At 42.7% G+C, this 72089-nt stretch overlaps 2 protein-coding genes across 2 annotated transcripts; one reads left to right on the plus strand and one right to left on the minus strand.

Annotated features, from left to right (window-relative positions):
- Positions 1-9867: 9867 nt before the first annotated feature.
- Positions 9868-56647, minus strand: LOC310966202 (guanine nucleotide-binding protein G(I)/G(S)/G(T) subunit beta-1-like). Its single transcript, XM_083940057.1, has 11 exons — positions 56334-56647; positions 34618-34726; positions 34442-34480; positions 34258-34364; positions 33898-33961; positions 32252-32414; positions 14526-14592; positions 14200-14401; positions 13900-14116; positions 13645-13771; positions 9868-11515 (listed from the first exon to the last, which is right to left on the minus strand). Exons 2-10 carry the CDS (start codon positions 34672-34674, stop codon positions 13665-13667), a joined length of 1023 nt encoding a protein of 340 aa, XP_083796183.1. The 5' UTR covers positions 34675-34726; positions 56334-56647; the 3' UTR covers positions 9868-11515; positions 13645-13664.
- An 852-nt stretch (positions 56648-57499) lies between these two features.
- LOC310966220 (uncharacterized protein) lies at positions 57500-58102 on the plus strand (the record flags this gene model as incomplete). The annotated part of the gene is made up of 1 exon (XM_083940074.1): positions 57500-58102. One exon carries the CDS (start codon positions 57500-57502, stop codon positions 58100-58102), a length of 603 nt encoding a protein of 200 aa, XP_083796200.1.
- Between the last annotated feature and the right edge of the window lie 13987 nt (positions 58103-72089).

Here is a 72089-nt window from a genome sequence, read left to right on the forward strand (position 1 = left end):
AACCCCTTTAATTGAGTTTATTGTTTTCGAGAATTTAGATGAATTGTTTCCAAAAGTAGCCAGACTGTTTACATAAAATGTTGCTTTGGCCCTCTTAATCAAAAAGGTACATTTGTTGCGAAGTTGCCTTGTTGGTTGTTGGACCAGAAGATCTTGCCATTTTCCATGCTATATTCTTTTGGTGGATGAGCTGACTTATTTCATTCATTCATTTTTCTTTATTAATTTTCTTTTTTAAATATTTCATTTGATAGTCACACTTTTGATCCAATTAAACCTAAAGTACCTACACCACTCTATAGACATTGTAACCCCAGGAATGCAATGTCCGAGTCCTTCACGAAAGAAAGAAAGGAAGAAAGAAAGACATTGTGGATCAGTGTTTGCAGCTAGCTGTCTTTCCAGAGTAATAGTAGAGTAGTAGTAATTTATGAGCATTTTCAAACTATAATACAATTTCAAATGCACAAAAGTTACACAAATCTGTTAGTGTAAAGACAAGTTGCAATGAAGTGCAAATACCACTGAATGCTCAATTAAGCATGAAGCAATGAATACCGATCATATAAAAGTCACAATATTCATAGGTCCCACTACACCTCCTCAATTCTCTACAGGGAATAAAATTGGGGGAATAAAAATCCTCGAAAAACAAAAATCCAACCGAACACTTGGCCCAAATCAATTACTTGAAATAACCAAGGTGATTTGGCCTACCTTACATGCAACAAAATCCATTCGTCTGCCTTTCTTTGTGAAGTGGGCGATAGCAGCGTCATAAAGTTTGTTCTTTGACTTGAGCTCCAAAAGAAGTCCCTTCTCTATGGACATCAGTGCCAAAGCTCCCAGGCGATCATGTCCAGTACCGTTTCTGGCACGGGTCTTGATGCGCTTTAGAGCCGAGAAAGATCACGCCACGGAGGAAGTGGACACAGGCATGGTCAACACCAGGCAGGTGAGGTTATGCAGCTGCGGCATGCTCTCAGTCAGCTCTTTAAGTGTCAGAAAGTGCAGCAGGTCTCATGGGCTCCTTGCCTCAAAGTTTGCCATGTTGTACATGACTGTCAGTTCATTCAGTATTTTTCAGCGAGACTCTGAAACTCAGTTTTCTCTGTATGAGGCAAACTTCTTGGGGTCGAAACGGGCAAGGAACATCAGTTTTTCATGATCCTTGAACCTGTTCCTCAACCGAGTGAGAATGTTGTCGGGGATTTCACTGTGCAGCTACTGGTACGTTGTGCGCACGTCTCCAATTCTCCGTGCCCTGCGCCAGCTGGGAACCCCAACTTTGCGCACCGTGTCCTTATAGATGGAGTCAAAATTGGCCTTCTCTCCCTGTGGTGCTGCAAAGGTCATCAATGCTGGACAAACAGAACTGCATGTCACACTCCTTATTCTGCAGGATCCCAAATAGCACGTTGGAGTAGGCAAACACTGAGTTGAATGTGGCGAGGCGAAAGCAGAACTCGAAGCCTGGCAGTCCTTCCCTTTTCCTTTTGTACTTGTGTTTGTCCCCCTCTGTCTGTGTTTCCCTGTATGTGTCTCCCCTCTGTGTTTGTTTGTTTGGAGATGGAAGGCGTGGTTCTGCCCAGCTGAGCCCAATCCCACTAATAACCTCCCCTGCAGTATAAGAAGCCGGATGTGGGATGCATTCGGCGCCAGATCGTTTCATCATATACGTGGTATCGTGTCTCGTTCGTTGGCTCCCCTTTGTTCCTATGATATATATTCTGCTCCATGTATTTTTGATGCATGTTGTGTCTTTGTTTCTTTTGTTTTAGTTTCCTGTGATCCTGTTCCCTTGCCTGCATCCCCGTCTGTTTTTCTACAACCTGCTCGTGTTTTTCCTGTGATCATCTCGTCGTCATTTGTTTTGTCACCTTCACTGGACTCGCTCTGTAGAGCAAACCCTTTACTTGGACCCCACTCCTTTTCCCTCTGCTTTCTGGACTCTCCTGTACATAGTTAGTCATTAAAGACTTGTTAAAACCTGACTCTGTTTCCGTGTCTGCATTTGGGTCCCGTTTCTCCGTGTTTCTCCCAGTACCGTTCATGACAGAACTATCTGGACAAAACATGGACCCCGCAGACACAGAAGCTGACCCTCAGAGTTTCTCCGTCCGCCAAGCAGTGTCCGCTCAAGGAGTTCTGCTTGGTCAACATTCCCAAATGCTGCAAGGAATCTTGGAGAATCTTAGTCAGCTCGCCACCTGTGTTTCTCGTGTGGAGTGTAAACAGGTTCGCATCCTCTGCTTATGCTGACTTGTCCGCTAAACCAGTAATCTTCTGTCCCGCGAACCTTATGTCCTGGCGATTGGAAGTTGGGAAAAAATTTTTTTTTTATTTTCCAATGCTTGTTAGTTTTCGGTCAGCAGCCCCTCACCTATGCTAGTGATAGCTCTAAAATAGCCTATGTTTTAAGGTTGCTCACAGGCAGGGCCAGGAATTAGGGAGCGGCTTTTTGGAACAACCCTCTCACCCAGTACTCTACCTTTCAGCAGTTCTCTAGTGAGATTTCTCTCCGTGTTTGATCACCCTGTTTCCAACTGTGACACTAGCAACCAGCTTCTCAACCTGCGCCAGGGCTCCGCCAGTGCGGCTGATTATTCAGTAGATTTCCGCACACTAGCAGCAGAGTTGAGGTGGGACGATCGGACTTTACAAAGCATATTTTTCAAGGGGTTAAACAAGTAGGTTAAGGACTGTTTAGTGGGGAGATCCGAGACCAATTGCTTACAGGAATAATCAGCTTAGCCATAAAGATCAACAACCGTCTCCGTGAGAGACGCCGTGAGCGACGGTCATCATCCTCCGTACCCCTGCACCCACTCACAGTTCCTTCCAACCCTGTTACTAGTCGTCCTAGCGTTCCATTGAACTCTGTTGTCAACCAGTTCTCCGCTTCTTCCAGGGAGGAACCCATGCAGCTGGGCCATAGCCACCTAACCCCAGCAGAACTACAACGGCGTTTCCAGGAGAGGCTGTGTATTTACGGTGGGGCCCCAAACCATCAACTTGCCGCCTGTTCGCTTGGGTTAAACGCCCAGGTTCACCAGTCGCAGAGGGGGTTCTAGTGAGTCGATCCGTTGTTCCAGCCATTCCCCGTAAAATAATTATTTAAAAAAATAAATTTGAGCGGTGATTGCAGAGATTTTCCCCTTTAAGCTCTTATCGACTCAGGGGCGGACACCAATATTATCAACACCGAGTTGGAATGTATTAATCAGTAAACGGTCTTAGTGGAGAAGAGCTAACTCTGGGGTTCGTTCATTTTTATCGTAGTTTCATCCGTAATTACAGTCAGGTTGTTTCCCAGATGACCAGATTAACCTATCCTACTACTCCCTTTGTGTGGCCCCCTGCTGCTGAGAATGCTTTTCAGGTCCTGAAGAAGCGTTTCTCTTCCGCCCCTGTGTTAGTCCAGCCCGATCCCTCGTGCCAGTTTATCATGGAGGTGGACGCTTCGGACCTGGGAGTGGGTGCTGATTTGTCGCACATTCAGCGAAGGACAACAAGGTTCATCCCTGCGCATTTTTCTCTAAGAACGTAGGAAACCGTGAGCTACTGGCTGTCAAGTTGGCCTTAGAGGAGTGGAAACAGTGGGCCCCATTTATCAAACGAACGTACGGCAGAAAAACGTGCGTACAACCATTTCCTGGCGAACGTCGGCATTTATCAATTTGGACGTGAGCGGGAGCTACGATCAAATCTCACGTCTGGTCTGAGGTCGTGTACGCACATTTGAGCCTGTGGATTTGCGGTGCAGCACAGCAAAACATGGCTGAAAATAATGAACAAACCTCAGCTGTCATTAAGCATAAGCAGTCACATATTAAGAACAGATCAAAACGGATTCCTAAAACAAATAAAAAAAATTAAAATTGTGGTTGGAGCAATTGATTGTACTCATGTGCGTCTGAAGGCACCATCCATGAATAATTACGCATTCATCAATCGCAAAAACTACCACTCGATAAATGTACAGGTGATTTGTAATGCCAAGCTATCGCTTGTAAACGTGGTTGCCAGGTGGCTGGGGACACACACGATTCTTTTATATTTCAAAACAGCTCGGCTCCAGCCCCCCGCAACCCCAACATTGAATGAATGAATGAATGTGTTGGCGCGCGGCTGCAGCAAGACGCACTGCAGCAAGACGCACTGCAGAGCCAAAATCATCTCCTCGGTTCGTGGCTACCCTCGATAAATTGCATTAAATCACACAAGGTATCAGATGACTAACATCTTGGTATGGTTCTTCTAGATGACAAAGGTTATGGAATACCTAATAACCCGCCGGTAGCGCCGGTGTTGTGCGGTAGAGTAGTAAACAAACTACTCCTATAGGTGCAAACAACAGCCTTCTGATCCAGTATATCACCTATAATGCGAGGGGGTGCATTTCACGGCAGGGGTGCTGAATACGGCACGCACGCACAGGCGCACACGGGTCTCAGTGGAGCGCTGCCTCGGTTTGACTTCCTCCGTTATTCTTATACAGCGTTTTTATGGGCCCCTTTTATTCCACTCTTAAGACTGACAAAAAGCACGTCCTTATTTTGCTCCATCTCGGATGTCAGGATGCCGATCTGTGTGTCGGAAAAGTTTATTTTCAAGCGTTCTTCCTCTCCATGTTTGACCTCAGTGGGCGAGGCCTCCGAAACAGGAATATTTAGGGGCGTAACATGTTAAAGACGATCGAATTCAGCCGCCGCATTTATCAAGGCCCGCTGAGATTGGTCAGATACGAATGTTTCATAAATCACACCTGGGTCCTTTCCTACGACCAATTCTGCGCTCAGATCTGCACCCGTTTCCACGCAAGTTTGATAAATGAGGCCCACTGGCTGGAGGGGGCAGAGACACCATTTGTCTGGACTGACCACAAAAACTTGTCGTACATTCAGACAGCCAAGAGACTGAATTCTCATCAAGCCCATTGGGCTTTGTTTTTTGGGCGATTTAACTGTTCTTTGACCTACATTCCTGGTAGCAAAAATTGTCAAGCCGGATGCCCTATCCAGACAGTTTGGACCAGTTGAGGAGGAGGGAGTAGGTTCGGACCACATCATACCCTCTTCCTGTGTTATGGCTGCCCTCACCTGGGAGATAGAGACGACGGTGAGACAAGCACTGACCCCGACCACAGTGGTGGTCAACCGGGGCGTCTGTTTGTTCCCGCAAGTGTTCACTCCCAGGTGCTCCAGTGGGGTCATTCGTCTCGACTCGCCTGCCATCCCGGGATCACCAGGACCCTATCTCTCCTTCAACGTCATTTCTGGTGGAAATCTATGACTAAGGATACCCGGGAGTTTGTCCAGGCCTGCACCGTCTGCACTAGGGGCAAGGCCTCTCATCTTCCTCCAGCTGTTCTTCTCCGTCCTCTTCCCGTGCCCGGTCGTCCTTGGTCGCACATCGCGTTGGACTTTGTCACAGGACTACCTGCCTCCCAAGGTAATGACACTATTGTGACCAATGTTGATCGTTTCTTTAAAATGGTTTACTTTGTTCCCCTGCCTAAACTGCCGTCAGCCATGGAGACGGCATCCCTCCTGGTGGACCATGTCGTCCGACTCCATGGGAACCCTCTGGTCATCGTCTCGGACCGGGGTCCCCAGTTCACCTGCCGCTCTTCGCTGCGTCTGTGCTTGCAATCCCTTGTGTAGTCTTCTCAGCTGTCCTGGGTGGAATAGTCCCACAACTCCCTCACCTTTTCCACTACAGGTATGTCACCTTTCGAGGCCTCGTTATGTTACTTACCCCCTCTCTTTCCTGCCCAGGAGTCCGAGATTGCATTTCCCTCCAATTTCTACCGGGCCTGGAGGAGCTCGTTGAGCTGTCAGGATCCCATCCTGGCAGTCCTTCCCTTTTCCTAGCGTTTGTCTCCCTCTGTCTGTGTTTCACCTCTCTGTGTTTGTCTGTTTGGAGACGGGAGGCATGGTTCTGCCCAGCTGAACCCAATCCCACTAATCACCTCCCCTGCAGTATTAGAAGCCAAATGTGGGACGCATTCGGGACGCATTCGGCGCCAGATCGTTTCATCATATACGTGGTATCGTGTCACGTTTGTTAGGCCACGCGAGGTGGAGGTGTGGTGAATCAAACAATGCTCTCCATACCTGCCAGTAAAGCAGTAGAGAAAAAGACTGGCAGAGAAGAGAGGCCGTAACAGTCCTGAGATAACTTTTGTTTTGAATTAGCACTGTAAATAAAAATTTAATTGAATTAGAGCAGTTTCTCATTGACCCCGATGATAAACACGCCGTTTTCACAACATGATTAAACCTATTTAAGGTCTGTTTACAAAAAACATTCTAGTCTGTATGTTTAAGTCATATCCCCATGACAACACGAAGGCGGGTGAATTGTTTTGGACAAGGCTAGTTTTTATGTTGTTGGAGGTTAAAGTTTATGAATAATTAGGGGCGTGGCCTCTTGAGTGGCAGTTAGCCTCTGGCCCTCACTTCACCTCAGAGGCTAGTTGTCAGGAATAGCATGCTAACTCCGTCATGGAAAGCTGCTCCTGCCCAAGTGCTGGACCAACAGGCTCAAGGACTCCTTTGTCCCTCAGGCCATCACACTCTACAACTCCTCACTCGGGGGGAGGCGGAAATAAAGAGGACAGAAGGGAAGGAGTGGGAGCCACTCACTGTGCAACTAATAATCTACTCTTACATACAGTGGTATGCAAAAGTTTGGGCACCCCTTAGGAAAATCATTACATCCACTTAGTGAGCTTTTGAAGCAGCAACTTCATTTTAACATATGTTATACCTCATGGAAACAGAAACATCTCAGTAGTGAAACCATTTTTATTAGTCCAACAGAATATTTTTTATGTGCATTTAAACAAAAATAGGCATGTGCATAAATTTTGGACACCCCGAAGAAATAATTCCATTAATATTTAGTCGAGCCTCCTTTTGCTGCTAGAACAGCCTGTAGACGCCTCCTATAGCCACAGACAAGTCCCTGAAGTCTGGCAGGTGGTATTTTGGCCCATTCCTCCTTACAAAAGGCCTCCAGTTCAGTCAGGTTTCTTGGCTTCCGTGCGTACACAGCCTGCTTCAAATCAATCCATACATTTTCAATGATATTAAGGTCTGGGGACTGGGATGGCCATTCCAGAAGATTGTACTTGTGCTTCTGCATGAATTCCTTGGTGGATTTTGAACAGTGCTTAGGATCATTGTCCTGCTGAAAAATCCAACCCTGGCGTAGCTTCAACTTTGTGACAGATTCTTTAACATTCTTGTCAAGAATCTGCTGATACTGAGAGGAATTCATGTGGCCCTCAACTTTAACGAGGTTTCCAGTCCCTCTGCTAGCCACACAGCCCCATAACATGATGGACCCTCCGCCAAATTTCACAGTAGGCAATAAGTTCTTCTCATGGAATGCAGTGTGTTTTCTTCGCCATGCATATCTCCTCCTGTTCTGGCCAAATAACTCCATCTCAGTCTCATCTGAGCACAGTATTTTTTTCCAAAATCCTTCTGGCTTGTCCAGATGTGCTTTAGCATAACCGATGCGACTCTTCTTGTGACGAACACTCAGGAAAAGCTTTTTGCGCAATACCCTTCCAATTAGCTTTTCCTGGTGCAAAGTACGCTGGATTGTGGAACGATGAACAACTACACCATCAGTAGCCAGGTGTTCTTGTAGTTCTCTGGAGGTGGTCTGTGGCTTGTCTGTGACCATTCTAACCATCCTTCGCCTGTGCCTTTCTTGTATTTTTCTTGGCCTACCACATCTTTCCTTCACAAGGACTGTTCCTGTGGCCTTCCATTTCTGCACAACATTTCTGACTGTGGAGACAGACAGTCCAAACCTTCTTGATAATTTCTAGTACCCATCTCCTAATTCATGATAATGAATTATCTTAGTTTTTAGGTTTGTGGAGAGTTGTTTAGATGCCCCCATGTTGCCACACTCTAAGAAAGAACCTAGGACAAGCACAGCCAGCAATTACCTCTGTTAAATAGCCTTAGTCATGATTGGTTCCACCTGTCTTTGTAATTGAAGGTCTCATGAGCTAATCCAAGCAATTATGTGCTGCAACCTGTCAGCTATGAATCTCTACAGGTCTTGAAATGAATGCGATTAAAAGGGTGCCCAAACTTTTGCACATACCATTTTTTACATTTTATTTTATCATAATAAAACTATGTAATGCTACTCTAAGAATTTTGGTCTGGAAAATACTGAAATGTCTACATCTCTGTAGGAAATCAAATCTTGTTGCTGTGATCTTCTCTTATAAAGTTAGAACAAATTATCATGGAATTTTAGAGGGGTGCCCAAACCCTTGCATACCACTGTACCGGGACACTTATCTTCTTTTCTTTGTGCAATAACTTTATCCACCACTTAAGTGCAATAATTTAATCTTACTGCAAATTTTTGTCATATGCAGTCACACATATTTTATCTTATTCATTTCCTCTACATTTAACTTATGATTTAACCTTCTGTGAATTGTATTTGACCTGTATTCTTACATCTACCTCAGATATATTTGACTAAGAGTTTATTGCTTACTGTTTTTTTTTTTTATACCTCCCTTGTGTTTTATTTTAGGCTGCTGGAATCCCAATTTCCTTGCGGGAGTTCATCCCAAAGAATCAGTAAAGAGAAGTCTAAGTGTAACGTGTTGTGTTAGTCTAGCTCCCAGGTGGTGGAGCTAATGTGGCTGATTCAGTAAACGTCACCCAGATTGAGGTATCTCCCTCCCCCCCCAACATCACATGAATAGCCTTTTTTGGTAAGACGAAATGACGAGGCATCAAAGTCTGACAAGATGGCGGCTCCCAGAGGCAAATATGATTGGATCAAGAAAACGGGCCTCCACAGAGAGGCTAGTAGGCTACGTCCATTATTTAATACAGTCTATGGTCATAACTTGCATAGACAGGCTATCCTATCCCTGATTTAAGCAATTTTGGGACATATTCAATTTTGACTTTTTTGGACACACTATACTATAACCAGGAAGAGGGCGTTTTGGATCGTCCGGACGCTAGAGAGCTGCCAGCAGGAGGCTCCACCTACTGACGACAGCAAGTAAAGCTTCTGTGACAGACATCGTCTGATCTACATTACATATATGGTGTGGCCTACATCTGATAAACAGCAACATGGTGTATCAGTGTGTTCTCTAGTGCCACATAGTGGACATCGGAAGAGATAAAAAAAATTTAAATCCATAATTTGCAGTGCCCAATGGCTGATACAGATAATGTCTTGGGTCATGCATGCAGTATGTGATATATGGTTGGGTATGGTTGGGTCTGCCAGCACAGCCCCCCCACCACAAAGTTTCTGTGTAACTTTAAATGTAATGTTAACTTTGTTTTTTTTTTTGATACAGAAAGAAAGCATTTTGATTTCAACAAACTTATGCTATAGTCTAAAACTATAGTATTTTGTACTCCTGGTTTGTCTGACAATGAGATAGCAAGTTGAGCAACACCAAGCAAACTATAATTTATTAATTCACAAAATTGTAACTGTACTTAGTTATGTTTATTTTTTTCTCTATGGACCAGGACAAAATCTACTTAGGTGACCAAAAGAATTAAATGGTCTTAAAAACTAACAAGCTGAACCCACATAATACTACACATCATAATCTAACCGCAAACTTGTATTCAACTACCCATTTTTCCATTCTAAATTTGGTCTTGTGCCGCTTGCCTCACTTTGATCCTCTCCCTCCCTGCACACTAGTGAAAAACTATTTACTGTTAAAAATCTGTTAAAAGCTGAGAAATGTTACACACAAATATACATATGATAAACATGTCCACACATCCAATGCAGCTTTTAGATTCAAGTTAACAAAAAGATCTCAAACAGCTTTTTATTACATTTTTCAATCAATAACACAGTTTAGTAGAGTATCTATCTTGCATCCAGCTCACCTTCTAACACCAACAGACTGAAATGAAATACAAAAAGTGAAAAGGTACATAAGGGTGCGATGCTCTAGAATATTGATAGACAGAGAAAAGGGAATCCATCTCAGTTGAATTGCATTTTTACTTCTGGCTACACAAAAATACATCACATTTATTGTACATCATCGCAGAAAAAAAGAAAAGTGAAAATATGTCACAACTTTAACAAAATTGCTTCTGTATACAGTGAACTGTTGTCATTCAGATGCTCTGATTTTCAATTTAAGACCAAGAAAAAAAATATATACAAAAGTTTGAGTATGGACAGTGTGTGAGGACATTTTTGTTCCATTAAGTGTGAAGATTTAAAGGAGAGAAAAAGGACGGGATAGAATTCTCAGAATTATTATTAAAAAAATGGCATCAATAGAACTGGTAAGCATAATTTACACTAAGTATGCAGTCAATATTAAGTCTTTCTACATTCTCGCCCGCTCTGGTGCATAGCATTACCAGTATTAGTACATGATGTATGCAGAATTTGAGCCAAAAAAAGGCTTCTATTAAGTTCAAGCAATAGATTATTCTCCTTTTCAGAAACTAAACAAAATAAAAACTAGATTTTGCACAATTGAAAGCAAGTCTACAGCACGCACATCTAAATTAACTCATGGCAGACAAAATGAAATGTCTTAACTTAAAACATCAGACCATTATTTTCACACATTGATTTGTACATTTCATTCACAGAGTTGCAACTGCAGTCCCAAGCAAAGAAAGTGTATTATTTAGTCTGGTGAGGTGTTTCACTCAAAGTGGATACTAAACACAATCCCCCATCCACATAATAAAATCCAGCCATGCCCCAATTATCTCAGCACCTACCTTGCCATCCCTGACCCTTCCCACCCAAAGTCAAAGGCATGTACAAGAATTAAGGGGGTTAACTGGATATTTACTCATAATAACTTTTGTACTGTAATGAACATTCATAACACTACTTGGTTAGTTAAAGTATTAGTTGAGAGGCAAAGCTTCTTTGTGTGCAAAAGGCTGTGATGAAACAAAACAGCTAGTATATCAACATCATGGATATTTTGAAAGATGCTTGTGTAATATGATCAAAGCTTTTACTTGCATTACTTGCTGCATGTTTTCTCTCATCTTTCTTATATGATTTAACTGGATTAGAAAGACAAGCTGTAATTCAAATATATCTAAAACAACTAAAAAAAAAAAGAAAGCCATCAAGAATAACAAACCATCAGAGTAGAATTCCTAAAAAATAATTTTTTTTTAATAATAAATAATTTGTACAATTACGCTCCAACATTTGCTTTCCAAACGTACACATTTGCATGGATGAAAGTGTTGTTTTCTCTTTCAAGGTAACACAAAATGGTCCAGAGAGGAATGCACAGGTTTCTGATTTGATACCACAGGAGATCCTTTCTTTACTTGGTGATAAACATTTGTGCTCTTCTTTGTGTAGGAAAGGCATTGGTTTCCCTTCGTTTTTGTGGTGTCTAAGTCAGTTTAAACAGTGTTGAAGAAGATGCTGTGAACATTCGGAAGTTGTAATGGTCTTCAAGTCAACTTTGGAGTGAAAAGAACATCTGGGGATCAAAGACAAATTTTATTTAGAATGTGACTCATCCAATTTGAGCTTTCATTTTAAGACGTAATTGGCAAAGCTATCAAACAACATAGACTAACATAAGAATGCAGGAGGCTGCTTGTGTTTATTAAAAGTACATCTGCAACCAGCTGGAGAACAAGACACCTACAGTTTTTGGCCTAAGTGGGCGCCTGCCAAATCTGAGAAATACATTATGAAAAAAATATATTAAAACATGTCATGTTAAAAATCACAAACCTGCTGTACATACTGTATAGTGGATTTTTTTATTTCTACCGTTTTTATGGCAGAAACACCACAACAGCAACAAAGCTTTACTTTCTTTTTTATAAGTTCTGTTCCACAGGTTGGGCTTATTTCTCTGTAAAGCATGTCTTGCATTGAAAAAAAATTAAGCTTTAAAAGATGCTAGAGACAGTGAAAAAGCAGGATCAATCACGCTTTGTTGATCAAGTTAAAAAGAGAATGCCATAGGGCTGCTCCCTAAAAAACAAAGATTCAAATTATCAGATGATATCTAGTGTAGGGAAAAAATATGTCATTGCGCATTTCCAATCAGCCATTAGTTAGCATGCATTAGCTTAGGGGGCTAACTTGGCGTGTTTACTATATGACGTTACCATCGCTGTCACCCTTAACGTCCTTCTCTCACCAGCAGAGTAGGAAAACATACCACAGTCTTAAATAGCAGTCGTCTCCGGTAAAGGCTAACTATTCCTGAGGGGAGCAAATCTACTACTCCGGTCTGGTTACTCCTACCTCTACTAGTTTCCCTGTTGTGTTTCTCTAACAGCTGCAGCTGTACCCAGCCTCTCTCGTCAGATTAACAAACATCTTCCCGAGGATTTTCAGGCCACATCTCATATCTACTGTGGGGATATGATTATATAAGTGTGCACTACATTACTGCCACCTTTGAAAAATAAACTTCAGAAAATATATTGTTATAGATTGCGTCCAGCTGGATTAGATCCCATCAGAGCAAAACACAAACTTCACAGTCCGCTGCTCTACATTGTGAGCCACTTGAGCTCACACAGCGATCATTGCCAGTCACGTATTAATTAAATACGTCAAAATCCAGGTAACAGTTTGTATTGAGTTGATCTGAAACAACTGGTTACCTTGATTTCCTCTTAGAAAATAGTCATAGGGCGCTGTAATGCAGTGGTCAATATAGATGTAGCTTGTGGAAATCCCCCTTGATAACTACATAATGTAGTGCACAATTATATAATCATAACACCACAGTATATATGAGATGTGGCCTGCAAGATGTTTGTGAATCTGATGAGAGGCTGGGTACAGCTGCTGCAACAGAACAACCTTGTTTTCCTGGCTTGACCACATACAGCTGATCTGGTATCTAGAATCTATTGCTCTTCCTTGGTTCCCCAGATGTGAACACTGAATTTTATGCATTGACTTTGGCCTGTTGAATTTTTTAACGTAGATTTTTTTTACTTTGAATTGTATACATTCTATTTTGATTCTGAATTTGCTATTGAATTTTTTCATTTCAATAATTTTTTTTAACCTTTAAGTTTTTTACTTTGAATTCTTTAACGTTGAATTTATGAACATGGAAAAATAAAGAGTTAAATTCAGAGTCAAATCCTTTAAATACATAACTTAAATGCATACATATTCAGTGCCTGAAATTCAATGGCTTTTTAATTTCAAAACCAGATGACACAGCTTTACTGCCATAGGTGCAGCCCCAGAATTCCAAGATACATTCAAGCTAACAGTGTCTCAAATGTGCAACCCAGCAAAAGAAACAAAGATATTTAATTGAAGCTACAACACTTTTAAACCTGTACCTGTTTACCTGGGATAAAGCAGGTATGAAAATGGGTCAGGGGTGAAAAGGATGGAGGGGGGGAAAGAAAATTTGGAATAAGATTTAAAAGCATCAATCTGATGCTCACATTAATGGATATTGTAAAACACTACAGTGACATCTGAGTGCATATATTGTCTTATATATAAATATTAGCAATAGGCCTCAAAGTGCAACAGCATAACAGCTGATCAAAAAGAGTAGTAATAAGCCAACTCAAAGCTACAAACTTGTCAAAAACAATCCTTGTTAAATGAACATACCTGTTAACCAGAGGTTAACTTCAATTCCAGATCTTCAGAAAACTGTCCCAGGATCCCGTTGCAACTGCCATGCCATCATCAGTAACTCCAAGGCAGCTAACGCGGTTGTCATGTCCGGCCAACACACCTACACAAGAACAACAATTCTCATTTAGTCTACAATACTAAAACAAAAACAGTAAGCAAGTACATTTTATCGCTTTGTCTAATTTTCGACCCATTTTTATAACATGAGATCATGCTTTAACTACTTACCAGCACGGTCAGCTTTTAGTGTGTCCCACACATTACAGTTGAAGTCATCATATCCCGCCAGAAGAAGACGGCCACTCTTTGAGAATGCAACAGACGTGATGCCACATATGATATTGTCATGAGAGTAGATCATTAATTCCTGATCAGCACGCAGATCAAAGAGCCTGCAGGAGGCATCATCGGAGCCTGTGGCAAATGCATTGCCATTAGGGAAGAACTAAAAAGGAGAAATAAATAATTAATGCACAACAGAGGAAACGCATCCCAAAGTGCAATTTCAACCTAAAGAAAATAACTTACACAGATGGCATTGATGTCAGACTCATGGCCAGTGAACGTCTGTCTACACATACCCTCTCGAACATCCCAGAGTTTAGCAGAGGCATCACAAGCACCAGAGACGAATAACCGTGCGTCAGGGGCCAATGACAGGCTCATGACATCACCTGTGTGTCCAGCAAATGTGGTTGTCTGCTGGCCTGTCTCAATGTCCCAAAGTGCACTACAACATAAAATACATGATTGAGATTGCCCTTTGCCATGTCATCAACGTCCTAGCTTTTGCACAAAAATGTTGGCTGGATAACACCTTACAGCAACTCAATATAGGCGATCCTTCTACTTACCAAGTGGTATCTCCTGAGCTTGTAACAATCTGGTTGTCATCAAGAAAGCGACAACAGGACAGGTATCCTGATAAAAAAATAAATAAAAAGGGGGGGGGGGGGGGTTGTTGTTATTTATATGCAGGTATTAAAGCAAAAAAACAAAAACTTCTGACCGATTTTTTTTTCAGGCCAAGTTGTATTGCCTATCTACAGATAATCCTTCTTTGATCCAACCGCCCCCCTGTCACTCCACAACAGGGCTATCACAGTGGTAAGCAGGGGGGACTGCACTTGATAACCTTACACACTAGGGGGCAGCAGTAAGCTTGAAATCTGCTGACAGGATTGAAGGAAAATACATCCTCCAACCACAAAGTGGGTTGCAATGACAGAGTGGCGCTGTCCGCATTTCTGCATGTTGACTTTACAGGAAATAAGCAGAAGAAGAAGTGACATGAGTGACAGTTACAGCAAAATACCGAAATTTGAGAAAACCATGTCTTGCCATGTTTCTGGTGACTCAAACTCACAGGACTTGATGTTGACTGATGGACTGATATTCATCTAATTTAATCAGCCGATTTTCTGCTGTGGAGCTGAATCAACGGTAAGACGGGGCATGACCGTCCTGTTGTCTGTGGGTGTCATTGTTAACATGTGTTTTTTTTTATGTCCACCAAAATGGGCTCTTCAGCTAGCGTTAATGTGGCACAGAGTAGATTTAAATGCATTTGCTCAGCTGTGTTTCATTATACAATATATTTACAGATACAATCGTATATATACACGTGTATTTGCTGAGTAGTCTTTAAATAGTACAAATATCATTTTAAATATAATTACAGATAACCCCAAATAAATGAATTTCTAAAAGAATAAAGTGCAGGCACTCAGGTGGGTTTGAAAAAGTTAAAAACCCTTTATTTTAGTAGGTACAATGAAAAAAACACTAACGCATGTCGGCCTGCTCCTTCCTCAGGGTGCAGGAGCAGGGACACCAGCTGCGCTCCTGTTTCATTTATTTCTAATTTGAGGATAAATGCATGAGATCATCCGTTGGTAGGCTAACGTTTTATAAACTGTTGGTTTGCGCTGCGTTCTTCAGTCGGCTGTTGGTTTTGAACAGTCTGATTAAAACTGGATATCGTTGTTATAGTTGCTGTGTTTCATGTGCTGCGAGTCATTGTTCAGTCATGCACATGTAATTGGAAATTGTGAAATAACAAATATTTTATTTTGTCTTTTCTTTTCCTTCCTTTACCATTTAATACTGTAGGTCTGTGGTTGAACCTGTCTATCTGCCCTGGAGCAGTGTCAGACAGGTTACTTGCAGTATGAGCTAGTCTTTTCTACATGAAATTAAGTTCTCGGGCTGTAGTGCTAAATTTCTTTTTACTACCTTTGACCCCACGTGCATATGTGCACGCGCATTATTAAAATGGTGCACATTTTATAAAGATGTGTAACCTACTGTGACAAGTCTGCATAGACCTAATATGAGTCAACTGTATAAAGGCCTTTACACACCAGGGGAGTCTTTTACCTGTGATTCATTTGCACTTAAATATATATTTATAACTTGTTTTTCTCATGAATTCTTTTTAGGATCAAGGACAATTACGGGGGCTTCCGCACACTGAATGAAAACATCAACCAATCAGGTTGTTAGTTTACTTATTAGGATTATAAGACAACAAAGGCCTGCTGCTAGACCTGATTCATCTATGGATCAGACTGTTACGGCTGTCGTTATTCCCCACTCATGTGTTTTAGAGTTTGTGTATATGCAAAGTAGGATGTGTGGCCTCCTGTCGGGGATTGGTTCGGTCTGGCCCATCCCACTTTCTGGTTCCTGCGGATCCCGATTCACTGGCTCACCTATAAATGGCTTCCCTGAGTGACGATCGCCACACTGTGTTTCTGTGACTCGGACGCCTGGTGCTTTGATGTACATTCAATGTGGTATTGTTCTTTGTGTGAGTTACTACTCCAGAGATGGGACAGCGTAGTTTGCATCTTGCTTCGACTGTAGCTTATGTTTGGTAAGGCTAGGGATAGGGGTGCTTCTCACAGTGGGCCTCATTTATAAATCTTGCGTGAAAACGGGCGCAGATCTGAGCGCAGAATTGGTCGTAGTAAAGGACCCACGTGTGATTTATGAAACATTCGTATCTGACCAATCTCAGCGTACGAATGAGCGGGCCTTGATAAATGCAGCGGCTGAATTCGATCGTCATTAACATGTTACGCCTGAAATATTCCTGGTTCGGAGGCCTCGCCCACTGAGGTCTAACATGGAGAGGAGAAACACTGGTACGAAAAGAAACTTTTCCGACACAGAGATCGGCATCCTGACATCCGAGATTGGGCAAAATAAAAATGTGCTTTTTGGCAGTCTTAAGAGTGGAATAAAAGGGGCCCATCATAAAAACACTGTATGGAAAAGAATAACTGAGGGTGTCAACCCGAAAAAAGCGCTCCACTGTGACCCGTGTGCGCCTGTGCGCACTGCTGAACCTTCGCTCCGGCTCTGTAGCGGGGCTTGCCAGCGGGGTTATTAGGTATTCCGTTAGACCTTTGTCACCTAGAAGAACCATACCAAAATGTTAATCATCTGATATCTTGTTTGATTTAATGCAATTTATCGAGGGTAGCCACTAAGCGAGGAGATGACTTTGGCTCTGCAGTGCGCTTTCCTTTTCATTCAAGAAAGCGCAACAGCTTCAACCGCTTGTCCCTGTCGGGGTCGCGGGGGGGCTGGAGCCGAGCTGTTTTGAAATATAAAAGAATCGCGTGCACAGCAAATACACAGGCTGAAATTTGCGTACACGACCTCAGACCAGACGTGAGATTTGATCGTAGCTCCCGCTCACGTCCAAATTGATAAATGCCGGAGTTTGCCAGGAAATGGTCATACGCACGTTTTTCTGCCGTACGTTCGTTTGATAAATGAGGGCCATTGTGTTTGGTTCTAAAGGATTAGTTAAGTGGATGATCTTTTGTGTGCCTTTTGTTTCAGCTCTAGTTTCAAAAGAGAGAGTTTCAAGAGAGTATATTGTAGTTCTGTACGTTTTCTTTTCTACTTTTAAACTTTATTGTTAATAAATAATTGGCGGGTAATTGGGTGCCATGTTCAGTCTAGAAAGCTTTGTGGCTCGTCCTTGAAGAATTAAAAATCAATGTGTTAGTGTGTGTATTAGTAATAATTCAATTAATAATCATGTGTCAGCATGTGTACTAGTAATGATTAATAAGAGTGTGATAATCAATGATTGAAGAATTAATAATCATATGTTAGCGAGTTTATTAGTAATGATTAATAAGAATGTGATAAGTGTGATTATTAGGTATGATCATTTAAAGTGTGATAGTGATTATTAGTCCAAGCTCAAACTTTTCTGTTTCCAAAAGCACACAAACTTTTGACTCAATCTTTTTCTGCTTTCTCCAAAAGCACAGGAACAGTAAGTCGGTCAAGGTCACAAAGACAATGAACTAGCCATGTTGCAAATATGCACCTGGCAAAGTTAGTTGAGATTAGGGAAGTTGCTGTACGTGTTGTGCTTTCTTCACAGATAAAGAAGAAGACTCCTGCTCTACAGAGGCTACTCCTACGCACAGGGAGGAAGATGGAGGCTGGAGCAACTGCTACTTCTAAAATACACATATGCACGCACAAGCGCACACATAACCACGCCTTTGTAACAAGTTTATATGCTGGAGTTTTTAGAATAGATATCAGAACTTCTTGCCTCTGATCACGGGTACTGTGTGCTCACAGTTACTCTAGATAGAGAATAGAACATTTCTCCAGACGTCTGTATCATCCGATGTCCTTCTGCTAATAAATGCCTGCTGGCGCACTAAACTACCAACGACTCTGCTGACTCCAGAAAGCCTCCTGTAGAATTTGAATTACGCAATATATACTCTGCTAGGTCCTTTTGATTGGTGTGAAATTCTGAAAAGTATTGTGTAAAATTCCTACAGAGAAACTTGGTGACCCCGGACGTGATTCTGACAAGGAGGCTCAGGTAAAAGGAGCTGCAGAGGTTGGACCGGTGACCACGCGGAGTCACTGGGAACCTCCTGGGGCCGACTGAACTTCTCCACAAGGGCCCATCACTGACAAAAGGTAAGCAGTCACCTATTCTTCTTAAGAAGTGAAGACTGTGATTCGGCCTTAAAATCTAAATTGGTGGAGAATGTCAGTATGTTTCCTAGAGGTTAATTTGATCCAAATTTAGCCGGGGGACTGACGATTGAAAAAAGGCCTGTTAAACTGATTTGGAATCAGTATAAGTAAAAGGTAAAGGAGTGTTGGGATCATAAATCCCGACAGGTCCTAGGCGCATAAACGGTGCTCAGTAAGACGTTCAGGGAACGCAGAAAGGCCGGAGGCTGTAGAGACCCTCGAATATACATTAGGCATTAAGGACTAAAAGCGCCACAGGGGGATAGCCCCTAGGTGAGCCTAGAAAGCCACCATAGGTCTGGGACCTAAAGGTTCTGGGAACCAAAGAAAAAATTGTAGGTCTGGGACCTAAGGTTCTGGGAACCAAAGTGTAAGAAATACTTAAAAACTGTGTTTGTTTGTGGGATTGTTGTGTGGGAAGTTTCGAGGATAATAGAGAACACAAACAGATAAAAGTGTGAGTAGGTTTCTGTGGTGGTGGATACACCCTGTCTGTAGCCGCTGATGGTGAAACACTGTCAGTAGAAGCTTGTTGCAGACATCACAGAAAAGCCTGACGATTAAACTCACCACTGGTCTTCTCTTATCTGGGGGTACATAAATAACGGGGCTGTGACACTCGGCTTTTGGTCATTAAAACTAGTGATTTATACGTCTCACTCCGCTCTATCACGGTAGAGTAGAAGCTTGAGTGAGGGGAGGATCACTGGGGACTAGATCCACTGACCGGATAACGAGTGTGTGTGAAAAAAGAATAAATAAATACCTGTGAATAGTACTTTAACAGCTGAAATAACTATGACAGGCCCTGTAGAGTCCCGGCTGATTGATGGTCGGACTCTTTAACTGATGGTTCACAAGTGTTTATTTTTGGGCAAAATAGATGATACAGTTGCTCCATTAAATCTTTTGACACCTTAAAGACTCTGAACACACCGTGAACACAACGTGAACAATAAGAGTAAGAGCTATGGAATGAAACAAAAATAATATGTAATAAATAAATAAATAATACCATCTATATAATATCATGTTCAAAAATATCAAAATAGTGTGTTTTTAACCTTTTACAGAAAATGAATTGTCATTTACAATCATGACATATCCTTTAAACCTATTTTATCTTAATTATAAACTCAGAATAGAGTGCAATAAACAAACATATTTAACTTAAAAAATGATATTATAACAGTTATTATATCAGTTTGCGGCTTTAACTTCCAAAGATTGTTAATGCACACAAAAATAATGCTGTATTTATTAAAAACTAGCAAGCAGTGTAATGAAATAATTGTCTCCTTCAGAAAGACAGATGCTCTGAATCGTTCCAAAACAGCGTTACTGATTAAATTAAAAGCTTAAAATAGACTTGTATAAAACGATGCAAAGCAACACAAGGACATCCCGTTTTGATAACGCATTAAGCACCACATAAAACAAAATGATGACAAACCTTGTGCCTTTATCCACCAGGTGCTTAACAAACTTGTCGGTTTACATTTCCTTGAGTTTTTGCACTTTTGATAGACCCGTTTGCAATACACTTAACTTTCTGTAAAGTTGTTCTTTTTTTTCCGTTTACGGTTACACTCTATCAAAATAAAAGCACAAGCCTAAAAACAGGAAGTAACGGTAAAATGCAACTACACATTTTAAGAGATTTCTCATGAAAATGCAACTACACATTTTGGGAATATGATGTGCTATATTAAAGGTAATTTACAGGCCCAGGATTAGGTTGGGATGAATACTGGCAGCGAGTAGCAGGACGGGTGAAGCGAGCCAGAGAATATGGTAAAATATGTATGTATATGTATGTAATATATGGTTCAGTTAGAGGAGGAGTTAGAGGAGGACAGAGCACGTGAAGAAGTAGTGGGAAACAGAAATAATGGTCTGAGTAGGTTGTGGCATAAGAGAAAGAAGGAGGAGAAGGAATAGGAGAAGAGGGAGGAGCGAAGAGCAGATTTGCATATGGCCGGACTGGCAGCTGAGAGTGTAGAGACAGCTGAGAAATAGGGCAGAAGAGAAGGAGGCAGAAACAGTACCCCCACCCTATCCACACCCACCCCCGTCACCATCAGCCCCTTCAGCAAGTAGAATTTATCCAGATTTGTCTTTACAGTTACCTACGATTGAGGCAGAAGGAAGTATGAAGGTAAGAATGAGAAGAAACGCAGATTATGAGGATACAAAAAAGAGGGAAGCAAGACTATAGTATAATAACAGGTGAATCTGAGAGGGTGAGACTTCAGACAGAAGAGGAGAGACAGTGGGAGGAGGAAAAACAGTAGGAGAAGGAGAGACAGCGTCAGAGAGGAGCGCAAGATGAGGAAAGGAGGGTGCATGAGAAAGGAGGGGCTTTCGGAGAGACAGTATGAGAGAAGAAGTTAGAGGGAGAAATAGAGGGAGCAGCAACAAGGACAAAACTGCTGTTTAATGAAAAAACACCTACTAACATCCACAGACACCAAGCAGGAAAACCCAAACCTGAGACTGACTTAACTGACTCAGACCACTCTGACTATGACTGTAGAAGCCAGAAAAGCGACAAACACGGGAGAAAGAGACAGGGATTTAAAAACAAACACGTAAAATCAGTATGATGAGTTCAGGCTCAGAGGGGGAGGAAGAGGAGATACTATGGTCAGAATGCGGAAGCAGAGGACCAGGAACTAAGACTAGGGACAGGACCACCGATATATATAAACAATTTAGTTTAGCAGACAAGGAACACATGAATGCACAACTACCACCACTTAGTGACGGAGCTGGAACATGGTGACAGAAATTAGCTGGTCTAACCGTAGGCACAGAGCTCACCATGAATGACTGAATGAATTTTATTTTTGGTTCTACATTAGATGTTAAATAAAATGACATAATATTTTGACAATTTCAACCAAAGAAAGGATTTGGCTGAAGCAACTTGCTTTTATTAGCCAACCCTAACATCACAGTTCTGACTTATTTACTTATGATTAAACATATATTTGATTAAAAGTATATTTATTTATACCTAAATAAATGAAATAATTTACTTACTTTATATACATTTAAACATATTATACATGTAAACATACATACACATACTCACAAAGCAAAAATCAAAATCTGCAAAATCAAAATTCATATTTGCTTAATTAAGGTTTACTTTTTAATAATCAAAATGAATAACATTTCCATTTTTATTTATTTATTTATTTTGCTCTTTTCCAATTATAACATTTATACATATGCATTAATTATTTCAAATTTCAAGGTCTTTTAAATATCGGTCGTGTTGTAATTACTTTCAGTTTATCATTAAGGTCATTCCACATTTTTACACCAATAACGGACGCGGACGCGCATCTTTGTCTAATGTTAGTTCTTGCTTTTCTTGTTTCAAATCGAAGCAGTCCTCTTAAATTATAGCAATTGTTTCTTAATTTAATTAAGGATTGAATAACTGTAGGAAGATTTTTTACAGCTCTGAATAAGATTTCAAGTATTTTTAGCTTGACTATATCTGTAAATTTTAAAATATTATATTTTATGAAAAGCTCCTTAGTAGAGTCACGGTATCCCATCATAGGTGATGTGAGAGGATTAAGATTCAAGATTCAAGAAGCTTTATTTATCCCGAGGGAAATTATTTTGCAACAGTTTCAATTCAAAGATGGGAAAGGATCAGAGTAACAATAAGCTAACATAATCAAAATAAAGCTAACATCAAATAAATCAAACAATAACTAAATGTGACAGAGTGCAACGGACATAGTGGTTAAACGTAGATATATACAATAAACAACAATACACAGCGTGCAGTTTAGCAGCATGTTGAAATAAAATAGGTACAAACTAAATAAGTGGTAAAGAGCGATAAGTGATAACAGTGTTAAAAATGTAGCAGCATTTCCTACAGAACTCAGAATTAATTGGACAGAAATACGGATTAGGGACAACAGACCAATTAGATTTAGATGTAGGAAAGACTGGCAGGAAAGGTCAGGAACAATCCAGGGTCAGATCCACTGCAGGGATCAATGTTTAAAGCTGCAGTTATGAAAGGAACAGATAAGGAAGTGCAGGCAAAGATGGAGGATGACCCCAGAGCAGACACAGATCCATTACACATATGGATGAGGACACTTCAACATCACATGCGTAGAGCAGATGAAAGAAAGGCTGTGAGCAAAACAGAGATAGATAATTTGAAAATACAACTGACCAAATTACAGTTAGAGACACAAGCACAAATGAGCCAACAACAGGAGGAGCCAGCGCCAATGGGAATCCCCAGTTCCAGTTGCCCCAGTTGCAGGCCAATTTTATACAGGACCCCCTCCCCAGGGACCATGGAACCCGCCAGGACCATGGGGCCCACCACAATCAAATTATAGAGGAGGAAGAGGACGAGGCTTTAATCCTCGAGGAGGTTATGGAAGGGGCAGGGGCGGACCACCGGGGGCCAGGGACAATGGGTGTTTCATGTGTGGAGGTCATGGACATTGGGCCCGAGACTGTCCACAAAACCAGAGAGGTCTACCAAGAGGGGGACCCCCGCCACAGCAGCAACAACAGCAGGTGCCATCACAACCACAACTGGCCCCAGATAACCAGTTGCCCCAAGGCACCGGGTATCCAGACCAATACTAGGGGTGCCCAGGGTCAAGGGCAAGGGGAGAGGCTGACTCCTTGCTACGGGAGAAGTGAACGAACGAAAAGTGAACTTTTTAGTCGATACAGGAGCAACACATTCAACTCTGATACAACCTCAGTTCGGTCAACAGCTCTCCAAATATTCCATAGACCTTGTGGGATTTGGAGGACAGCCAATGCCACTCCCTTTCACAGAACCCTTCCCCACTAAAATAGCTGGTTACCAGTTTCATCAAAGCTATGTATATTCGCCACAATGCCCAATCTCACTGCTAGGAAGAGACGTCCTAGTCAGATTAAAAGCATCTATCCTATGTGGCCCACAGGGGGTGCAAGTTCATTTCCCTAATAGGGTAAAAATAGACTGTTCAGAGACAATTACTTCAAGATGTAACATTGGACAATGGATCCTAGGGGAAGATCCTGATCAGCAGCAACAGTTGGCCAACGTTTACTGGACTCAATTGAAAGAGGACCCAGACCCGCCAATTACCAATGTTTTGAAACTGTATCAACAATGGACACCGTGGATTCACTCAGTGCACCCATATAAACCGGTCCCTGACGTTCCCCACTGTACTTTTCTCTATGACCGCACCCAAACTGAAGAAGTGTATGAGGAAAGAGTTAGGGAAGTAGAGGGTTCCCCTTGGACACTGACTTTGGACTGTATATATATATATATATCAGAATCAGAATCAGAAAACCTTTAATGTCCCGCAGAGGAGGAAATTCTTTTGTCACAGCACCAACAGAATATTACAAAATAAGATAAAAAATAGCAAAAATAAGCAATAAAGTTAAATTTTAAAAAGGTAAGAAATAGAAATAGACATATATACATATTCACATGACATGGTGCAGTTGTTCTTGTTTTGTTTGTTTTGTAATAATATAATATGGAGTGAATAAATATGAGTAAATAAGACCAAATAGTGCAAAAACAGAAGTGACCATAGTTCATAGTACATATGTATCAAAGAAAGGAGTAGTAGCACAAGTCCTGCTCACTGCAGAGCAGGCAGAGTGGTACAACATGGGTGACACTGCAGCACCCCATATTAGCTAAGCATTAGGAGAAGGAAGTCAAGCTAAAGATTTAAAACCCATGGTAAAAACAAAATCTCAGTTACAGGACTGGGATTAAGCCACAATCCCGGCAGTCACATACTCTAAAGAAGGACAGGTGTACAAGATCACTCATCACATCACCTCACAATCAGAATTAGAGAAAAAGGTAATCCAGGCATCCACTCAAAATTTTGACCAGGCATAGTGTAATAGCGTTAATCTCATCATCCGTTTTTACTCTATCAGGCTCTCGACTGAGAAAAGTAGAGGACGGCTTAAATGCAAATATAATGTACACACACAAAGGAGTTAATGCAGCGAGCTGTTTAGCAGTTCCAGATGACGAAAACCCACATGACTGCATTCCACTGACAACGCAAGCCATTATAGTGAGACCCGACTTGCATGCAAAATCACAGGATCGACCAGACATTGACTTGTATGTATACGGCTGCTGTTTCAGAAAAGATAATGGAAGACTAAACGCAGCATGGGCAGTGGTTATCAAAGATCAGGGAAAGTTTGAGACACTAAGTACAGGAGAAGTGACAGAAAAACCGTCAGCTCAGCGAGAGGAAGTGATGGCAGTGACAGCAGCTTGTAAGCATGGTGAGGGAAAGAGAGTGAACATATACGATAGATAGATAGATAGATAGATAGATAGATAGATAGATAGATAGATAGATAGATAGATAGATAGATAGATAGATAGATAGATAGATAGATAGATAGATAGATAGATAGATAGATAGATAGATAGATAGATAGATAGATAGATAGATAGATAGATAGATAGATAGATAGATAACTTTATTTTTCCCCGAGGGGAAATTAGGTCATCGTAGCAGCGGTACAAAACAATCAGAAATACTAAAAATAAGATAAAATATAAAATACAAAATATGAACAACAATAAAATAAAATAAAAGTACAGTATCGCAGATAAACACATTATTACAATGTGCTGTGTGGATTTTAATGTGCAAGAGAGATAAAGGTGCATTTCAGTGATAGGTCACTTTGAGTAGTGTTAGTTTATTCCCTGAGCGTCGCTCAGCGTGGCTGTGCAGCGTTGTACAGTCTGATGGCAGGCATATGCAGACTCTGCATAGGCCAGTGCAGCAGTGCATTGTCAGTTGAAAGAGTGAGAGAGAGCAGGTTTTGTGACAGCTTCAGGTCTGCCTATTAAGCATGAGGAGGAAATGAGGACAGAGAAAATAGCTAAAATGATGGCAACTATAGGTTTATCATGATTAGACTGTTTGCCTATGGCATTATACTCTAAGAGGGCTAGTGTGAACAGAGAAAAGAAATTAACCCCTTATGAGTTATTTACAGGTCGCACCATCCCTGGACCAAGACACCAGGAACCGCTGCAGCCAGGGGCCACACCAGGACTAGCACGGTCCCAGGTGACTCAACTCCAAGGCTGGGTAAAGACATTGTCAGGAAGCCAAGGGGGGTCAGGACCAGTACCCGCCTCACTGACTCTGTTAGGAGAACCTTGGGTGTATGTATAGATATTGAAAAGAAAGTGGACACAATTGTAGGTGGACAGGACCCCATAAGGTAGTGGAGCAAACCTCCACAGCAGTAAAAATACAGGGAAGTGACAAGTGGATTCACCTTTCAAGGTGTAGACAGGGGGAGGAGCCCAAAAGGTCCTTAGATCAAGTCAGAACAGATCTAACCGAACAGGGTTAAGGGACTTCTGTAAATAAATATAATCTATGATTGACCCACATACACCAATAGTAAAGAACACCACAGTATATAGAGTTGATAAATAGGGTAAAGGGGTTAAGTAGGAGTAGAGAACAAACAGTGTGTGTGTGGACACTTAGTGTGTTTATTGTAATATTCATTATTTTAGTGGTAATTTATCTCATATGTGCATGGTTTGATAATTGTTAGAGTTATAGAACTTGGCAGGCCACGTCCGTGGCATCCCTTTAGACATCCAGGATTTTGTGGTCTCGGAGGAATGATCACTCTGGTGAGTGATCAACAGGGGGAATTGAAGAATTAAAAATCAATGTGTTAGTGTGTGTATTAGTAATAATTCAATTAATAATCATGTGTCAGCATGTGTACTAGTAATGATTAATAAGAGTGTGATAATCAATGATTGAAGAATTAATAATCATATGTTAGCGAGTTTATTAGTAATGATTAATAAGAATGTGATAAGTGTGATTATTAGGTATGATCATTTAAAGTGTGATAGTGATTATTAGTCCAAGCTCAAACTTTTCTGTTTCCAAAAGCACACAAACTTTTGACTCAATCTTTTTCTGCTTTCTCCAAAAGCACAGGAACAGTAAGTCGGTCAAGGTCACAAAGACAATGAACTAGCCATGTTGCAAATATGCACCTGGCAAAGTTAGTTGAGATTAGGGAAGTTGCTGTACGTGTTGTGCTTTCTTCACAGATAAAGAAGAAGACTCCTGCTCTACAGAGGCTACTCCTACGCACAGGGAGGAAGATGGAGGCTGGAGCAACTGCTACTTCTAAAATACACATATGCACGCACAAGCGCACACATAACCACGCCTTTGTAACAAGTTTATATGCTGGAGTTTTTAGAATAGATATCAGAACTTCTTGCCTCTGATCACGGGTACTGTGTGCTCACAGTTACTCTAGATAGAGAATAGAACATTTCTCCAGACGTCTGTATCATCCGATGTCCTTCTGCTAATAAATGCCTGCTGGCGCACTAAACTACCAACGACTCTGCTGACTCCAGAAAGCCTCCTGTAGAATTTGAATTACGCAATATATACTCTGCTAGGTCCTTTTGATTGGTGTGAAATTCTGAAAAGTATTGTGTAAAATTCCTACATCCTTCACTGGATCAGATAGATACCTGCCGGGAGGTTGATCTGATACAAATTGTGAATCACTTTGAGATCTCCTTCTCAAGGCAAATACTGAAAAAAGAGCTTAAAGCTCTAATTGTTGGTAAGTTGGTGGAATGGGAGATTATTGCGTTGCCTGCACAGGCTGAGCTTCCTGTGCTTGTGGCTGGCACCCTGACTGCTGGGAAGGGTGGTGTAAGCCTTGAGGCGCAAGCAGCCTTGAGGGCGGAAGGCGAGGTAGATGGACGAGGTAAAAAGCCGGTCACACTCCCCCATTATGATCAGTACTGGTTTCAGAGACGAGGCCCGACTGAAAGTCCGCCTTGCCCGTCTTCAAATGGAATCTCAGGAAAAGACAAGCACAAGACAAGCATAGTTACAGTTCCAGCTGGAAGTAAAAAAGCTGGAGATCGAAGCTGACAGAGCTGTGAGGCTGCGTCAGCTGGAACTTGAATCACAGAAAGAGGCTCATGTGCAAAGTGTATCAACCGATGCACAGATGTCTCACCCTTCCACCTTCACCTCGAATTCCCTTTGATATTAGTAAGCACATTGCATTAGTACCTGTATTTTGAGAGACGGAAGTGGATTCGTACTTTGGTGTTTTTGAACGTCTTGCCTCGGCTTTGCGGTGGCCCACTGAAGTATGGCCTCTCCTACGTCAGTGCAAAATTAATGGGAAAGCCCAAGACGCTGTAGCTGCACTCCCGCTGGAGGACAGTTTCTGATTCTGTTAAAGCCGCAATTTTGCGCACGTTTGAGTTGGTCCCCAAAGCTTATAGACAGAAATTCCGACATCATAAGAAAACCCCAAATCAGACTTATGCTGAGTTCGCTAGGGAAAAGGGAACCCTATTTGATAAGTGGAGCAAGACATGTCAGGCAAAGGACTTTAATTTGTTACGTGAGTTAATTTTGTTAGAAGATTTTAAGAGGTGTTTGCCTGACCGTATTGGTGTATATTTGAATGAGCAAAACGTAGCTGCTGCTATACTAGCAGACGAGTATGTGCTGACTAACAAGACAGTCAGTGTCTGTTGAAAAGCCCTGTTCTACACTGGCTGCACTACCTATGTTCCACCGCCTAAGGGCATTGGATTAATCAGGGTGGGGTCATGTAACAATACTGAGATGGGGAATGGCGACAGTCTTGACGCTTGCTTTGAACCTTTGTTTTTGACGGGTTAGTATCATTAACAGGTCCGCCTGTTGATCAGTGGTCGGTGCGCGTGTTGAGAGACACAGCCTGCTCTCAATCAGTAATTCTGGCATCAGCGTTGCCTTTTATGGGACAATCCGCCTGTGGTAATGGGTCTGTATTACGCGCCATTGAAATGGGATACGTCCCAGGGCATTTATCAATTTGGACATGAGCGGGAGCTACGATCAAATCTCACGTCAGGTCTAAGATCGTGTACGCAAATTTGAGCCTGTGTGTGTGCAGCACAGCAAAACCTGTCTGAAAATAATGAACAAACCTCAGCTGTCATTAAGCATAAGCAGTCACATATTAAGTACTGATCAAAACAGAATCTTAAAACGAATAAAAAAAATAAAAATTGTGGTTGGAGCGATTGATTGTACTCATGTGCGTCTGAAGGCACCATCCATGAATGATTACGCATTCATCAATCGCCAAAACTACCACTCGATAAACGTACAGGTGATTTGTGATGCCAAGCTGTCGCTTTTAAACGTGGTGGCCAGGTGACCAGGGGGGGCACACGATTCTTTTAAATATCAAAACAGCTCGGCTCCAGCCCCCCGCGACCCCGACATTGAATGAATGAATGTGTTGGCGCGCGGCTGCAGCAAGACGCACTGCAGAGCCAAAGTCATCTCCTCAGTTCGTGGCTACCCTCGATAAATTGCATTAAATCAAACAAGGTCTCAGATGATTAACATCTTGGTATGGTTCTTCTAGATGACAAAGGTATCCTCTTACGGAATACCTAATAACCCGCCGGTAGTGCCGGTGTTGTGCGGTAGAGTAGTAAATAAACTACTCCTATAGGTGGAAACAACAGCCTTCTGATCCAGGATATCACCTATAATGCGAGGGGGTGCATTTCACGGCAGGGGTGCTGAATACGGCACACCTGTCCAACAGTGCGCACAGGCGCACACGGGTCTCAGTGGAGCGCTGCCTCGGTTTGACTTCCTCCGTTATTCTTATACAGCGTTTTTATGGGCCCCTTTTATTCCACTCTTAAGACTGCCAAAAAGCTCAGCTTTATTTTGCTCCATCTCGGATGTCAGGATGCCGATCTGTCTGTCGGAAAAGTTTCTTTTCTAACCAGCGTTCCTTCCCTCCATGTTTGACCTCAGTGGGCGAGGCCTCCGAAACAGGAATATTTAGGGGCGTAACATGTTCATGACGATCGAATTCAACCGCCGCATTTATCAAGGCCCGCTCATTCGTACGCTGAGATTGGTCAGATACGAATGTTTCATAAATCACACGTGGGTCCTTTCCTACGACCAATTCTGCGCTCAGATCTGCACCCGTTTCCACGCAAGTTTGATAAATGAGGCCCATTGAGTCTAAGTTAGTTACTGGCTTTTTCCCCATAGCCATCTGCCCGGCATTGCCAATTCAAGGTATTGTATTGTTAATGGGGAATGACATTGCTGGCAGTAAAGCGACACCTGCACTGGAAGTGTTGGATTTCCTTAGGGTGCACTAAGGTATCTCGGGTAATACCAGCGACTCCAGAGTTGTTCCCTATGTGTGTAGTTAAACGCGCGCAGGCACGCAAAATTCTCATGTCAGCCTTCTCAGAGGAAGTGGGAGCGGAGAAGACGGAGGCCAATGTCGTAACATCTCGGTACAGAACCGCAGAGTTAGTTCACCCTGCCAGCCCGGAACAGACGTCACAAAGCGGCGCGGCGCAAAAAGCGGATCCAACATTAAAGATATGCTTTTCCAGTGCGGAACAGACGTCACAAAGCGGCACGGCGCTCCCGTTTACCCGAGAGCGTCTGTGCGCGCCGCAAAAAGCGGATCCAACATTAAAGATATGCTTTTCCAGCGTGGTGAGTGCCGACAAAGCAAGTGGTGAAAAGGTAGCCTATCTTTTTGATAAAGATGTCTTGGTGCGTAAATGGTCCCCTTTGATAGCTGCTGACTCGGACTGGGATACTGCTTCTGCTTACCGACAGCATGTTTTGTCTGTGGCACATGAGAGTCAATGGTCAGGACATCTGGGTGTAGCAAAATCGTATCAGCTTATTCTCAAGCATATCTTTTGGCCTGGGTTGAAAACCGATGTTACTTAGTACTGTCGCTGTTGCCATGTGTGCCAGGTTGCCGCGCATGAAGCCGTTCAGGAATCCGGAGATTCAGTCCAGCGAAACTCGTCTTTGGTCACAAGCCCTGCGTCATTAAATCCTTACATGATAAATTCCTGTCACCCAGTACCTCACTGGAGAAAAACGTGTTGGATTATGTTTGTTACGATTGTCTCAGTGACACAGATTATGTTATGTCCACTCCTGCGAGGAGGAGGAGGAAAACACGGGTTTGCCATATTAACATTTTAAAACTGTATCATTCCAGGGGCGGGGATGTAGCGCTGGTAGACGCTGAGAGCACTCAGCTGTCGGGTAACTTGGGCGTTTCAGCGCTGATTGTGGCTGGAGACTCCAATCTGTCTGATGTTGATTACCCGGTAACACGTACAATCTCCCACCAAGGGGCTCGGCTCTCAAACTCTGAGGCATTGAAAATGCTGCCTTCGCAGCTGCATCACCTGACGACAGAGCAGTAGAGTGACCTAACAGGTGTAATAGGCCATTTTCCTTGTATCTTCAATGATGTGCCGACTAGAACTACTGTTCTCCAGCATGACATCGAAGTGAAAAATACACAGCCCATTAAACAGCATCCCTACCGCACCAACCAGGTGAAACGTGAGTTGATGAGAAAAGAGGCAGAGTATCTTCTGCAAAACAGCTTAGCCATACATATGGAGTTCCCCATGTCTTTTAGAGGCCAAGTCCGACAGCTCCCCTAGGTTTATAACTGACTTCAGAAAGGTAAATACTGTTACTGCTGTGGACTCCTATCCTCTGCCCCGTATAGAGGATTGTATTGATAATTTAGGCACAGCCAAGTACGTCACTAAACTGGATCTGCTAAAAGGCTATTGGCACGAGCCTCTGACAGGCCGTGCCTCCAAAATAGCCGCATTTGTTACACCCGACAACTTTCTGCAATACATGGTGATGGCGTTCCGTATGTGTAGCGCTCCAGCCACCTTTCAAAGGTTGGTGAACACTGTCTTGGCTGGGCTGACTAACTGTAACGCATATTTAAACGATCTTATTATATACACCAAAACCTGGGAGGAGCACATACAGACACTGGAGCAAGTGTTTGCGCGGCTTGCTCGGCATCTCTCACGCTGAATTTGGCGAAAAGTGATTTTGGAAAGGCCACAGTCACTTATCTGGGAAAGCAGGTGGGACAGGTCTGCCCAGTGGAGGCCAAAGTTCTAGCTCTGGGCTGTTCTGTTATCCCTTATTCTATTTTGTACAGTTGTTTTTAATTTCACATTTAGCTCTGGGCTTTTCTGTTATCCATAATTCTATTTTGTACAGTTTTTACTTCATATTTAGCTCTGGGCTGTTCTGTTATCCCTTACTCTATTTTGTACAGTTTTTTTTTTTATTTCATATTTAGCTCTGGGCTTTTCTGTTATCCCTACATCTATTTTGTTCAGTTTTTATTTCATATTTAACTCTGGGCACTTTTGTTATCCCTAATTCTATTTTGTTCAGTTTTTATTTCATATTTAGCTCTGGGCTGTTCTGGTATCCCTAATTCTATTTTGTACAGATTTTTATTTCATATTTAGCTCTTGGCTGACGGAAATCCGCCGTGGTGAATGAAAACTTTAATCCCTGTATATGCATGTCAGATATACGTAAAACTATCAGTAGAAAACTAACCAGGAGAGTAGATCATGTACCTGTATGTCCAGCAAGCTCACGGCTCACACGTACATTCCCCTCACGTGTTTTCAGGTTGTAGATGGAGCAGATGTTGTCTAAGCCACCACATGCCACATAATTTCCTGAAGGTGCATATGCACAAGTCATGACCCAGGAAGATCGAAGTGGGATGGCATGAACCTACAACAAAAGTGACCACACACGTTCATTTACTTAAAAGTCCATTTTACAGAAAAGTCAGTATTTTTACAGTAGTTAGTTTTACAAGTCGGGTAACTAAAAAGGTCAGATTTCATACATTTTAGAGAGCAACCATTATTTTAAAAAGCTTTTATTAGTAAATATGTAAGATGACCTTTGACACCATATTGTAGCACTTTAGAAATACCAGGATGCCAATATAATCTGTTAAATGTATAATATCCACGAGTGTCATTACCTGTGGGTACTAGTCTGATATACCGTATGCATTTCAAGGTCAAACTAATTCTACTTTTATTACTATACACCCACTGCTCGTGTACCCGGCCCAAAGTCAGAGTAACATCCATGTCAGGTCAGCAAGTGAAGCACCCACAACCAAAGTAACAAGAGCAAGTGGAAGAGCGCAGAATCCTGTATAATCATGAATTATTTCTATGTGGATAGAAACATAATTGTATAGACCAATCAATAATCTGCAATCACAGAGAGTGTAATCGGGCATCTTAAATTAAAGGCTGAAACCAGTAGTGTTTCCATTTGTGAGCCCCTATAAGGGTTAAGGTATTCCATATACTATTTGACCTCAATCTGTAGTATTCTACTCTTCTCAGTAGTTCTAGAGATGCATTGGAAAAACGACCCTTTACTCTTTTAATTCCCAGTTGGACAGAACATAATTCTCATTTTAAAATTTTCTGTCTGTAGTGGGGAGGGTAAAATTGCCTATTAGGGTAAGCAAACTGCGCACCACTTCCATCCATCCCACTAACTGCACACCAGCCCCAAGGCAAAAGCCACAAATGCCCCTCTCTCAGCTGACTTGCAACTCTTTTAAATTTATTCCAAATGAATGCTGCAGTTCCACAAAAACAGGTGCATTCCGCAAAATATAGTGCAGCAGGAACAATATGAAAAGGCTTAACAAAGATGCATAGTCAGTGACACGATGCACCAGAAACCAAGCCCATATTCATCTGTATCTGCTTTTCCTGCAAGTTTTAAAAACATAGCAGCTATTACTTTATTTGCATTAAGATGGAAACATTGACATGCCTTCATCTGCAAGTATAAACTGTTGCTATTACTTTGCTTGTCAATTAAATGACACAAAGTGGTATTTGCAGATTCAACCATTACTTCATTAAATACTGTTACTTTTGTGGTTGCTTGGATCTCTTAGACTGTCTGTCTTTGTCTCTCTCTGTCCATCTGTCTGTCTTTTCTCTCCTTCCCCAACCGGTGCAGACAGATGTCCGTCCTCAATAGGGAAGGTTTTCGTTGCCACTGTACTCAATGGGGGAATTGTTGGGTCTATGTAAATCATAAATAAGTCATAGAGTGTGGTCTATTCCTACTCTGTAAAGTGTCCTGAGATAACGTTTGTTATGAATTGGCACTATTAATACAGTATAATTGAATTTAACACCTGTCAAAAAAAAAAAAAAAATTCATGACTTACCTTATTTGTGGTATAGCTGTCCCAAATAATGAGTTTGCCATCTTGAGAGGCACTGACCAAGAGCCTACAAAAATGAGAACAGCGATAACACCACCACAATAATCTCAGTCGTCACATAAAATCTGTTTATATCTATAATCATAAGCCACATTCTGAGGTAAGGAAAAAGATACCTGAAACCCTGCTGAAAAACATGTCATAACACAATATTAACTGCATCAAAGTAATAAGTCTTACATTTTGGCATCTGCAAACTTCTGAACTTTGCTCAAAATTTGACATAAAGCAAAAAGAAAAAAAACAGGAACAAACAAAATCACCATTTACACGATAAATCATAAATTCTGGCAGTTAATTTACCTGGAATCTGTTCCCCAATGCATGGCGTAGATTTTAGCCAAATGACCCCGCAGAGTTCGTCTTGTACGCATCTGGATTCGGCCAACAGGGTCAATATTAGCTGTGATCTGCAAAACATTAAGTGCTCGGGTTAATTTCACACCAAATGCTTTTCAACAACAAAGGTCAGTATGTCAAATGTTACCTGTGATAATGTGGCATCTGTGCATGCTTTCCTGGCATCCTGAAAAGAAAAAAAAACTCAAATCTTTAGAGCAGGATTGCTCATGTGTGTCTTTGTTGGATAAGCTTAATTCTGCCTTAACCTGTAAATGATAATGGCATAAACGTGTTTTAAAAAAAAATTTGTTTATTACTCACTCTGATCTGATTTTTGAGCTGCTCTGCCTCTTGGCGTAACTGGTCCAGTTCACTCATTTTATTCTTCTTATTTAGTTACCTTACTCCAGCTACCGGGGCACTTGTTGATCTAAGAAGAAAAACAAGCATTTTAATCATTTTCAGAAATCTTACATTTTAAATTCCAAGGTCATTTTTTCAAGCATTAGCAAAGTGGGCCTGACAAAACGATTCTCTTAACGGCAGATGGTAACGGTAGAGAATGATTTTCAGCCAGCACACTGGCACTTTAACTAAAGTCACTAAATAGTTTACCTACAATAAATGCAACAAACAGGTGGTTCAACCTTACTTTCCATCTCAATGTCGCCAACATAATCCTGATACACAATTTAGAGTGCCAGAAAAATCCTGTTAAGGCATGACATTCCAATGATCGAAAAGCAGGCATTATCCTGTTGACGTCAATCCCTGGGATACTCAGTTTTAACCAAGTGATCGATAAGCCATTTATACAGAAAAAGGTTTTTAATAAAATACATTTTAAGGTCATGTATCATGATCCACATAGCATGTTCCGAATATTAATAACTATATCTTGAACTGCATCAAGTCTCACTTACCAAAACAATTACATTATTTCAAGTAATTTCACTTTAATTAAATAGCGTTGGTGCACATACCCATAAGTTGCACGCTGCCTGTTACTGCTCCGGTCTTTGAGTTTGCTTTTTTAAAACTTTCTTAACTTTTATTCTCTTTTGTTCGTTCTGTTTCTTCACCCTAACCTTCTGTGAAGTTCTGCCCTCTACAATGAGGTTACTTTCGCTAGTTTTCTTGTTTCTTTTTGTGCTACCACTGGAACACGCTGCCTTTGTTTACTCCGGAGAACAGCTGATGGGGCTAATGTCGAGTGGCATAGCGGCCAGACCAGCTGAGATTCCACCCGAACTCTGGAGAGAAACACACCGGGGATGCAGAGGTAGGAAGCAACGTCGGGGCAATAGAGGAGGGTGGAGACAGGACGGGCTTATGTAGAGGAGAAGATTTAAGCCGTGTCTCCCCTCTGTTGTGATGGGAAATGTACGGTCTCTGTACAACAAAATAGATGAACTAACGGCACTAACACAGAGCCACCTGGAGTACCGTGAGTGCAGTCTGATGTGTTTCACGGAGACATGCGTCTGCACAGGGACATCATGGACCAGAATGTTTCTGTGGATGACTTCCACACCATTCGGGCTGACCGGGACTGCACCGAGAGCGGTAAGAGGAAAGGAGGGGGGCTTGCTGTTCTAGTAAACAGCAGATGGTGTAATCCTGGTCACATCACCGTTATAGAACAGCTCTGTAGCCCGGATGTTGAACTGCTGGCCGTTGGACTCCGTCAATACCATCTGCCTAGAGAGATCAGGCATGTCATCATTGTTGTTCTGTACATCCCTCTGTAACAACCCAGCTCGTGAGGGGAAAGGGAAGCAACATAAAACCAACTGTTGGTAATACAAAAGGTATTTATTAACAATGAAGTTTAAAAGTAGAAAAGGACAACATACAGAACTACAACAGAAGGAGAGGGCCTACGGGTGCTGCTAAAGGAATAACCAAATATAAAAAGGAAAAAAAGGACTCTTTAAAACTAGAGCTGAAACAAAAGGCACACAAAAGATCATCCACTTAACTAATCCTTTAGAACAAAACACAATGGCCCTCATTTATCAATCTTGCGTGAAAACGGGCGCAGATCTGAGCGCAGAATTGGTCGTATGACAGGACTCACGTGGGATTTATGAATTATCGTCATTAACATGTTACGCCCTTAAATATTCCTGGTTCGGAGGCCACTGAGGTCAAACGTGGAAAGGAGAAACGCTGGTACGAAAAGAAACTTTTCCGACACAGAGATCGGCATCCTGACATCCGACATGGAGCAAAATAAAAATGTGCTTTTTGGCAGTCTTAAGAGTGAAATAAAAGGGGCCCATAAAAACGCTGTATGGAAAAGAATAACGGAGGCAGTCAACCCGAAGCAGCGCTCCACTGTGACCCGTGTGCGTGTGTGCTCACTGCTGAACCTGCGCTCCTGCTCTGTAGCGGGGTTTGCCAGCGGGGTTATTAGGTATTCCATGAGGATAACCTTTGTCACCTAGAAGAACCATACCAAAATGTTAATCATCTGATACCTTGTTTGATATAATGCAATTTATCGAGGGTAGCCACTAACCGAAAAGATGACTTTGGCTCTGCAGTGCGCCTTGCTGCAGCTGCGTGCCAACACATTCATTAATTCATTCATCTTCAACCGTTTGTCCCTGTCAGGGTCGCGGGGGGGCTGGAGCCGAGCTGTTTTGAAATATAAAAGAATCGCGTAATCATTCATGGATGGTGCCTTCAGACGCAGTACAGTACAATCAATTGCTCCAACGACAATTTTTTTTTTTTTTTCGTTTTAAGAATCCGTTTTGATCTGTTCTTAATATGTGACTGCTTATGCTTAATGATAGCTGAGGTTTGTTAATTATTTTCAGCCAGATTTTGCTGTGCTGCACCGAAAATACACAGGCTGAAATTTGCGTACACGATCTCAGACCAGACGTGAGATATGATCGTAGCTCCCGCTCACGTCCAAATTGATAAATGCCGAAGTTTGCCAGGAAATGGTCGTACGCAAGTTTTTCTGCCGTACGTTCGTTTGATAAATGAAGGCCAATGTGAGCAGCACCCCTATCCCTAGCGTTATCAAACATAAGACAGCTACGGTCAAAGCAAGATGCATGCGAGTTAAACTACCCTGGCTCAATCTCTAGAATATTAACTCACAACACCACAAATAATGAACATCAAAGCACATAAAGCACGAGGCGTCTGAGTCACAGAAACACAGCGCCACGATCGTCACTCTGGGAAGCCATTTATAAGTGAGCCATTGACGCTGAAGTAGCTGGAGCCGCTGCTTGATTGGTGGGGGAATACTGCAGGCCGCCGCACAAATCGGCATCCGTAGGAATCAGGAAGTGGGATGGGCCAGACCGAACCAATCCCTGACAGGAGGCCACAAATCCTACTTTGCATATACAAAAACACTAACACACATGAGTGGGGAATAACGAAAGCGGTAACACCCCTCCCCTTAAGTCACAAAACTATCCACTAGGATTAGACCTACCAGACTCATAGCTATGTACTTACAACCTAGACAGTGCATCCGCCAGCACATTTTCAGAGCCCTTGTTGTGGCGAATCTCCAATTGGTAATCCTGCACTGTGAAAGCCAATCGCATGAGCCGCTGATTGTGGTTATACATACGGGACAGAAAAACAAGCGGGTTATGGTCGTGAACGTCACAATGGGCAAAACACTAGACCCAACATACACTTCAAAATGCTGAAGGGCCAACAACAAAGTAAGGGTTACTGTTTTAATAGTGGAATACCTAGCTTGGTGCTTGTTAAACTTACGTGAATAATAACACACCGAATGATCGACACCGGACGCATCCTACTGCAACAGGACCGCACCAGTTGACCTCCAGCTTGAAAGGCTTGGAAAATCAGGAGCATGACTCAGGAGAGACTTCACACTTTCAAAAGCATGATGAAAGTCTGGATTCCACACAAAGTCCACCTTAGGACTGAGGAGACTGGTCAACGGTTGGACAACCGTGGAAAAATTACGACAGAAATTCCTGTAATAGCCTGCCATGCCAAGAAACTGTCGCAGAGCTCTCCTAGTGGCAGGGATGGGGTAATCTTTAAAAAGCAGAGACTTTGGCCTCCACTGGACACACCTGTCCCTGTCCCACCTGCTTTCCCAGATAAGTGAATTTGGCCTTTGCACCGCGCACAGACGCTCTTGGGAAATCGGGAGCGCCATGCCGCTCTGTGAGGTCTGTTCCGGGCTGGCAGGGCGAACTAACTCCGCGGTACAGTACCGAGGTGCTACGACAGCGACTCTCAGAAGGCTCACATGAGAATGCTGTCAGATAAAGAAATGTCTAGAATTGATAAACCTTCGTGTCTCAACACGAGACTAACCCGTCTAAAACAAAAGGTTCAAAGCAAGTGTCAAGACTGTCGCCATTCCCCATCTCAGTATTGGTACATGACCCGGCCCTGATTAATCCAATGCCCTTAGGCGGTGGAACATAGGAAGACCATTCTTTTCGTTTAAGGGTCAAACAGTTGGCGATAACATGTGCAGGTCTATGACAGTAAAAACACTCCTGTTCCTCTTTCTTTGGACAAATCAGGTAGTGCAGCCAGTGTAGAACAGGGCTTTTCAACAGAGACTGACTGTCTTGTGAGTCAGCACATACTCTGCTAGTATAGCAGCAGCAGACAGGAGTGTCCACCTTTTGCTCATTCAAATAACCAACAATGCGGTCAGGCTAACACTTTTAAAATCTTCTAACAAAATTAACTCAAGTAAGGAATCAAAGTCCTTTGCCTGACATGTCTTGCTCCACTTATCAAATAGGGTTCCCTTTTCCCTAGTGAACTCAGCATAAGTCTGATTTGGGGTTTCCTTATGATGTCGGAATTTCTGTCTATAAGCTTCGGGGACCAACTCGTAAGCGCGCAAAATTGCGGCTTTAACAGAAACATACTCTAAAAACTGTCCTCCAGCGGGAGTGTAGCTACAGCGTCTTGGGCTTTCCCATGCAAACCCGACATCTGCCTGCAGCATCATACACACCACCATCTCCAGACTCCAGACTCAACACCCCAGTGCCCTCATCATCATGTCCGGAGACTTTAACCACATCACCTTGGACAGAGTTCTGCCGGCCTTCCAACAGTATGTTAGCTGTCCTACCAGAGAGGAGAGGACTCTGAACCTGATGTATGCTAATATTAAGGATGCATACATCTCTTCTCTCCCCCCTCTGGGCAGGTCAGATCATAACCTGGTTCACCTCAAACCCTGCTTTGTGCCTCTGGAGAGGAAGCCTACGACCACAAGGACTGTGAGGAGGTGGTCTGAGGAGGCTTATGAGACAGTGCAGGGCTGCTTTGAAGTGACTGACTGGCCTGTACTTTGTAAGCCCCACGGGGAGGACATCGATGGGCTAACTGAGTACATCACAAACTACATCAATTTTTGTGTGGACTGCAATGTCCCAGCTCCGAGTGTAACCAGCTACACCAACAATAAACATTGGATCACTAAGGACATTAAGGCCATCATGAATGAAAAGAAGAGAGCATTCAGAGATGGCAATCGTGATTAGGTGAGGAGAGTGCACGGGGGTACTGACTGAAAATCAGGGAGGCTAAAGACAATTATAGGAGAAAGCTGGAGAACAAATTCCAGCGAAGGAACATGAGGGATGTGTGGAGTGGCATGAGAACCATCACCGGGTTCCAGAAGACAGGTAGCACGGGGTTGGAGGACTGTGTGGACCAGCTCAACGAACTGAACCTATTTTTCAATAAGTTTGATACTGCGGCCCATCCCCCACAAGACTCTGCTGCTGGTGGCCCCTTAACTAATGCCTCCTCCTTACACACCCCTTGTCTGCCCCTCACCACCTCACTTTACACCTACCTATTCCACCCCTCCCCTCTGCTCCACATCATGTCCTCCACAACCTGATGACTTCAGACCTCCCCCAACGGACACCTCCTTCACGCCTGAACTGGTGAGGAGCTGACGAGACTCCACTCTGGAAAAGCTACAGGCCCAGAGGGCGAATTTTTCAGGGTGCAAAAGACGCCTCAGGACTACAGACCGTTGGCCCTGAAATCCCACATCTTGAAAAAAGTATCGAGTGTGCAATACAACAGTGCTGCTTTTGTTTTGAAAAGCGTTATTTGTATTACTTCCGTGTGGACGTAGGCGCATGCGTGATTGTGAGTGAATGTGAACAGCAGCAATCACAAATTACAAAATAAATTTAAAAAAACGACTTTGACTGTTTTTCGCTGGCTTTGGATGAGAGCTGCGATGTACGTGACACCGCCCAGCTGCTCGTCTTCTTACGTGGGATAACTGCAGACTTTCAAATCACGGAGGAGCTGGCAGCCATGCAGTCAATTAAAGGGACAACCACAGGTAATGACTTGTTCACAGAGGTAAATGCGTGTTTGGACATGTTAGGACTGAAATGGGACAAGCTGGCAGGTGTGACAACAGATGGTTGTCCAAATCTGACGGGGAAAAATGTTTGACTTTTAAAGAGGATGCAGGATAAAGTGACAGAAATTAACCCTGTGCAGAAATTGACATTTTTGCATTGTAATATACATCAGGAAGTGTTGTGTAAGACAGTGTTAAAAATTAACCATGTTGTTGATGCTGTAAGTTAAAGAGTTAACTATCAGAGCGAGAGCGTTAAATCATAGACAATTTGTTGCACTTTGAGGAAAATGAGAGTGAACATGGTGACATAAGCTACCACAGCAACGTCAGGTTGCTCAGCCTGGGCAAAGTACTGAAAAGTGTCTGGGACCTGAGAGACCAGATTCAGAATTTCTGTGGGAAGAAAGGACATGACATCCCAGAACTTTCAGATGAAGACTGGGTGGCAGACCTCAGATTTGCTGTGGATGTGACTGCACTCATGAACAAACTGAATGTCAAACTGCAGCGCAAGGGCCTTTTTGTGCATGAGATGTACAGTGCAATGACCGCTTTCATGAGAAAGTTGCAGCTTCTCTCAAGTCAAGTGAAGGACAACATTCTGACCCACTTGCCAACACTAAAGGAAGCCACAAGATCAGCCGATCACCTCCACAAGTACTCAAGCAAGTTAGAAGCACTGCGTGGAGAGTTTGAGGCGATTTCAAAACTCTTGAGAGTTAAATGCACATGGTTTCTTCTCCCTTCAACTGCAGTGTGGACAATGCACCAAGCGATGTTCTGGCAGAGCACTTCAGGTCAGTCTCACTGCTGGACTTTTACTCCTCCCTCAAAGAGGAGAACTTTTCACACCTGAGGAGGCATGCTTAGAGGATTCTGGTCCTCTTTGGATCCACCTATGTATGTGAACAGACATTTTCTGTGATGAAGTTCAACAAATCCAAAGACAGATCCTCTATCACTGATGAGCACCTCTCAGCTGTCCTTCACATAGCCACCTTTGACATTCAGCCAGATTTCAATGCACTTGTTTAAGTTCAGAACAGACTGGATTATTCGCACTGAAGAGGTAAAATGAGGTGGAAAACATATCAAGTTATTGTTTGTGGTATTGCAGTATTTATATAAACTTGTTAAGTTGTTTGTTGTTTTTCCTTGTTTGTGGAACAAAGTTAAAGTTTGAACAAGGTAAAAATAAATTGTAGTGATTCAATGATTGTTTGTTTTCTTATTTCAATTCACATAGCCCAATATAAATATTTAAGGATTAAGAGTTTAAATAAAACCATCAAAAGCAATCTGCTTTTGTATAAAGTTAAGTTAAGTTAAATTCAATTATTATTTATTTTTATTTTTTTATCTTACGGTATATCAAAAATAATATTGAGCAAAATTTAATTGAAATATTGTCGATGTGGCCCTCCAGCAGTGCTTGGGTTGCTCATGCGGCCCCCGGGAAAAATGAATTGCCCACCCCTGGCCTATGGTCAGGCCCTTCACTGATCCACTACAGTTCGCATACCAGCCCCGTCTGGGAGTTGAGGACTGCATCACCTACTTGCTGAACAGAGTCTACAGTCATCTGGACATGCCTGCGAGCACTGAGAGAGTCATGTTCTTTGACTTCTACAGTGCATTCAACACCATCCGTCCGGCTCTACTGGGTGAGAAGATGGCTGCGATGCAGGTGGAGGCCCCCATCGGGTCCTGGATGTGGATTACCTGATGGGCAGACCACAGTATGTACGCCTACATAACTGTGTGTCTGACAGGGTGGTCAGCAACACTGGAGCCCCACAGGGGACTGTCCTCCCTCCCTTTCTCGTCACCTCAGACTTCAACTATAGCACTATTGCAGGTGAAGTCCTGCCACCTTCAGAAGTTTTCTGATGACTTAGAAATAGAATCATCTGAATCATCTTCAGCTCAATGTGACTAAAACAAAGGAGCTCGTAGTGGATCTGAGGAGGGTGAAAAGACCTGTGACCCCTGTCTCCATCAAGGGGATCCCTGTGGACACTGTAGAGGAGTAGAAGTACCTGGGGGTGTACTTCAAGAATAAGTTGAACTGGACTAGAAACGCAAAGGCTGTCTACAAAAAGGGCTCTTCTCTTCTTCCTGAGGAGGCAGAGGTCCTTTAACATATGCCGGACAATGCTGAGGATTTTCTATGAGTCTGTTTCCAGTGCGATCTTCTTGGCTGCCACATGCTGGGGCAATGGGCTGAAGGTCGCAGACACCAACAGACTGAACAAACTGATCAGGTGGGTCGTGGGGGAGGAGCTGGACACCCTAACGATCGTGGCAGAGAGGAGGATGCTGTCCAGGCTCTGGTTTATCCTGGACTCCCACCCTCTCTACAACACACTGGCCCAGCAGAGGAGCACCTTCAGCAGAAGACTCCTCGCACCCAGATGCTTCACAGAGCACCACAGGAAATCTTTCCTGCCTGTGGTCATTAAACTATACAATGCATCCTTGGAGAGTCTGTCACCTCCTCTCTGTAATTCAGACAATCTGTTCTTTGGCAAATTAGTCTGGTATCTTTTGATCTTGTATAGATTTTTTTGTTGTTCTAATATATGTTTTCTGTATAATATTTGTTGTTTGTAAATCTGGAGTTTTGTAGCAAACATAATTTCCCCCTAGGATTATTAAAGTATTTCTGATTCTGAATTTAGGAAAGACAGAAAAACTAAAGACAATTACTGAAAATGAAACACTCCATGGAAACTTATTTTCAGATTACTTTACCTAAAGTAAATATAAATATATATTATGACTGACAATACGCAAATTTACTCAGTATTTAATTTTAGTTACAGGGTTTTTTCTGGCTAGAATTTGGGCGGGCATAGGAGTGAAAAGTGTGCACGTACACAAGTTTTGAAACGTGCACGCTCGTCAAGAAACACGCGCAGCCACTGAATACGGAACTAACGTTATGTGCACAAAACCAGGTCCACCTGACCTTTCTCATTCATACAACTCTCAACCACAGCCCAAGAACCAAATCAGTTGTAACAGTTCCCTACAGAGTATCGCTCACTGCTTACATTATTACTGTGGCATCCCTCAGTGATCAGATGGTGAAACTTTATCCAGTTTGTTGCAGCTTTATTTCTGACTCAACACGGGCTACTGTGGGCCGTAGCCAACGCCAAAACAGAACAACCTTAAAACACTCTTTACACACTAGCTCCGAGCTTATTACCATCCCACAACTCCCACGGCCACCCGCTTTCGTCTCTCAACCAGCTTAAGGTTTACAGCATCTGAAAAACAACATTTAACTTCACTGACCTGTGGGACATCTCAGTGATTCACTCCAACAGTGACACTCACATTTTAACATTATCAACTACAGTCAGTTACATTATTATTTATTTCCACCCTTATTATTTGTGAGCAATAAGTGTGCCAGGGTTGACGTCAAAACCCAGAAGTTTAGCATCGCCCTGTTGCGCATAATCCAAAACTGATGTCAAAAAAATAAAAGATCTGTGACTCACGTTTATGATAATTACACGTTTTGTTCAGTCAATCTTCACACCCCGGCAGGGCTGCTGGAGCTCATTTAAATGAGGTGCTGTGAAAAAATTGTTTATTTTTTTGGATAAAAAAAAAAGTGTCCAGTTAAACACCGGTCAGGAGAAAAAACGTCCGTTGGAGCAGTGATGTCTTCTAGATTGCACAGTTTCAGGACCTGCAGTGGATTCAACCCGGTCCACTTGACATCGTGTCGGTGCATGTCAGTGTTTCTGAGGCTGTAAGCTGTTCTTATGTCTCATTCTGGCTGCTGGTGTCTGTGCAGACCTTTCTTTACAGAAACATTATCCTACTCAGTAGACTTGCCCCGACGGCGTCACACATGACCATTGGTATTTCCTTTCCTTCTCAAACTACATCACAGTTGCATTTTCATCAGCCCAATTTCAAAAATGTATTGGGGGGAGAAACACCCAAACCCCCGTCTGAAAAGGATTCTAACTTCTTGGCTACAGCTCAGGTGTTTTCATCAGCTAGTGTCGCACCCAGAAACAGGCCAGGTGAATTATTTTGCAAAAAAAAAACAGTTTCATACAAAAAAAAAAAACATGTTATATGCTTTGCAGACCTCAATGTCGTGGAAAATCAGCGACTATTTAATAAGAAAGTATCACATTTAAAGCTTCAAATATAATATAAAAAGGTATTCAAATGTGAGGGTTGACTGAACAAAACGTGTAAGTATCATAAACGTCACAGATCTTATTTTCTGACATAATCCGTTTTAGATTATGTGAACCAGCGCGATGCTTAACTTCCATGTCTTGCTGTCAGTCCTGGTACAGTTATTGCTCACAAATAAGGGAAATAATAATAATGTAAACAGTGAGTGATATTTTGTAGGGAACTGTTTTGGTTCTTGGGCTGTGGTTGACAGAGTTGTATGAATGAGAAAGGTCAGGTGGACCTGGTTTTGTGCATATAACGAAAAAACAGCATTAGATAGCCAATAAACTCTTAGCTAAATAAATACAGAAGGTATAAAAACACAGTAAGCAAAAAACTCTTCGGGCGCACTCACACTGTCGTTCTGTCCCAGGCCAAAACCGTTTTTTCAGCTAAAGCCTAGTACCTTTAAGCAGTGTGAGTGCACCCGTTCCGCGCATAACAGCCGAAAGAGGTGGGCTTTAGCGGAGCCGTTTGCACATGTACGAGCACGAGCGCGCGCACGTGTACGAGCACGAGCACGAGCCCTACGGCGGTAGCGTTATGTGCGCCTGTTCGGACATAGTAAATAGAAGGACGGACCATGCACGGACATTTAACAACAACAACAACAATGGCTGTGAAAGGTTCACGTTGGTGTGATGCGGAGGTGGAGTGTTTACTGCAGATTTGGTCGGATGAAAATATTCAAAAACAGTCGACAAGACGCACAAAAACTCTGAGGTCTGTGGAAAGATTTGTAAACAAAGCCACACACACGCGATCAATGCGTGTGACGTGTTATGGCGTGATGGCGTATGGACAGCAAGAAGTATTGGCCGAGGCCCTGGCAGTGTGAGTACAAACGGGGCTGGGGCGCGGGGGGAGAGGGAGGGGGGACAAGTACCCTAAAGCCCGGGTCGCGGTGCGGAAGGACAGTGTGAGTGCGCCCTTAGTCAAATATATATGGAGGTAGAAGTAAGAATACAGGTCAAATAAAATTCACAAAGTTAAGTCAGATAAGTTAAATGTAGAGGAAATGTATAAGATCAAATATGTCTGACCTGACTCCAGGTAAGTAAGAGATAAATAATTGCACAGTGAGTGGCTCCCACTCCTTCCCTTCTGTCCTCTCTATTTCCTCCTCCCCTTGAGTGAGGAGTTGTAGAGTGTGATGGCCTGAGGGACAAAGGAATTCTTGAGCCTGTTGGTCCGACACTTGGGCAGGAGCAGCCTTCCACTGAACAGGCTCCTCTGGTTGTGATGACGGTGGGCAGGGGGTGGCTGCCATTGTCCATAATGTCCAGCAGTTTGTCCAGTGTCGTCCTCTCTGCCACCGGCACCAGCGAGTCCAATTTCATGCAGACCATAGAGCCGGCCCACGTGATCAGTTTATCTAGTCTGGGAGGTGTCCTTCTTTGATATGCTGTTTGCTGCAGATGTTGAAGGATCACAGTCTCCTCAGGAAGTACAACCTGCTTTGTTACTTCCTGTACAGGTGGCTGGTGTGTGTTGTCCAGCCGAGTTTATTGTCCAGCCACAGCCCAAGGTATTTGTATGTGTCCACAGCCTCCACCTCAGCTCCCTCTAGCAGGGCTGGTGGCAGTCTTGGTCTGGACATCCCAAAATCAATGACCAGCTCCTTGGTCTTGAATGTGTTGAGCTGTAGGTGGTAAGTGTGGCACCATAGAGCAAAGTCCCCCACCAGACTGCGATACTCCTCATCTCCGTCACCCCTGATACATCCCACGATGGCTGGGTCATCGGCGTACTTCTGTATGTGACAGCTCTGAATTGTAGCAGAAGTCCGAGGTGTACAGGGTGAAGAGAAGGAGAGATGGCTGCAGTGAGGGTGGGGGAGGACAAGAGCTGGTTAAACCTGTTGAAGAAGTAATCCAGCTTGTTCGCCCTCTCAATTGTCCCCCCCTGTAGCTCTGGTCTTTGTGTTGTGACCTGTGATGGTCCTCACATCTTCCCAGATCTCCCTCATGTTGTTCTCCCTCAGCTTCTGCTCCACCTTTCTCCTGTAGCTGTCCTTAGCTTCCATCAGACAGTGTTTCACCTCCTGCTGTGCTGCCTTCATGGCCTCCCTGTCCCCACTCCTGAAGGCAGCCTTCTTCTTGTTGAGGACAGCCTTAACTTCCCACGTTACCCATGGCTTGTTATTAGGGTAACAGCGGATAGTCTTGACAGGGGAGACCATGTCTGCACAGAAGTTCAGGTACTCCGTCAGACAATGTGTCATCCCCTCTATGTCATCCCCTCTATGTCCTCGCTCTGTATGCATCCCTAACATTAGCATTCAGGAGATCAATTACCCTGTTGTTTCTGGTGGGACAATCTACAACCTGGTGAAAAACAGCCAAAGTAGAGTCCAAAGTTGCGTGATTAAAGTCCCCAGAGATGATCATAAATGCCTATTCAGTGGCTGGGCACTTCATGCACGTATTACTTGACGAGCGTGCATGTACCACAAGATTTTCGTCACCTCACTGCAGCGCCGCAAGTGTTTCATAGTTTCCTTCGGGTTTCGCTATATGTCACCATTATCTCTGCTCTGCTGTCTAAGTAGTACAAGTCATAGTTTTTCCATGAGAAGGAGTTGTTTTGAAGCATGCTCTTTACCTGGATGTCGTGACAGCTGTCATTCAGCCTGACAGTTAGCCTGACAGTTAGCTTGGCAGTAAGTGAGCCGCCGCCGCTGACACAGGGATCCGAAGGGCCGAAAACCGTGAGCCGACATCGGGACCTGAGGGGCCGAACGCCGGGAGCCGACACCGGGTCCGGAGGGCCGAACACCGGGAGCCGCCGCCGCCAGCTCCAGAACACCAGGAGCCGCCGCCACCCGTAAGCCATGAGCCGCCGCTGACTCCTGAACGCCGGGAGCCGCCACCGCAGACACCCGAACGCCGTGAGCCGCCGACTCCCGAACGCCGGATCCGCCGCCGCTGACACCCGATCGCTGTGAGGGATCTGAGTGGCCGACACCGCGAGCCGCCGCCGCTGGCTAGGCCTAAGGGGCTGGACGAGCGATTACCGCTCCGCGCTTTTTTCTCATCTGACCTGCCACTTGACTGCTGTCATGGTGATTTTGCCCCTTGTTCTTTGCCTCGCCATGGCCGGGCATCTTGGCGGTCCTGCGGTGGGGTATCCAGACTCTTTTTGCCCGCAGCTGTTCATCACAAGTGGTGCAACTTCCTCACTTGGACCTGAGCCAGCTGATCGGCTATTGCAGCTAAATATAGCTTGGTCCGGTTATTTTTTGCTTGCTTGGGCGGTTTGGATATTTGTTGTTTCCCCAATGCGTTCTCCCTATGGAATCATATAGGTGCCATACGAGGTAGGGCCTATACTATTAATTCCTGTAATGGCTCAACTGGTCTGAGCATCAAGCGGAAATGTTTAGTTTTGATGCTTCTTCTGCTATCTGGAATTCATCCAAATCCTGGTCCCCCAGTTACATGTAGCACGCCATCAGATTTTAAGAATGTGTCTGGTCTGCATATCATACATGTAAATGCTCGCAGTCTGCTTTCTAACCTGAAAATGGATTTGCTAAAAATTTGGGTTGAGTCGACCGGTGCAGATGTAATTGTCATTTCTGAGACCTGGCTCTCTAAATCTATTTCAGACAAGGATGTAGCCATTCAGGGTTTTAATATTTTCCGTTCAGATCGTCCTAATAAGGCCGGTGGAGTGGCAATATATATCAGATCCTGTCTTACTGCACAAATCTTGCTTGCCAAATCAATCTGTAAACAGTTTGAAATCTTAGCTTTAAGTATTGTTTTGTCTGGTTGTCAACACTTTACTATTGTTGGTTGCTACAGGCCCCCCTCTGCCACTGCAGAGGCATTACCCTCTTTAATGCAGCTGTTAACTGAACTGAAATTCAAAGCGATTGTTCTGGTGGGTGATTTTAATTGGGACTGGTTTTCACCAGTCTCTGATCCTTTTAAGGCCCAGTGTTTAGCTTTTAACCCTACTCAAATCATTAAAAGTCCCACGCGTCTTAATCCCAAATGCCCAACCAAATCTTCTCTTATTGATCTTTTAGTTACCAACATGCCACATAAATATTCTGCTACAGCAGTTTTTGCCAATGATATGAGTGACCATTGTGTGATCGGTGCTGTTAGGGACATTAAAATCCTGCGCACTAAGCCTTGTATTGTTCTTAAAAGAAGTCTGAAGAACTTTGTTGAACAAGCTTTTCTTCATGATCTTTATCATTTTAACTGGGATCGTATGTTACTAATTGATGATTTAAATCTTGCTTGGGAATATTTTTATGGCAGTTTTAGTTATTTTATGAACAAACATGCTCCTCTTCGTCGGTGAAGGGACGGGAGAGCCCCTGGTTCACTGCTGAACTTACGGGTCTCTTACACAAGAGAAATCAGCTCTGGGCCAATGCAAGGAAGTCTGGGCTTGAGTCGGACTGGCTACTTTTTCGGCAAGCACGTAACAGCTGCACCAGCGCTATTAGGGTAGCTAAGCGAGAGTACTATTTATCACAGACCACAGACAATTTAAACGACCCCAGGAAATTTTGGCATACTATAAAATCTCTTTCAGCCAATACCTGCTCTTCAGAGCTGCCTCCCAATATTGTTGTTGACTCCGTCCCTATATCCGACAAATCTGAGATGCTTAACTGTTTTAACAAACATTTCATAGCCTCCAGCTCCTTGTTTGATTCCTCTCGTGATGTTAACCCACCTACTCAGTCCCTCGCCAGCCCTGCCACAGGTAGCCAGGATTTCTCTTTCTCCCCCTTCTCTGTTAAAGAGGTTCTTATGGCCTTAAAAGACCTAGACCCTCAAAAATCAGCAGGTCCAGATAACCTCCCCCCTTACTTCTTATGTTTGTCAGCGCACATTATAGCTCAACCGGTATCCCACATTTTTAATCTTTCCATCCAGAGCAACATTATTCCTGAAGTGTGGAAAACCTCCTATGTGCTCCCTCTCCTGAAAGGGGGTGACCGCACTTTATTGGATAATTACAGACCCATCTCTAAGCTCTCTATTTTAGCAAAAGTGCTTGAAAGGCTGGTGAATGACCAGGTCAAGGATTACCTGAGCCTGAACAATATTTTATCTCCTTTTCAATCTGGCTTTAGGAAACAGCATAGTACTGCAACTGCTGCTATTAAGGTGATAAATTATATGTTGGTAGCCATGGATGCCAAGAAATATTGTGCGGCTCTTTTTATCGACCTTTCAAAGGCATTTGATACAGTCGATCACAGGATTTTGAGTCAGCGACTGACCACCATTGGACTGTCAGACCATGCAGTTGGCTGGTTTTCTAACTACCTTTCAAACCGTAAACAGTGTGTGTAGTCTGATGGCCTTTACTCCGAGTTCCTAAACACTGTAAACGGTGTGCCGCAAGGTTCTGTCTTAGGACCAACTCTCTTTACCATCTATATAAATGAGGTGGGACAAAATATTAATGCATCTGTACATCTTTATGCTGACGACACCATTGTCTATTGTTGTGCATCTTCTGTTGACCAGGTGTTTTGTTATGCTTTTGACACCATTCAGGCACAATTATTCCATCTAAGGCTAGTTCTAAATGCAGGTAAAACCAAGTTGTTGTTCTTTTCTAATAAAAGGAAGGTACCTGCTGTTCTACCCAGAATTATGTCTGCTCAGGGTATCCCCATTGAGTCTGTTGCCACTTACAAATATCCAGGCATCACAGTGGATGATACCCTTTCTTTTAAATGTCATGTTGACCAGTTACTGAAGTTACTGCCGCATATCACAGGGCCTTGAGATTCATAACTGGCTGTAAACCCCTCACACATCACTGTACACTGTACTCTCTCACAAACTGGTCTTCACTCTCCATGCGCAGAACCACTCACTGGTATTTATTTGTCAATAAATCCATTATCGGGCTGCTCCCATCTTATTTGTCAATGTATCTGGTACGGAAACCGTCCCATCGCAGCCTCCGGTCCCTGGACTACATCTCGTTTGCCGTCCCGTCAGTCCGTACTGAGCTTGGCAAGAAGGCTTTTTCCTATGCTGCGCCTGCGACCTGGAACCAGCTCCAGCAGAGGCTGAAGCTGTCCAGCTTTATTTCTTTAGGGGACTTCAAACTGCTTGTAGGAAGGCTGTTGAGACAGTCTGTGGGGGTCTGCACTTGTACATAATTTAAATTGAACTTATCTTGTTCTTTGCCCTTTGCACTGTATTATTTTACTGTTTTACTGTTTGTGTTCTGTGTTGTGTCTCCTGTGTGTTCAGTTAGTCTGTAACTTTGTGTTTTGCTGCTGCTGACCTGAACAGGTCTCTCTTGCAAATGAGACCCTGGGTCTCAATGATATTTTACATGTATAAATAAAGGTTAATAAAATAAAAAAAAGTTCGCCCCCCTCAGTCCAAATTTTGTCCAGAAAAAACCCTGAATAACGCTATAAGAATTTAATAGATTTGGTCAGCTGGCATGTACCTGAGTCACTGCACCACCTACGTTTATGTCAGACGGGACTCCATTAGCTTCAAAATCCTTTTACGCACATCACAAGGAAATATCTGACAAAACATTATTTAACAATCCTCCACATCCAATACGCAAAGAACACACGCACAAAATAACACTCCATCCCCACCACCTTGCAAAAATACTACAGTATGACGTTAAACTGCATGAATAGATACAGGACGAAAGTGCGCGGCGGCACCATGCACTTACTTTGAGCTACAAGCAGGGCACCATGGTAACAGGTGAACAAATGTCGAGGTGAGTTCTGGGGTCGTGGAAATAAAGTCTTGATGAAGTGAATAATCAGTTTTTCTGTCTCTGAAAACATGGCTCTTGTTTGTGGCTGGAGCTTTGTCAAAAACTATGCTCCATCTTGGACTGTGACACACTTAGGCCCTCTGTCTTTTGTGAGATGGGCAGCTGGAGTTCCAAGTACCGAGCCGGTGCCACAGAACATGTTTCATTACCACAACGCCGTGCAGAAAATGTGAAACTGGAAAGGCTCTTCTTAACCAATCACGCTAGGCTAGGTTGCGGGTGCTGGGCCTGCTTGGCTGCTTCCTGTTGTCGTGGTTGCGGTACTAGCGTTCGTCTTCACTGGTGGTGGTTTTCAAAATAAGCTGAAATGTGTGCCATATTTCCTCCTCTTATGTGATTAGACAATGTTAATTTACAAGTCTACTGCTGCCATGGATGTTTGCTGATGGAACGAGCAGGAAACTTATTTACTCTGCGATCACGAGCCTGCCTAACGTTGACAATGGAACTTCTGTGAACCTGTGTTGATAAGGCCTCAAAATAATTTAATTAAAATCCAAAATACACGTAATAGCCTACGTGTGTCAAAATCATTTCGCTTAATATTCATACGGAATTTATAAATTTTGTGAAAAAATATATTTTATAAATTTTTTTAAACAATCTCCCTCTTGGTGGCGAGAGGGAAAACTACATTGATTTTCAATCAAGATTCCAGGGCGGCAGCAGACAATTTCAGCGACTAGGCCGCCTCCAACATTAAAATGCAGAAAAAAACAATACACTACTGTGCAAAAGTTTTAGGCTACTGAGGTAGGCTACTTGCGGGAGTCATCCCCAAGAGATCAATAAAGAGAAATCGAAGTCTAAGGTGAGGTTGTCGAAGACCGTTTCATGTCCCAGGTCATAAACCATGGCAAGACTGAGCACAGCAACAAGACACAAGGTAGTTATACTACATCAGCAAAGTCTCTCCAAACACAGATTTGCCTAAAAGTTTTGAACAGTCGTGTATCTTTACTGTTAAATAAAGAGACTGCAATATTTCACAGGTCTAAAGCTGAATCATAGAAAAAGCCATTACCAGCCATATCACTGGGCAACTACATAATCCTACAAGCTAAAATCCTCCATCATTGAGTCTTTAATCCTATGTCCACTAACAAACAGCTGGCAAAGCCAGCCCAGGCATAATAATGTTTTCCAAATCATAAAAGGATGAGTTTAATCTTAACTATTTTACACACAACATGCTGAGAGAAAGTGCCTGGCTTTTCAGTCAGCGAAATCCCAAGCCTAATAAGCACCTATCTTCCAGTTGTCCAGTGTGACCAGCTACTGTACAATTAGTTACACTATTACTTTAATGAACAAGGTTGAAGTTGCATTTTCAAGGAAACTGTGTACCGTATTCTCCGCACTATAAGGCGCACCTAAAAAACCTGTGGACCAATATTGAGCCACAACAGGTCTCGCAACTACAGTAAGCAGCCGCGGACTCTATTTTCCCCCGTAGAAGAAGTAACGCGCGATGCATGTTGAGATATATGACTGTGCGAAGCGTGCCGTTTCATTTCCATTTGTGTGTTTGTGTAAAGAGCCCAAACTGGCTCCTATTAAGAGACACGCTTGCGGCGCAGAGTTTCAACTGAAGGCCATTAGTCACGCAGTAGAACACGGGAATAGAGCAGCAGCGAGAGAGTTAAACATGAACCAATCAATGGTGCGGAAGTGGAGGAAGCAACAAGATGACCTGCGCCAAGTAAAGAAAACTAAACAGAGTTTCTGAGGACTACAGTTGGAGGACACTTGAAAAGTGGGTTGTTGAACAGAGAGCAGCATGTAGAAGTGTCAGTACAATCACTATTCGACTGAAGGCAACAGCGCTAGCACATGAACTTAACATCAATGAATTTAGAGGCTGTCCTTAACGTAACCCCAGCCTCAACTGTAGCGTCTATTCTATGCGCCTTATAATGCGGAAAATACAGTATATTTAAATTCATGTGTGAACCACATACACAGTACACTTAAAAGTAATGTAAAGCGATTTTATTAATATAAAATGTCTTTACATGGCAGACAGAGTACAAAGCAACAGAACCATGCATATTTTCTAAATGATGTCTGTGCACGGGTTTACCCAACACTGTATGTGTTATACTGATAGTTGACTTAGCTACTGTGTGCAGTACTGTTATTTGCCTAAAACAGACTAGTTTGCAATGCATTTGAATGGCTGCTGGATAGCTGTTTGAGTCAGTTTGTTACCCTAATATGTTTAAAAGGTTGGGCTAATGAGGCTCTTCACATATTTATAAAAAAAAAAAATAGTTGCAATGCAGCAAAACACTGAGAATTATGCTGCCTTCACATGCTATGGAAATTATGGTCTTTTCCACTTGTGCACTGGAAATTCCCAGTGCGTTATGTTCAAGTGTTTGTTGTCGTAGTGAAATTAAACATGGCCGACCCACAAATCCTGATCCGTTACTTGGGGAAAACCATTTTAAACTGCCTAATTCATTAGTTCCAGGGTTAGGGTTAACACAAACGGTAAATGATACTGTATTTTTTTTTATAGATCATGAATAGAAGATTTTTAAAGGACAGAAGGGAAAGCTAATATTTCTGTTTTAGCTACATAAGCTTGGTCTACACTAATCTGAAGCACATAATTTTCCCTACCAGCTCAAAAACAGTGTTGTTGTAATAATGTAGACTCTTGCGTTGCGCTCCGCCATGTTGAAAAGGTCAAAACTTGTCTCACCATGGCAACTCAAAATATTATATTATTAGTATCAAAATATTCTACGAGTTTCGTGAAGATGAAATGTTACAAAAAACAGTGTGTGTCCAGCACACACAAACATATAAACTCTTTGACACACTCACACGCACTCGTGTGATATTACCACATGAGGGGGTATTCATGTGCAATTTTCACGTCGGATTTTGGTATTTACCAAAAATCCCATAGGACATGAAGGCTCCATTAGCCTATTCGTTTCTGACTACATCTAAATCGAATTTCTACATTTACTGGAAGCTGAACACTGTAGTAATATGTCTTGCAGTGATGGAAATTTGAGTAGGAGCAGTTAAACGCCATCTTGCAGACTTGCTGTCCGCTTGTTAGCTTGCTAGCAGGCTTGACAGTGTAGGCCTGCAGGCCGGGCACAGCTAGGATTCAAGAAAACCATTTACTGTAATGTTAACAATCTTGCTTGTTAATTAACAATAGTCCGGTAGAAAAGCAAAAGTTGAAATAGTATAAGGTGAATTTCCTGGCAGATAAATCAGATAGCTCGTAGCATCTAATGCAAAAAAAACCAAACACGTAACAACACTCACTTAAGGGTAGACTCAGCTGCTCTTCCGCAATCACATGGAGGGCTATGCTATTCGGTTTTAAAGCCAATATATTGGGTAAACCTGGGGACTCTGTTAGTATGTAAGCAAGTGGATTTCTGCAGGCCAAAGCAATCAATCTCGTTAAACCCGACAGTGCACAGTTGATTTGATTATCAGTGTATTTATTCACTAATGCAGAAGTGGACCTGAGCCTGTATAAAAACTGCAACGTCAGGGCGACGATGGCCTGTTTGACTTCAGTTAAGCAACAAATGGCATAACACAGGCACAGAATTGGCCTCTGAAAAAATTATAATTATTTATATATATATATATATATATATATATATATATATATATACACACATTTTTTTTTTTTTTTTTATGTATTTTGAGTTTAATATTGGGGTCCCCTGCTAAAGCTGCTGCCCCCGCGACCCGACCCCGGATAAGCGGATGGAGATGAGATGCGTGCATGTGCGCGTATATATATATATATATATATATATATATATATATATATATAAATAAAGTAGATGACCAATCAATCACCCATAGCTGCATAACTGTCAACTAGTGATAAATAAATAACTTTATTAACCGAAGTTAAAGGCGTTGCACCGGCCGTGTCGTTACTTGAAGGCAGCAACATGCTACCTTACGTCTGCGGCTGTATGAAATAAAAAAAAGGGTGTTAACGCGGCTAAAATAACTCACGTTAATAACATGGAAGCTGATGTATAGTTTGTCATGTTTTAACGTGAATTACTGATGCTGGCTACTGTGCTATTGACAATATTTGTTGTTAATTTGTTTACGGTTCCATGTTTGTTGTTGTTCCAGCCGAATTCTATATGTCATTAACTCACAGCAACATCTTTACATTTCCCTCTAACGTCACCAACTATCTGAAGCTTAAGCATTATCACTTCAGTTGTCTTCAACACTTATTGGAGCCATTAGCTACCCCCGCACTTTTTAAGTACTGTATTTTTAGGCCAAGAAGCAGCTCCGCGGGGCCATCAACACTGACACCCAGCCTCAGTGGCCAACATTAAACCGACCGGATGAATGAGGCAGCTATGTGGAGAAACGTGTTGTAGCAATCTGCTTATACTGGGCGTCAGGGTCCACTGCTGCAGACACTCAAGTCACTTGTATTTGCTCATGATAATACTCAACGTAAGCTAACCGCAGCTAGCTAACTAAATGGCTATGAAATCTAGTATAGCTACCTCACCCCCGGACAGTTCATATTCCGCCACAAGTCATTAGCTAAATGGTGTTAACAGTCACTCTGAAATGTGTGGGATCGGCATGATTTGTCGCTTATCTCTTTCCTTACCTGATTCAATTTGTTTTGGGCGATTTTGGCATTGACTGGAAAGCAAGAAGACGGCGTAATACACCTCCGATCCACGCATCAACGAGCACCACACACAACGCAAGCTTTACTAACTTAGTTTAGCACAGCTAGCGTTAGTTTTCCGAGGAGCAGCCGTTCTTTCCCTGCACACAGGCTAACGACTTTTGGTAGCTTCAGTCAACCAACCGGAGAGGGGAAGGGGGGGGGGGATCACACCCACGAGTACTGAAGACAACTTCCTGCCAAGACAAAAAAAGGCTTGAAAAGTCACTATAGCTCAATAAACGAGACAGCCTTCTATATCTCCCTTTTCGCCGAACTTTACCATCTGCCGTTTCAGTAGTAACGCTCTCGTCCGGTCATCGAACAACGAGATGGGCGCGGTAACCCTGCAGTCAGAGCTCGGAAACCCCACGCTGCAGCAGCCGATGGGTTATGCTGCGTTCAAGTGCCGTGGGATATGGGACTTATCCTACCTGGAGTTTACGAGCTCCGACTTCAAAGCGTTCCAGGCAACTTAAGTCGTACGTAAAAGTCTAAAAACAGCTAAAAGAAAAATATGGCTGGTGTTATCTTGCTACACCCCTTCCCAAATTAAACTGCACAGAACTGTATGACAGTATACGAATGACATGTTTAAAACAAAATTGTCCAGATAAAAATGTCAATCCATATTGAATTAATCAGTTTGATCCCACAATACAAACATAGCATGTAGTTAAAGCTGTATTGTTATATGCATGTCATCTGCATTTAATGTATTCATTTTTTTATAACTCCATCTGTAATTCAGGAACTCATAAAACTTTGTTCTATTTTTCAGAATAGCAATACTTGCACAATGTCTTACACCAGGGCAAATTCTCAAGACTGGTAGGAATTATTTCAGATGGATGAACACACATTTTATAGACATCTTAGCATTACCCACTCCCAGTTTGATTACGTTTCTGACCTACTGAAGCAGCTTGGCCTAAATGAAGAGCACACAGGAGGCCCTCTTGAGATTCCTCTGAGGCAAACGGTCTCTTTTTTTGTGGTATTTGGGCAATCAGAATAGTTTTTGTGAAATGTCAGACAAATTTAACATGTCACACTCATCAGCCCATAGATGTATTGTGGAAGTGCTCTCAGCTTTTTGCACCATGGCATCTTCTTTTGTCCGCCGGCCCACCGTTTGTGAGAAGATAGCCTCCTCTGCTGCTATCGGGGCCACTGATGGATGCCACATAAAAATACAAAGCCCACACACCAGAGTAGGGGACTACTATAACAGGAAGAATTACTACTCTGTAGTTCTGCAAGGAATCGTGGATGAGACTGGAAGGTTTCGCAACATATTTGTGGGTGCACCTGGCAAGGTTCATGATGCAAGAATTTTGAGGAAATCAACATTTTTTGAAAACTGGAACGAAAAGATGGGGAGGTTCATGTTGCTAGGGGATAGTGCCTATATTGGGCAAGCTTACCCTTTCATCAAGACCCCGAAGAGGGACAACGGAGCCCTCACCTTGCAGGACCAACTGGACAACTCCAAAGTATGCAGAGGCCGAGTTGTGGTAGAGCAGGCATTTGGTAGACTAAAGTGTAAATGGAGAAGAGTCAGAGATCTCCAGAACACCAGACTGGATTTAGTAGTCATGCTCATCGTGTCTGCCTGTATGCTCCATAACATGTGCACAGGCCCTGCAGACATCTGTGAAGAGCATCCAGGTGGTTGTCCACATCAAGAGGATGAAAATTGCTAAAGGAAGTTGGCAGGACACAGACATCTGACTGAGTAATTGTTCTTCTATGCTATTAGCAATGGGTATATGTTTTTTGTCATTCATTTCTGCTTAACATGAGTTTATGGCCATTTTTGTTTTTGAAAGAAGTGTCATACATTTCATACTTGTGTGTAAATCAAAAGGAAACATCACAAACAATTTGAGTGAAAGCCTCTTACTTGAATAAATGTATGGGAAATCATAATACAAAAGCCCTGGCCAGTTTGTGAAATGTTAAACTGGCATGTCCAAAAAAATTGCCATTGGGACTTGTTTATTTATAAAACATATTTCAAACAAATGAGGTATATTTAATAAGTTCACAAATACATTTTCAAAATATGCAAACAATGTAAGCAAAAGCAGAAACAGTAGCCACAGGAACAGGATATCATTAGCCCAACACTCCATCCAAAATGACTGCACCACCTTAAGACTGGTTTAGATATTCTCTCATTAGAGCCTAAAAAGGAGCCCTGAGCCTGACTCATTTGAGCTAACAATTACTTGTGCCTCTTTTGACTTGCAACCTCTGACTCTGAGTAATTCAACAAGTGCATTTGTCTGTGATCTAAACGTGTGTCTAGGTGTGTTCACTGTGCTACCCTGTGGAGATAGGTACAGCCAGCCAGGCCAGCCCAACTGCTCACCCTCATTAACTATATCAGGCATGCGAATCTGAATCCCCTCTGATGTTCCTATAATTGGGAATTCAACATCATGGTTCTCCCCCAAAAGAGCTTCCATTTCATCATAAAATTTGAAACGCAGAGTTCCCCTCCCTGTGCTCCGGTATTATCCTTTTATAGGCATCCACAAGTGTATTCCACTTCCTGTTCACTTTGGCAGGATCAAATGCCTGACCAAAATGGTCAGATAGCTGCCCAGCCATTTCACCCCACATTTGTTTTTTTGACCCTTTACCATTTTTAATTCTGCTATTTAGCTCTGCCAGAGTGCGGGGAAGTTCACTCCCATTTGCCTCCAGGTGTCACCTCATTAAATCAATAAGAGAGCGTATGCTCTTTGGTAAAGGAATCATTGGTTTGTATCTGTGATACACTTGAGCTGCTGGACTCTTCCTCCATACTCTCCTCTCCGTGGTCCTCTGTCCCTGTCTCAGTTTCTGTCAGGAATTGAGGATGTGGTGAGTTTCTGTCTCTGCGATTATCTTATGTTTCTATGGCTGGCAATTGACGGAAAATATATAGACTGCTTCATAACTAACCTGGAAGGACAATGTGCACCCTGACCTTACAGGCTGCATCAAGGAAGTAGGCATTACGGTCACAATCTTGCTGATATAGAGGTGCCATTAGGGGGTGGGATCTTTCCTTGTCCAAGAACACGTTCATCACCTCATCTAAAAACACTGACAGATTTGATTTAGTTAATATAAATGTTAAAATTACATTGTATAACGATGTAAGCTATGCATCAAAAGATAAACCGCTACTCTAGGAAACATTTATACTACCCCGTGCCCTAATCAAAACACGAGTAGCGAAATTGCAGTCTTTTTTAATAAAATAGACAAAAACGTTAATTAACAAATTGTCCAGTAATGGATAACAGTCGACACTTGAGCAGTATTCTAGCTCAAACATATACATTAACTGATCTGGAGCCGTATATGTAAACGCTCTGCATATCGCTATGAAACGGAGATAGATAGATAGTCAACGGTACAGGAATAACACAAAGGTGGACTCAATGCAGACACGGACAAAAGAAAGTTACAAATTAAACATTTAATAATACAAACAAAAAAACACGACAGATAATCAAACACAGGACTAACTAAACAAACACGGAAATACAAGAACGGGGAGACGACGGGAGATCGGGAGACGGACGGAAAAACGGGAACACGGGAAACTACGGAGAGAAAACAGAACACAAACCACGTTAAGTAAGCTTACAACGGGGAGCGTGAAAATCACTTCGAGAAAGGGGATGCCAGTCCGGGGGGAATAGTTTTACCAAGGTTGGGTCGACGACGGTCCAGCGCTGCATGCCTGCCAGCCTCAGGCTTTTAAGGTGGTGGTGTAATCAACTAAACAGGCAGCAGCTTTGGGGAACGCCTACCGGACCTACAGACAGGGGAAACGCAGACAGAGGGAGACAAACACACACAAGACAAAGGAGAGGAGGGCACTGACAGAGCCAGATCTTGACAGTACCCCCCCCTCAACAAGCGCCTCCAGGCGCTCTACCGGGCCTTTCGGGGTGAGACCGGTAGAAGTCCCGGATAAGGGACAGATCCAGGATGAGAGATCTCGAGATCCAACTTCTCTCTTCGGGTCCATAGCCCTCCCAGTCCACGAGATACTGAAATCCCCGTCCACGCCGTCGCACGTCCAGGATTGTCCCGACCGTGTAAGCCGGATGGCCGTCCACAGTATGGGGGGGTGGTGGGGCGACGGCAGGCGGGCACAACGTGCTGGTGGTGACGGGCTTGATTTGAGAAACATGGAAGGTTGGGTGAATTTTGAGGGACGTAGGGAGCTTGAGACGAACTGAACTGGGATTCACGATGGTCTCGACCTCGAAAGGACCAATGAACCGGGGAGCCAACTTCTTGGAAGAGATACTCAGGGGTTTGGTTGAACTCTCGAGATATTCCCCTTTGTCCAGGTCAGTACTTGGGTGCGGGGATGCAATGACGATCCGCCATCCTTCGATTCTGCTCTGCAATTCGGAGTAACGCCCCACGAGTCTCTCTCCAAATCTGACGCACTCTGCGGAGATGGTGCTGGACGGATGGCACGGCTATTTCTGCTTCCTGGGTCGGAAACAGAGGTGGTAAGTAACCCAAAGAGGCCACGAAGGGGGACATACCTATAGCGGTGCTGGATAAGGAGTTGTGAGAGTACTCGACCCAGGAAAGCTGCGAAGACCACGAAGAAGGGTTGCGAGCACAGATGCAACGAAGGGCAGTCTCCAGATCCTGGTTCGCCCGCTCCGTCTGACCATTTGACTGGGGGTGGAAACCAGAGGATAAGCGGACCTTGGCCCCTAAAGCATGACAGAAGGCCTTCCAGACCCGGGAGGTGAATTGAGGACCACGGTCGGAGACGATGTCCGCAGGGATTCCATGGAGGCGGAATACGTGGTCCACGAGGATCTGGGCAGTCTCCATGGCAGATGGTAGCTTAGGTAAAGGGACAAAATGCACCATCTTGGAAAAATTATCTACAATTGTCACTATGGTGTCTTTACCTTGTGACATGGGAAGTCCGGTAACAAAATCCAGAGCGATGTGTGACCATGGTCGACCAGGAACTGGAAGAGGTTGCAGAAGGCCAGCTGGAGGTCGATGGGAAGCCTTCCCTCGAGCGCAGACGGTGCAGGCCAAAACAAACTGCTTGGAATCAGGTACCATTGATTTCCACCAGAAGTGGCAACGAAGGAGATTCAGAGTTCTGGTGATTCCGGGCTGACAGGAGAGCCGTGACGAGTGTCCCCATTGGAGTACTTGAGAACGAACACTGGAAGGAACAAACAGGCATCCCGGTGGTCCACCACCAGGATCAGAACGTTGCGCCTGCCTGACCGTGGCCTCGATCTCCCAGGTTAAAGCTGCCATAACACAAGACGAAGGAACGATGTTCTCTACACCGCACTCCTCCTCGGCAGGTCCAAACTGCCGCGAGAGTGAGTCAGGCTTGATATTCTTGCTTCCTGGAATATAGGTCAAGGTAAAGTTAAATCTTCCGAAAAACAGGGCCCACCCGGCTTGACGTGAATTGAGTCTTTTGGCTGTCTGTATGTAGGCCAAATTCTTATAGTCAGTCCAAACCACAAATGGAACCTCCACCCCCTCCAGCCAATGACGCCATTCCTCCAGTGCTAGTTTCACTGCAAGCAGCTCGCGGTTTCCGACATCGTAGTTTCTCTCTGCTGGGGAAAGTTTCTTTGAGAAAAAGGCACAAGGGTGAATCTTATTGTCAGAAACCGCTCGCTGAGACAAGACTGCCCCCACTCCTAGATCAGAAGCGTCCACCTCAACGATGAACTGAAGGCCAGTGTCTGGTTGCACGAGAACAGGGGCGGAAGAAAAACACTTCTTAAGGGCCAAGAAAGCACTGTTAGCAGCAGGGGACCAAAAAAAAGGAGTGGAGGGAGAAGTTAATCTGGTCATCGGGGAAACTACCTGACTGTAATTACGAATGAACCGGCGGTAGAAGTTGGCAAAACCCAGGAACCTCTGAAGGTGTTTGCAAGAGGTAGGTGTGGGCCACTCAGTCACAGCCGTGACCTTGGCAGGGTCAGCCCTAACCTGTCCGCTCTCGACAATATATCCCAAAAAAGCCACGGACGAAACATGAAACTCGCATTTCTCGGCTTTGACGAACAGACGGTTCTCCTGAAGTCGCTGAAGAACCTGACGAACGTGCACCACGTGCTCATTCAAGTCCTTCGAGAAGATCAGGATATCGTCTAAATACACAAAAACTGAGCGATTGAGCATGTCCCGGAGAACGTCATTAACTAAAGCCTGAAAAACAGCCGGGGCATTAGTTAATCCAAAAGGCATGACGAGGTACTCAAAGTGACCCAGTGGCGTGTTGAACGCTGTTTTCCACTCGTCCCCCTCCCTCACCCTCACAAGGTGATAAGCATTACGGAGGTCAAGTTTGGAGAAAACTGTAGCGCCATGTAGTGGCTCGAAGGCGGAGTTGATCAGTGGTAAAGGGTATTTATTCTTAATGGTGATGTTATTAAGACCCCGGTAATCTATACAAGGGCGCAGGGATTTGTCCTTCTTGGCAACAAAGAAAAAACCTGCTCCCAGTGGAGAGGACGAGGGACGGATGATCCCAGACTTGAGCGAGTCGTTTATATAAGTCTCCATTGACTCTCGTTCGGGACCAGACAGATTATATAGACGACTCGTGGGAAAAGTTGATCGGTTATGAGTTATCAACCAGGGGAGTCCCAGGACTACTGGAGCATTGGTGGAGGACAGGACGTGAAATGCAATAGATTCTGAGTGGTTACCAGCCAGAGCCATAGTTAAGGGCAAGGTCTCTACAGAAATCTGAGCGAGTTCTCTCCCACTGAGACTGTTGACACTTAGGGGGGTCTCTAGCTAGCTCACGGGAATGGCGTTACTGGCCACAAAATCACAGTCAATAGTTAGTGTCAGCACCAGAGTCGACGAGTGCCTGAACGGAAAACTCCCTGCCCTCACACAACAAGACCACTTCCAGATTTATGCATTGACGGGGATTATTAGGAACCACTGAACGACTCACCAGGACCCCGCCTGTGACTGATGAGTCTGACAGTTTAACCTCTTACAGCAGTAAGAAATCTGATGGTTCCGATCCCCACAATAAATGCATAAATGGTTCTGGAAACACCGTTCGCATTCAGTGGGGGTCAGGTGGCTACGGCCTAGCTGCATGGGTTCCTCTTGGTTAGGAACAGAGGATAACGGAACCCAGCGGCTCATGGGTGTCACAGGGATTCGCTCCGAAAAGCTAACGGGGGGGAACAGGAGTCAATGGAAACTCAGACCGTCTATCGCGGAGTCTCTCACGCAGACAGTTATCAATTTTAATAGCGAGGCTAATAAGTTCCTGAAGGTTAGCAGTCTCAGATCTACCCACTAAACTGTCTTTAACCTCCTCATTAAGCCCCTTAACAAAAATGCTCTGAAGAGCCCGATCATCCCACCCTAATTCTGTACACACACATACACACATACATGGTCGGGGTAGGTTGAGCTCCCCCGAGTAGGAGGTTCCACTTCAGGCATTCCAGTGCAATTTTCCGAGTTGGAAGTCGGAAATTCCGACCTCCTACGGCACTGGAACGCAGCATTACACTGTATATTTGAACAACTCTAGTACAACAAGAACAGTGTGGCATCATCCATGACAAATATAGATATGCGTGTAAAGACAGTCAGTTCTCCTTTCAGAAAACAATACACATTAAATTATAATGACATTACACAAGAATACTTAAGATACAAAGGCATAGAGAGAAAAAGACAATAAATAAAGTAAAAATAGATACATGTAAAGAACTTAAATTAAGATGCGGGCTATACCGTTATACATCTTTAAAAAGTCATGTAACTTATCTGTGGTATAATTACATTTCTTATCATTGATAATCTGGATAGACTCAAAATAGTTATGATATTCAAATTTGAAGGGATTAAAGTTTGTTTGAGATTTGGAGCATTTAGCTTTATGGATATGATGCTTCCCTTAAAGAACTAGTAAACTGACTAATCCACTGTGTTGTTTTGTCTTGGTTTTCATAACAGATAATGACTTCTTTTGCTGCCAATTTAATTAAGTGTTTGTACTGAATGCTAAAAAAGCTTTCAACTTTTTTCCAGAACTCCAAAGTTACACTGACACTCTAGAATAAATAAATGCAGAATAGTTTCATCTTCAATCTTACAAAATTCACATTTGTTGTCCACATCTGCAAATCTTGAAACAAAATTATTGGTGCGGTAAATATTGTGCAAGATTTTATAATGCAATTCTTTCAATTTATTGGGGATAACAAATTTATACGGATGAAGCCATGTTGTTTCCCACTGAATATTAGAAAAATAAGAATTCCAAACAAGTTTTCCCCTTGGAGTGATTTTCCTTTTGCTGTTAAAGTAATTCCATATGTTTATTAGAACATTTATGACTTAATATTTACTCCATTAACAAAAAGGGACAGATCTAAACACTGCAGTTCTTGTCTCTCAGAGTGACACTTCAGTAGTTGAAGGATTCCACTTATTACTAATTGATATTCTATGAGTGACAGGAAAAGTTTGGATCTAAGAAATTCCTCATAACTGAGAAGTTGAGCTTCATTTTTTTGTAAGTCTGCAAGAAAAATTATATTCCTGTCAACCCAGTGTTGTAGATATAAGGATTTATTCTTTCTGGTTATGAATTCATTGTTTCATATGATAGTTCGGTGGAGAAAAATTATGAATAAAGCATCATTTTGCTGTGGTAAGCGCCCGCTGGTGAAATTTAGACAACTTTTGCAATAATTTAGTTTCATTAAATCTACATTGCAGTATAAATGGGAGGCCTCCCATCTTTCTGAATATATTCTGAGGAATGAAAAACCAAAGGGATTCTGTAGCTTTCAAACAAACATTCTTTAATCCATTTAAGTCTAAACAGTGGCATTTTTTTTCCCAAAGAAAATTAATTAAAGTTTTATTTATTTCTTTACAGATAGCAGGCTGGATTAACAGAGATTGGGTGGGGTAAATAAATCTAGAGATACCATCTGCTTTACTTAAAATGACTACCTAACATGGACAGATCTCTCTGAAGCCACATATTGAATCTACTTTTTGTTGCTTGTATTTTGGCTTTGGCTCGCTAGCTGCAAGATTCAGATTTCTCTCTCGAGGATCCTTAAACCTTGTATATTATTACAGTGTAACATATGTATTGAGAGAATTTCAACAACAATAAGAAATGAAAATGGAGAACTGGGGCAACCATGGCAGACTGATCTGTGAACTGAAAAACTTTTAGTGGTATTTGGATATAACATGACACAGCTGCTAATGTCTTTATAAAGCATTTTAATGCTAGAAATGGTAGTTTTACCAAAACCAAACATTTGAAGTGAGCTAAATAAGAATTGATGTTCCACTGTGTCAAATGCTTTATAAAAATCCAGCGATAAAGTCACCGCATCAGATTCTGTAACGGGTTTGGTTAGGACCCAATAGCAGTACAAATACAGGCAGGTATCGTTGGTAAACTTCATTGGCTTGATGCAGGGAATAATCAGTCACGGCGCTGCAGGTAGCCACAGAGGAGACTTGAGTTACACTCACTCTGAAGAGCTGAACCAGGTAACCACCCGTAAGCCACAGGAGGCGACAGGCAGAATCCAGAAGGGGACAGGTGAGGATCGTGGTCAGGGACAGAAGGCTGAGGTGATTAGGAGATCCGTCAGGCAGGATAGTCAGAGGCAGGCTGGGTCGAAACCGGGAGATCAGGCAGAATAACACTGGAGAGTCTGGTGCAAGCATCGAGAACAATCTGGCAGTGAGTGAGTGTGGAGTTGGGGCTTAAATACAGTCAGAGCAGAGAGCACAGGTGAGTGGAGTTGGCTTGATGAGAGGGATGTGTCTGATTGGCAGATTGAAGCAGGTGCAGAGTGTGAGGCAGAGATGAACTGTGACAGATTCTACATATTCAGAGTAATCTATTAGATCAAGAATAAGTCTAATGTTACTACTAATATGCCTATTGGCCATAAAGCCAGTCTGAGTTTCATTTATGATTTTATTTAAGATTTTTTTTAATTGTCTGGCAAAAATGAATGAAAGTATTTTATAATCTACATTTAGTAATGTTATGGCTCTCCAGTTTTTTAGCAAAAGATGATCTTTGTCTGGTTTGGGAAGCAGTGTTTTTACACCTGGCTTCATAGTGGTGGTCATTTCCGCATTATCAAAACATTCTTTTAACATGTTAAAAAAAGGGGTTTCAATTATGTTCCAAAAACACTTGTAAAATTCAATGGGGAGACCATCCATTCCTGGAGATTTTCCTTTTTGCAGCTTCAGTTATTTCAGGTTTTGAAATTGTTTTATCACAATCTGGTTTAAACTCGTCTGATATCTTGGGAGTAAATTCTCTTAAAGTGTTGATGAATTTCTCACTCTCTGTTTGGTTGTAGTTGGAGCTATATAGATCAAAGTAGAATTGATAGTTGTAATAAGCTATATCAGAAGGATTGGAATTTATAACGTTATCTATTTTTAAAGATGCAATATTATTCCTTCTTATAATTTCTCTTTTCTAGAGCGAAAAAATAGGTTGTATTCTTTTCACCTTCCTCAGGCCATTTTGCTCTTGATCGGATAAAGGCTCCTTTGGTCATATTAATACACATTTGGTCTATGTCGTTCTTCAGACTTGTCAGTTTTGATTCTTCCTCTTCAGTGAGAGTTCCTTTATTTAGTAAAGAATTTAGATCTTTAATAGTTTCAAGTTCTTTAATACTGTTACGTTATTTAATGTCCTTACTGTATTTAATAGCCAATTCTCTGATTTTAAATTTAAAAAATTCCCATTTTTTGATATAACAACTTAAATTGCTGCAGTTGAAAATTTCACCCGCAGTGTTTTCCATTAATTTACAGAAGGCTTCATCATTCAATAAATTACAGTTATGTTTCCAGTAACCACAAGCTTTTCTTGCTTTTTCTTGATCTGAGAAAGAGGCATAGCTGTGTAGTGTTTCAGAAACGACTTGCACTGTAGTGGAAGATAGTAACCATAGATCAATTTGGTATTGGAGAAAACCACTAACATTACTCCATGTATATTCTAATACGGATGCAGATAAGGCCAGACATCAATAACATTAAGCTGTTCACACAGATATGATATTGGTTTAAACCTTGAGTTTGGGGAAATTCCTGCTGGTAATCTATCCATTTTTTGCCATAGCATTGTTATTATGTCCATATATATTATTTACCACCAGAATCACATTATTTACTTTAAGAACTAGAATATTCCATCTACCCTCTTTAGATAGGTTTGATTCTATCACATCTCATTTAAACTTATTGAGCAAAATAGCTGCTCCTGCAGAGTTATTAAGCATGGCTTAAGTAAATTTGATTCCCCCCATTGTCTTCTCCAGAATTTCCCATTATCATCACATGAGCGAGTCTCAAAAAAAAATTCAATCTGCATTTGAGCGCCTACAGAAAAGAAAAATAGCCTTTCTTTTAGAGATATTACGCAAGCCTTTGAAATTAAGAGAAACCGCTTTGAGGTTAATAAAAGAAGTGCTTGCCATTACAACGGTACAAAGAATATATAAATAAATAAAATAGAAAGGAACACACAAGTTTGATGCCTACAAACAGGAACAAAGAAACAGAAGATAAGAGCTAACAATAACTCTTAACCTTTTCGTATTGATTAGCAATACCCTGAACACCGTGAGTACCTATTAACAACATGTAGAAATGTTTTAAGGCCTTTTATAGACAAAACATTGTCATCTCTGGGGCGCCCAACTCTGTGTACCAAGTTAATCAGGAATCCAAGCTTGGCTTTATCAGCTGGTGCGATTTCACTCATTATTTTCATGACTTCCTCTCTTACATCTTCAATCTCTCTTTCGGGGAGGTTGATAAGGCGTAAATTCCATCTTCTGCTGTATCTCTCGCTTTCTTTGGATTTCTCTTTGAGTTCTTCCATGCACTTATCTACCTTTTTCGCCGTGTCCTCCACCTCCTTTATTTGAAACTCAATGCCTTTCATGTTTTCTTTTACCTCAATGATGCCTGAGGAGTTTTTATTTATTCTCTGCTCAAAGACGGAGAAGCGCTCCTTTAGCTGAAATATGGCGTTGAGAATGTCAGTGTTAGAATGTCTTCTCATCTTTTTTGGCACATACTTTCTTTGGGTTTGGACTATTAATTGGCGAAATAGGGTAGAGGTGAGCACAAACCTAAGAAAGTGTCATCTTTGTCCACATCCGTTATTAGTCCTCCTTTTGTCCATTTTTTCGTCTCTCTTCGTCATTGTGGTCCACGAGCCCAGTGTTGTCATTAGCTTGGTATGCTAGTTTGCGACTCGAGTTTTTGCGTGTGTCGAAGTTGAGGTTATTTCGGCCGTCAAAGTTCTTTACTTGGTATTTAACCTCCACCTGTCAGTGCGTCTTTCAAAGTTATATAGCTCAGCAAGTTGTGAAATAGCCGGCCTTGTCAAATATCATAAGTACTCAACTAATGTTGCAGAGCTTAGCACATGTCAACCATCACGGTCGCCATCTTGCGCAACCCCCCTGGGTTAGACTGTATAATGAATGGACAAAGCTACAGTGACGTCACTCATAGGTTTGCAAACTTCCGACAAGAAACTTACCCTGGGGAGCTGGTCCAAGATGGCGCCAGTGTAATACGTATTTTCGGTGCTCTGGTGAATTCTTCTCCATTCAAGATTTGGCCTTAATTGCCTGATGCCAAGAAACATGTAAATAGTTTTCTACCGTTGATAAGAACGTTATGAAGTTTATTTGTGAAACTCTGACCCCTATTTGACTTTCCTGTGTTTTTTTTTCTTGAACTTCGTCGTCGAGCTACATTGCTAAGCTAAGCAAAGTGAATGATGGTTAGCTTAACTTGGGAAATATAACTCACTCTGCTGACATGTCGACTGCTGAGGAGAAAATAGATATAACAGGGACAGTGGACAAGTTGAAACGAGTACATGACTATGCCAAACATCAAACTGTGGATGCTGACAAACATGTCCTGCTGAAAGAAAGCGCAACGCTGTGATGACCCCTCAAACGCGGTCCTGCTTGCTGCAATTAAAAAACTGTCTGAGCACTGCTTAATGGAGAAACTGGAATCCATAGAGAAGGCCGTTCGCTAAAACTTGGAGAGTATCCAAACTGTCTCCACCTACAAGCTACAGAGAAGAAGATGAATATATATTTTATTTTATTTAGTTATTTTTTGATTCATTGATTTATTTATTTTTATGAAAACAAAGTTTAATAGATGGGTATTTTCTCTTTGATATTTCTTATGGAGAGTTAGCCTTTGTTCTCCTCCATTGGCAGCCCCCTCGCTCTGACATCTCTCCATTAATTGCATGTATATAGGTCCTGTTTGTGCATGTGTTTGTATTTCGGGCCTGTGTGTGTTTAACCTAAACAATAACAGAGTGAAAAAATTTAATTTCCCCCTTGCGGGATTAATAAAGTTAGAATTCTATTCTTATTCAGGAGACCTGGGTCCGTTTCACAAAGCAGGTTCAAAAAACTCTGAGTCTAACCCTGAACTCTGAGTTGATCTACTCTGAGATAGGAGTTTTCGGTTCCAGAACAGCAGATTTGCGTTAGGTTGATCAACTCAGAGTAGTTTGACCTGGAGTTAAGCGCGTGCACCACAAGTAAAAAAAGACAGCATCAATGGAGCCCTGATTCGACGAGTCACCATGGCAACGGGGAAGCGGAGGGCTACGCTACAACTGGAATTGGAAATATTAATGCGCTCATACGGGAGTTTGAGCATGTTTACAACGCTGCAGCAGCAAAAGAGAGGGAGACGGTGCGGGAGAACATTGCTGCTCGGGTCAGTGCGTAAGTTTAAATGTAGTCCTGTTGCAATCACAGTAATATCACAGGGGAAACTGCTTGAGTGGGAGCCTATTAGTTTATTTCATTTCAGTGCAACCCCGTGGGGGAGAAGCGCACTTGGCAGCAGCTTAAGATGAAACAAAAAAACATTGTTCAAACAGGTAAAACCTCAGCACTGTCTCATGGTGACGCCTCATTTTGAGAAGGTTTTACATTGTAAAGTAAATATTACCGTAAGTGGCTGTTTTATATGTTGCAAAAAAAACTCCCATTTGCAAAAAAAACCCAGCGCAACAAACAATATCTGCTGTGATATGAGAGCATTACTGGTTGTTAATGTTGGAAATGTAAGGAGGGATGAGATGGACTGTGACATGAAACGGTGTTTCCCTGCCGTGAAATGGACCCCCTCACATTATAGGTGATATTCTGGATCAGAAGGCTGTTGTTTCCACCTATAGGAGTAGTTTATATACCGGTAATCACATTAAAAGCACACACTTTTGAATCTATGAATTGCAAGAAAAGCTGGGATTATATTTAGGAAACGCTGAGTCAAATACATTCAACTTGCTCAAAAGATCCATTTCATTCATTTTGTAATTATGGCTGCAGTATATTAAGGACGTCAAAGCGCGGTCTGATAATCATCTCCCGACGAATATTTGATTCTCTGCGCAGTAATGCGTCACCTTCATCCACGGGATCGTTATCAAAAGGACATGCCATGGTAGTGAAATAGTGGCCACCTAATATTACTTATAATGACTGATTTTTGCAATGTCTGAAAAAACAGACGACAGAACTATACTACGCCAAAACTCGCCCGCTGACTGAATGAATGAGGAAATCAAACACCGTGTGTGGCTGAAAGAGGTCGGAGACAGAGAGAAACTCAAGGTTTTCTGAGAAAAAAAAGTTACCTCTCTTTGTGAAACAGGCTAGAGTTACCCCTCTCTCTCTGGTTTGAGTTACCTCCCTTTGTGAAATGGAAAACTCAGAGTTTCCCTCATTTCAGGGTTAACAGACTCAGAGTTTTCACTAAACCTGCTTTGTGAAACAGGCCCCAGAAATGTCATGTAACCGGACTTTGGTTGATGGTGGCTGAGGTGATTTCCATAGCAACAGAATTCTTTAGCGGGCGATAAGAGAGGCAGAGGCAATAACGTTGTTTTGGATATCTGTGGTACGAAGGTTGTCTGTTATAAAATAAATATAGCAATATGTGGAGTCGGAGGTAGATTTATGTCTAGTATATGTGAAATTGTTTTGAAAAAATCGTTGCCAGAATTCAGACAACCTGGGGCATGCCCAGAACATGTGGGTGAGGTTGCATGGAGTCTGAGAGCATCTGTTGCATTTGCAATCAAAGTTGTTCTTTACTGTAGTGTAGTCTTTGAAATAATTTAAATTGTATTAATGAAAGTCTGGCACAGCAGGATGACGAATTAGTCTCAGAGAAGCTCAGCTGGAGTTCAGACTCCCAATTCATCTTAATCTTATGTAAAAGGGATTCGCTGGATGGAGATAGTAAGTTATAAAAGTAGGAGATGTGGCCCTTTAGCAGAGCCTTGGCTTTAAGAGCCAAGTCCATTGCGTTGGGAGTCGGTATCTGTGGAAAGGAAGTTGTGTGCGTCTTCGAAAAGTGACGCAGTTGAAAGTACTGGAAAAAAATCTGATTTATTAAGATTAAAGCTAGATGTTAGTTGATTAAAACTTGTAAAAATACCATTGTCGCCCAGACAGAAAATCTTGAGTCGGTCTTTGCTGGGACAAACAAATGATTGTTGCAAATCAGGGTTGCCAAAAGGAGGGTAAGCCATCCAAAGTGGCATCTTATTTGCGTCCA

Source organism: Echiichthys vipera (genome assembly GCF_963691815.1).
Source record: "Echiichthys vipera genome assembly, chromosome: Y".
Classification (NCBI taxonomy): Eukaryota; Metazoa; Chordata; class Actinopteri; order Perciformes; family Trachinidae; genus Echiichthys; species Echiichthys vipera.

Coding starts and splice junctions, on each gene's coding strand:
- LOC310966202 (XM_083940057.1), bottom strand. CDS start 34,674: ATGAGTGAACTGGACCAGTTACGCCAAGAGGCAGAGCAGCTCAAAAAT. Junction 33,962..34,257: donor CATTGGGGAACAGATTCCAG/GTAAATTAACTG, acceptor TCATTTTTGTAG/GCTCTTGGTCAGTGCCTCTC. Junction 14,593..32,251: donor TGAGCTTGCTGGACATACAG/GTACATGATCTA, acceptor TTTTTTTATCAG/GATACCTGTCCTGTTGTCGC.